Source organism: Brienomyrus brachyistius, unplaced genomic scaffold (genome assembly GCF_023856365.1).
Source record: "Brienomyrus brachyistius isolate T26 unplaced genomic scaffold, BBRACH_0.4 scaffold50, whole genome shotgun sequence".
NCBI lineage: Eukaryota > Metazoa > Chordata > Actinopteri > Osteoglossiformes > Mormyridae > Brienomyrus > Brienomyrus brachyistius.
This window is the reverse complement of record NW_026042325.1, coordinates 1418354-1490442: the sequence shown is the minus strand read 5'-3', so window position 1 is coordinate 1490442 and position 72089 is coordinate 1418354. Positions and strand designations below refer to the sequence as shown.

Genomic DNA, 72089 nt, shown 5'->3' with positions numbered 1-72089 from the left:
AAAAAAGGAAATATGTTAAGGAAACAAACTTAGAGAGATGACAACTATAGGCCTCCGTAATAACCAACGAATAGAAAGTTATATGTAAAAGTCTCGACAGCAGTAATATTTAAATAAAATGATTGTTGAGTTATTTAGCTGTTAATAAAGGCGACAGACAACATCAGGATCACCAAGCTAGCAAATTATTTTCCGCCAACTTGACAATATACTCACATGCACTCGCACGCACGAAAATAGTGCAATTTCTTTCACATATGTGACCCTCCCGCACAAAACTGTACACTTGGGTCAAAAATTAGAAATTAGGATTATGGTATCAAATGAAAAAGCACAAAAAAATCCTCAAAAAAATATCTAAAAGTACGGCCATGCGACTTCCGTACGGTTTTGTGCTGGAGGGTCTCATATATGCACAAGAAAACGTGCAATTTTTACCTGGGAAAAATATTTCTTACGCAAAATAAAAGCTTGGCATTAGAAATGTGATATAGACTGTGCTTTATATTCTAAGACTTACGTGGCCTGCTGTATACAGATAAATATAGCTTTGTGAGACACTTTTTCGTCATATCGCATTATATAGGCCTATAACTATTCACTGTAATGAACAGTCCTCACAAGATGGATAACATAAGCAGATAAAATATCCTACCGTACTCCTGAGCTCCACAAGAGAAGTTTCCAGAAATTCTTTATCCAGTCGGATGGGCTAAACCACGACGATGTCACTTTCTCAACAATTTTTAATCAAAATTAAAGAAATTCATGGACACTAACTTTGGAAACCTGCTAATTTAACATTCGTAGAAAATCTAAAGAGAATTATATTATATTATATTATATTATATTATATTATATTATATTATATTATATATTAATCCTGTGTCTGTGTGTTTGCTTCATACAATGACATATTTCTCCATTTCTCCCATATTCCGGACGCCAAATGTATGTGATTAAAAGCATTATTATCTTAAACTGACTGATCACTTTCAAAGAATCAATACACGTTTCCAAAGCACCATCGACGACGTACGGAGAACATCAATGACTGTAGTATGTTTATCTGCTTCCACTATTCAGAAATGAAGAGTATAGCTAGACAAGTTACTGCTCGTGACAAAATTCTACGTGCCGTTCTGATGACAAATCGCTAAGTACACAATCATCAATATATTCAAAAGTCAAGTTCATGTACTGTAGATAATTACACGATTCCCCATGCATTCTATCAATTGACAACTCATGATATTAATAATTCATAAAAAAATACTACTCAAATATCTCTATATGAAAACACGAAGCCGAATAGAATATCGGAAATCGTTTGTTAGTGATACGTATGTTTTCTATATATTTATGCTACAACCAACTGTTTCCTTTTATGTATAGTATTGTGAGACTCCCGAAATACTGCTTAGTTAAGCAGTAAATGTAAAGAAATCAAAGAACCAGACACTGCTTTCCTCATTTATGCGTAAACAGCATAACTGATAGGCCTGGATTATTTTCTGGATTATTTTGAATTGACATTTAGATTCATGCATTTTGCCAAAATATTATTTGATAGCGGCTCAATCTCACAGCTTTTTTTACTTTATACCTTTATATTATTTAACTGTTTTGTCAGTGTTATAAGTTAACGTACATTTATCTTCGGAAATTATTCAACAAACACGTGGCAGCTGTTCTTATATAAAGTTAGTGATATTGTCGTCATTGAGTGAAAAATTTGTCATGTTCGCAAACCTTCTGAAACGATAGCTTTATCCGCAAATGAATTCGTCAGTGGGGTCAGTTTAGAAAGAACTATAGTAACTCGTAACTTCCGTGAAACTATGGAAACAAGTAGTAACTGTGAAACTGTGTTTTTAAACCCATCATAAGCACTTACTCAGGTTATATATACAAGACATGTAATAATGCATTATAATGTTATGCGAAATATGTCTGTACTTCTATATTATCTATAGTGTGAATGTTTCCGGGAAGAATATCTGTTAACTGACGGGTTAAACCATAATGTCTTTATACGTGTAAGAGCCCAGACTCATCACAGACTGCTCTTGCTTCACATGCATTTCACATCCAAGCAGCTTCATGAGACTGATTGCGTTATAGTGAAAAGGCCACTGCTTGAATTCAGGGTGAGATAAAAGTGCACTGGATCACTGGGGAGGCGTACGTGGACACAAGCTGTAAAGGGTTGTGGTTTTTCCAATATCAAATCATATGGAGCGGTTTGGATGGATTTGGATCATTTTCAAAACAATAGAAAAAAACCTCAGTATGACATTGCGAAACATTTTTAATGTTGTGCCTGAGGGGTCAGACTCATTTTAAAGCTCGAAAACAGGACTATATGAAATATCGACAAATTTCACATCGACTAAATTAGACATTTACAATAAATCTAACAGTCAGGAGTTATATTATAAGTAAGACGATTCTGGAAAAGACGTAAGCCCTTAATGTTACTCTAAGAAACGGTTCCGAAACACATGAAACAATCCATTTTCAGGAGTGGACTGTTTTAAATATTATTCTTCAAGTGCCTGCCGGACGCAGAGGCGAATCTACGCTTATTCGATTTTATAACGTAATTAATTAATGGCAAGAATAGCTTGAAAGCGGTTAAAAGATTCCTATTGGGTTAATTGTTTGTAATAGTAAGAACACACCAGCAATCGGGGTTATTTACCATCCGCTGGCACAAAAATAATAGCAATCGGGGGGCATTTAAAAATACATAGGCCGAATATATAATAATATCGTATTAATGTTGTTAGCCAAATTCAAAATCATCTAGTATATTTCTTGGAATCCGTAATAACAACCTGGAGTGACTTGTAAGGTTAAATTCAAACTTAATCTCCATAAATTCAGTTGCGCAAATATAGTAATCAAATTGAAAACGGAATTGCTGAATGTATGTGAAATTTGATTTTCGTACGATTTCAAGCAATACGAATAATTTCGTTTGATTAAACGCTGACACCAAAAGGGAAACACGACTGTCTTCTATAGGAGCACTGTCAGCTTCCGGTCACTCTGATGATAATCGGAGCGAATGTATATACCTTCCTTGAACGCACTGAAATAAGTCAGCGGTCTATTTCATGTCACAAGTTAAACCATGCAAAAGGAAAATGTGAATACGAGGACGAATTATGATTATAACGTTTTATTGAAATGGGGGATAAATACGTATTTATTGAATACGCCTACATAAAGGATACATATTGTGATATATATATTATAAAACCCATAGGGCAAGGGGTGATGTTGACCTTTTCAGTAAAACAACAGCATATAACAGCATATACGTCTCGTAACAGCACTCACACTCTGCCAAGGTTATACCAACAGTTTACTATATAAAAGGGGAAAAGTGGAAGAGTATACAACGATTATGTCAAATTACAGGGAATAAAGGACCCTACTGTAAAATAAAGTTGAACGGTTTCCTGTTTCATTTGTCCCCATATCTTCATATGGATTTGTAAAACCTTAAGTTAACGGCAGGAGAAGCCTTTCAGCACAAATATATAATTTCACTGGACCCTCTTAGCAGTCTTGTAAAAAAACAGAGCTGGTACTGCCAGATTTACAGAGAATATAAAATGACATTTACTGTCATTATGACACGGAGTTAAACCAGTAGGTGTTTTGCTGAATTCGGAAGAGGAAGTCATTTAATGAAATAAGGTGCTATGCAAAGCGCATTACGTCTCTGGCATACACGTATTTAGGAAAAAAGTTATGATACATGTTTTATTGGTACATTTGCAATTTTTATTAATGTTCAGAAACACATATTGATACATTCCGTCAAAGTGAGTCGCATGATACATTATTATACAAGAAAGCGTTTTACAAACGCAGATATGAATCCGTACATACGAATTGGTACTTCCGTCTAGATAATCTAGAAGTGGGAAAGATTCAATGGATTACACAGGATATGCAACCAAAATAGCAATCATCATTGTCATTATCACGTTTCTTTATTTTAGGACAAGATACACAGTTATTTGAATCACATTACACGTATGACATACGAGCAGCACCAGAGATATCAAACGGGGACGCCAGCCGGACCACATCATCGTCTGCAAACTGCCCAACTTTTTAGTCCTAAATTTCATCACGGTTCCCCGCTTCAAACCACTCAAGAAATAACATACAACGTAAAGCTTTTATATATTGGATTACTATACCTACCACTGCATCTACTACTGCAGTTACAACAAACAAAATAAAGATATTGAGAACCTTTGTCAAGCAATAATGAATAATATATAAAAAGCAGAGCGTGGTTTCTCTATTTGGCGTTGTAACTGTTAATGAAAATATAATCACCGGCTAAACTGTATATATTTACGACCCTGTGTGGCTCAAGTGAGAAAATATTTTTCTTTAATATATTGCAAAAGGGCTAATTCAATACGGTCAAATATTTCCCCGCTCACGTTGACTTAATTGTCCCAGTAATTGATTTTTAGAATTTTGCATTTCTATAAGATGCGCCGGTTCTTTTCTCGTGACCACTGAGATAAAGGAACAAAACCGAATCTTTTCTCTTCAAATATTCAACCATTTGAAGCAAATAAGCATATAAGTTTAATTAGCACAAAATAGCAGCATGGGCTTCATCTCACCCCCCCCCCACCCGCACCAATATACAGACACCGAAGTCCGACAGACACATAAACATATACAGATATGTAAATATACAGTTTCAGAATATTGTGTGAATTAGCACTTAGCGACTAGCTGTGTTAGAAAACAGGCTGTAGAGAAACAGATTCCGAGAGACACCGGAAGACGATCCCCTGTCCGTGACCGTGAACCTTCAAGACCAAATAAACAGAGCAGATCCGAGTTTAAATTGCCTTATTTTCTACTGATTCCGGGGGAAAAAATCCACATATCGGTCCTAGATTCACTAGTGGTTACCGAACCAGTGTAACGAAAATTCACTGTTTTCACCCGAGCCTGTACTTAGAAGTTTTAAATATCACTATACAAGGCAGCTGAAGGAGAGACACATGCCTTTCGACCTGCTGATGGCTCGGATGCCGCTAACATCATTTAACCATTTTCCTGAATTTTTAAGTTTCGGGCTCAGCTCACTAGCATTTGTTAGCTTAACGACTAGTTATTGGCACTATAATAAAGAGCTAAAATGACGACGTGAATAATTAGACAGCTAATAACTTGATTTTAATATTGCTCTACTGGGAAAAAAAGGAAAAATAGATTACTTCAGGGGTTGTACTGAAATAACAGCGCTTTACTCAGATGACTAGACCTATTTTAACAGAATGAATAACTTTCATTTACATGGGTTTAATACCGCTAGTATCGCTGAAGAAAATAAAAATTTAATATCTGCGTAAGTGTGAAAGTCATTTCTAAAACCTGACAACCTACATTAAAAGGATAATGTAAATCCTCTAAGTCGGTGGTGTTAGGGAATAATGTACAATTACATTTTCATCACCAGTATCGCCTTTTAAGTCAAGTCCACAGTCAATGTCTTGCAGTTCAAGGGCGTTGGCATCGCCTAGCGTATGAAAAGTTTTTTTTCTATCAAAAAAAATATTACATAGTATCACTTTTATCGAGAACGTTATAACTGAGATAATTACTAGTAGATATCCGATCATTTGAAACAATACACTAAAATCTAAAAGATGTCGTATATTTTGTACATGCTGGTTTACTAAGGCAAGATGGATATCTTGAAGAATTTACAACATGCTTAAAAATGAAAAACAAACAGAATCGTGGTTATAGCCCTAAAAGGTCTTTAATAAAATGACAAGGCTTGCTCCCTAAGCAACAACCTTTTCTTCTTCATTCGCCGGTTTTGGAACCAGATCTTAACCTGTTGGTCGCTGAGATTCAGGCGGTCGGAGAGCTCTCTCCGCCGCTGCCTCGTGATGAATTCGTTGAGGATAAATTCACCTTCCAGCTCGGCCAACTGCAGTTTGGAGTAGGGTTTGCGTTTCTTGCGGGTCCGGGCGTGCATCGGGTACCACGGGCCACCTGGTTGGAATACGTTTCAACGTAAGCAAGCGAACTTCAGCTACAGAGTTTATCAGAAATGATCAGTATTTAACCTTGCACAAATTCTCCACTGGTGAATCACCTAAAATTACCTGTATCTATCTATAGGCCTGTGTGCTCTAAGTTCAAATCTATGCACATGGGCTGCTGTATTAGTTAGCTATCTTAAAAGCATGCACTAAAAAGGACCATGATTTTACATTTGCAATTTCTCTCCCTAATACGTAGAAATGGCTGACTGATGTCCAATACTTCGGGTGAAAGATCATCAGATCTAAATGATTAGCGTTATAGGTCTACGTGATAGTTTCGAGTGACTTCCAGCCACATTATCAATACCAAATGTATGAACTGGATAAAAAAAGGCGGAATACGATAAATGTCCCCTTCGCCCTATTTACAGAATATACGTCACAGAGATCAGTAGCAAACTCTGTGACACGACAAGTTTTACAGCTGCAGTAAAAGTTAGCATTAACATGACGGCGCAGGTCAGCTTTCAAACACCCCAAGCTATTTTCATTTTTCGAAGCGCTATACCTGCCTACGCTAAGGGGAATCACGTCAAATCCCTTTGCATAGTCTTTCCTCATCATAACATTCGCACTATTTTTTGCTGCTTAAAGCTGTCACATCGTCCATGAGCTAAACCTGAAATTAGTTTAAATAAAGAGGAGAAGGCAAAATGGCTAAGTACTTTTGAATGACACTCAAATTTTATGAAAATCACATGAGAAAAGCCTGTGGTTAGGAATGTGTTGTCTAAGAATGCCAAGACTGAGTACCAAGATATTTTTCGCGCTACCCCTAGTGGCGCTTAGTCAAAATACAATCCAGAATAAATAGTATGTTATATAACCATATAAACAACAGAAAATGACAGGGGTCTTACACTGCACACATTATACACAGACTGTACATTTATGTCGTACGTTTAACGTGCATCACTCACCTCCGCCCGTAGCTGCACTGCCTGCTTGGCTACCAGGGGATGCCATGGTCTGAGGGATGCTTGCGAGAGTCTTGCCCCCTTCGTTGAGCATAGATGAGTTGGAATCAGATTCGAGGGACGGACAGGACGGCGGGTCTTGGATCACCTCCTCTGTCCCATAATCAAATTTAGGAAACACGCCACCACCGCTCATGCTGTTATGTAGTCCGTTATCTGACGACACCGAGGATGTGTTCATCGCCCTGTCTTCTCTCTTTAAATTGCCCCCCTCCGCGCAAGTTTCTCTGTGCCCGGCGATATTGCTGTAATAGCATTTTCCTTCCTCTTGCCGAGGTAATTCACAAGACCGGCTGAACTGAGGGTTAATGGACATGGGGCCGCTTAAGTAGGATTGAGAGTATCCGTTGCACGGCTCCGATGGGTTCCACGGGAGAGAACACACATTATCTCTTCTTGGGTAGGAGAAAGAGGGCAGACCCGCCAGCTGTCCCCCCGATGCTCTGAAATTTGGCAGGTAAAATGTGTCTCCTGTGTGGATGTTTACCAACGGTCCCACAAACCCGGGATTAAGAAGATTATGCTCGCCCATTTCAGCGGGCCTGACCAACAGCATCTAGTTTATTGCAATCTGACATTTAACATAGTTAAACCTAGAGGTGGCCCTGATTGGTCTTATTTGGGTCACGTGTTTAAGTCAATTTGCGGTACGGAAGGTGCCACCCACTAGGCTACGTCAGAAAAAAAAACCAAAACATGAACTTCTGTATTACAGGTTTTATATGCATTTAAAATACTATAAAAGATTTTATTAAAAACGGGATAGGCTGTCCTGCTTTATCCTCTTTGTATAGGAATGTCTGAATTATTTATCTGTATCTAATGTTTTTTTTTTTTAAATAACGCTCCATTTATTGATGATTAGTTAAACAGCGCATGGCTTAATTAATGGTTTGAAGGTTTTTAAGGTTCGCATTTCTGTAAGACCCTGATTTGTACAACATTTTATTTCTGAGCAAATAAGGGTTCAGTTCAATGTCACATAAAGCTGTGACGCTTCCTTTTACAGCCTTGTTTAAGAAAAGACTGATGCTCACACTCGGCACGTATTTACAGTATCGGGGCCAGAAGGTTGGGAAAACTGGCTTTGTAAAATAAAACGATATTTAATAAGATTATTTAAAGCGCATACGTTTCAAATAATTTTCACACACCTCACGCGAAAAACTTTAAGGGACAGCCCCATAAAGTTTGGCAACTATACACCGGGAAGCTTGTGACGAAGCCTCCACCCAATTCTTTTATGTGCTTTACGAGGCAGTTGAGGGGTGCTGAAAGAATTCTATCGAGCGAAATTGATTATTTGCCACTAAAAAGTGCCACGTAATGAAAAAATACTTACAGCTCGAATATTTTATAAGAATTTAATTATCTTTAATAAAAACAAGTATTATTTTATACTGCAATATTTTTAGCAAAAGAGATGCGACTTGTATTGTTTCGAGGCAGTTGACCCATACTGACAAAGGAAAAATACGTGCGCGCAATGTGGGGTTTATGACAACTGTCTCTGATGAATAAAGAAGACACAACAAGGAATTTTACAGAAATACATGTAAAATACGTAGACGGACTCATCTGCCGACCCGCGGAGTCACAGGTCAACACTTTTATCTTCTTTTGCCCGTTCTTCGTTTCTTATGATCTTTTAAGTGCAATTTTTCATGCATTTTTAGCCAAGCACTTAATTCGTTGCACGACAGCTTACATGAAATATTAAAGAGTAAACACAATATACGCCTTATTCTAGACAGTCGATCATTTAAAGTTCAACACGAATCCTTCTACGATTAATCCGTCACCATCTATTGCACTACAGTATCATTACGCACATTTAGGTTCCCTTCAAAAAAACAGAAATTACAAACTTTCAAACTTCCCATTTTCCAGACTAGTAATGACAAGAACAATAATTCACTAGGACGGTCACCTGATGTCATATTAAGTTTACAGAAATAAAATTAACTGATCGCAATACTTCTGAAATTAATCACATATTCGGTCCGAAACATGTGCATTATCCACTGCTATAGTTATAGAAGTATATTTGTAAATACATCAATTTTCAATTAATGTACAACTGCATGAGTTACAACCGAGTTTGAAAACCGAACACACCACCTTTTCAAAATTGCTCATTAACGCACAAAACAGTTATATATGATATGGTCATTTCAAAACAGCTTTCCACCTTTCACACTGATAGCGTTTACCACTAATTAATTAATGCAAAATATACACTATTTCCAGTTATATTATTCTTACGTAATATGTTTTAAGATAACTATTTATTCCAGGACCGCGCAGTAAGCAGAACGTTACGGTTTATACAGGCATGTCATAAACACGACAAAACACTTTTACGCCTTTCCAACTTGGAACTTCAAATTGCTCCGAAATTGAATAAATAAAAAGTAATTCAGTGGAGGCCTATACATAAAACAAAATATAGATCCAAAATCCATGTGAAAACAGCAATATAAAATTTTACATTCCTTTTTTTAAATTTTTGTGAACATTTATACTGCAGAGATGGTTGGCAAGTAGCCCTGTGCAAGCAAATGCGTTCCTACCAGTTAAATTATTCAGACTGGATTTTTAGCTTACCGATAACTGAGAATTATCCGAGTCCTTACTCCACACGTCAGAAACACGAGATGTTTTAAAAAAAGAAAAGCAAACGCATATCGTGAGACACACGGTCCTTCGGAAGAGCATACACACATTTTTAAAAAGCGCAAAAAAGCAGTTGTAAAAAGGTGCTGAAAGTTCTCCCTGTCTGACTCAGTTGGTCGTTTTCTTTCTTTTTTAAAGAAAAGACGCTACCAATTGGCGCTTGCCAGTTCAAGGTCACTGTCTAGTGCATTGATGTCTGGACGCTATTGAAATAACCGTCTTGGAATCTCCTGTTGTGTCGAGACAGAAGGATAACGTAAACAAAGGCATTTTTTCTTACTTGGGTTAGTTACAACTCGCAGTTTTCAGTTTTCAGTTAATGTCCTGCAGTAGTGATCTTGAATGATCATTCTAAGGAAGTTGCAGGCCTGTGAAAGACAAACACTATATGCAAAACTCACCGCATTATCATATTGTGCTGAGAGGAGCAGCATTTTCAATGGTATCTTGAAGTAAAGCTTAATATTCACACTCCATTTTGTCTAGCATTGTGTGAAAACACATGTTTCAACAAAACTAAAGTGCATTTCTGTCCATTTCGCAGAATGGAAAGAATACAGTATGCGCATATTTCTGTGATTTGTATATATATATAACGTTTGCATTAAATTAGCAAAGACCCCCAGCAGTGAACGTCAGTTAACTGACATGGAGCGCGCTAAATGATACATATTGCATAATGAAATGAACCAAAGTTAAAACATTCTTGGTGTGACACACATTATTTATATCTGATTTTAACAGCCTGGTCGAAAGGTCAGCCGAACGAAACTGTAAGAATCATTTTTATCGAAATAAGTTACCTGAAGCTATGATAATAGTAAGATAATAGGCTCTGTGGCATATAAAGGACAAATTCAAAAAGCATTTCTCCCTCCCTCTCTCTCTCTATCTCTCTCTCTCTCTCTGTATATATATATATATATATATATATATATATATATATATATATATATATATATATATATATATATATATATATACATATATATATACATATATATACATATATATGTACACAAACACGCGCGCGTGCGCGCGCAAACACACACACTAAAAGGTACAAACTAAAAAGGACACAGTAATTATTACTTAATACTGTATTAAACATCATAGGCAAAATTATGCGCAATGGAAGATAAAAATTAGGGCACTATGCTTAAAAATGACATTACAAAGTTACAATAATAATAGTAATTACAACAACAATAATAATAATGCCTCCCTGAAAGGCTCATGTAATAATAGATCATCTTTAAATTATATTAGAAGAATAATGTACACTGAAATTTCCAAAGGTAATAGGCCTGACACCTAAACACTGCATTAATGGTGTGAATCTTTGCACAAATAATTTTCCAATTTGCACGTCATAACTATTTAGACACGTATATCATTCTATATATACACTGAAACAACCAAAACTGGCAGAAATGTAACAAAAATACACGACGATTCCTACAAGGGAATTACGACCTGAAAATGGGATTTTAATCATTATAGTAATTTGGAAACAATGATTGTATAAATGAAACAACTGGTTTATTTCTTAGATCGTTAGCTTTCACCCACAGGTGTAAAACCAGCGGGTGTCACGCGACAATATCCGGCCCGTGACGTTACGAAAGGATAGAAGGATCAAGATTTACCCGTCCGACTTTTCAGTGTAAAATTACTTGATTTTAGCAAAATGTGATTTATCAAAATTAATCGGTTTATCACAGATTAATTTAGCAGAAATGTGATTCTCAATTATAAGGCACTGAACAGGGGAGAGCTACATGACTGTTCCATGGGTCTCCTTACTACCCTAGTCGCATGTTTAATTCCAGTATCCTTGGAATTGTTATGTAAAGTACAAAAAATATGTATTACTAATATTTATTGGCCGAACTCGAATTCCAGTGATTCGTTTCGTTTAACATACAAATTCACTTTCGCTTCGAAGGCCTACAGAAAGGCGACTTTTTCTCCGCCTCTTTCACTTCCTGATATTTTCATCTTACAACCACCAGAGGTTATCATCCGCCTTCTACTTGCCTCCTTTGCTCTGGCCATCCGCATACAATGTTCAGTGATATCTGCATCAGCAGGGCTCTCAGCTAAATCCCAACCAAGAGGCCGATTTCTGAATCCATCTACATGCCCGATGGAGCGGATGAATGAAAAATACAAATAACGGTACGTTAAGTAATAATGTACGGTCCTGATAACCCTCATTACAAGCTACCATTTTGAACACACGAAATACTATTTAATAGTAGACTACTCGAGTCGGCTTCCTTCAGAAATCATGCTGTGTCTCGCGAATGTTCTGTAACTTTATTTCTTATGTACTAACATCGTACCGTACGTTAAAACGGTAGTATTAAAATGATATTACACAAACAGCGTTTCACAAGAACATCTGTTAATTAAAATGGCCGTTTTTTGTTTCAACTTATTTTGCAAGGTCATGATGTGATATTGAATAAAATATCTTTTAAACAAAAATACTTTACAGTATGTCTATAAATGTAGGTCTTCCTTATTTGTTTTTACACGTTAGAATACTACTCGTTTGCCCCATCAAAACGTTTTCTTAAAATGTGAAAAAAATCACGTAGTGTAACTTAAACCGTTTTATCGAGAAAATTACGCATTTTAAACATTGATCAACTACGGAATAAAATCTCAGGCGTTCTAAAATCTGGTCTCAGCCATGGTCCATCAATTGAATCAGTTTCTTTTAAAATAATTTTCCTTTAATTTAATATTGGCTTTTATAGTGAGAGAACTATTATTGATATTCAGTTAAATTAATAAACGGCTACAATATCAAATTTCAATATAGGAAATCTCAATGACGTGATGTGGCTCGCGACAAACATGCAAGATAATATAAAATACATTTTGTGCTGAGTATAACATAGCACCCATTTCATAGTAATATAGAAATTCAAACTAACATTATATTTTAATAAACGTTACAATGTAAATATTTTTCACGAACTTAATAAAACTCATAAAGCATCGATTTATAGGATATCGACTTCAACTTACAACTTGGCTTTTAACCATATGGATCTACTAAAAACTGAACGCAATTATTGAGTCCTTTGGGAAATTTCAGTTATAATATTTTATGAAAACGTCATTAACACTCATACTTGTCCGCGCTGCAACCTTTATCAGAAGGATTAGAGATTGTAGAGCCGAAAACTCGTCGACTTCAAGCCTGTATTTCCTTTAATCTGTTTCAGGTGATTCATTAGTTTGAAATGGTATGTATGATCCACGGCACCATTTCGGTTATATCAAGCAAATGGATTGTAAAGGGTCCACATATTCCTCCTAACTCACATCGCATGAAAATAACGTACTTTCAAAATGGCCCTGCTGGGTGACGTCTGACTGATGACCCGCAAATGTCACCCAGCGCACCGGTCTCAAAGCTTAAAGCTAACGAAAATCTTATATTTGCAATATGATGACGATTTGACATTATGTTACTTGTTACACGTATCAAAATAAACAGTAATGCAACAGTTAAAATGAAATCTAAAACAAATAATAATTTAAGTTAAATGCTGAGGTTGATTCATAACGTCATGTAAAATATGACATAGAGATTTCTTGCGTTTCCTATTTTATAGCGTTTCGTCTTATTACTCCAGCCGTCTAGGCCTGAAAAACTGCAGCTTGTTTATACACACAGCGCTGAATTATGCGTTATAACCGTCTTCGCCACAGTCCCAACAAGGAAGTACATCATTGCCTATTAGTTATGCAAAAGTAGCTGTGATGTCAAGGTCAAAGTGACTGCATAGTCACGGTCAAGGGTAGGCAAGGCGTGACGTCAGCAACCCCAAAACCGAGAACGTGCAGCTGTTCCCCAGTCACACCTTGTTAACACAAAAATTGTTAGTGTGGATTTTAGGAGGTAAGCTGAACAAGAAATAAGAGAGAGCAGACGCGGGCTTGTCAGGGCACGTTAATAGCAGGCGAGGCTGCTTTCTTTTCCTTCTTAGCCATGTGTAAGTTTTTAAAAATTGAATTAAACATAGCTTCAGTATTCCGTAGCATCTTATGATATTTTCAATTTGACCTTTATAATCAATCGAGCAAGATTATGTTATCTTACTTCAGTTTGTAAGCTAAACATGAAATCATTTAAAATAAAAAAAAAAAATAGAGCAGCAGCCCGGCTTGTAGAAATTCCCAATTAAAGGCTTAGATGCAAAGTTTAAGTTTAAGAGATAAAAACACCCTTCACGTCACATCCGCTCGGTTTTTTTTCTGTTGGTTACCGTGAGAACGCATCTAAGTCAATTAACACAATATACGTAAGAGAAATTAACCTGCATAAAGAGAAAAGACACATATATTTACTCAAATAAACAAGAATGATATATCAATGTATGATATTAACTACCAAATATGAACAAACATCTACATGCCTGTGTAATCCATAAGATCGAAACGTGTCACAAAATTAGGCTGTTTGCATAATAATAATAATAATAATAATAATAATAATAATAATAATGTACTGGACCGGGGGGGGACCGGTTTGAAATAGGCACGTGCATATACAACAAACAAAAGCATAAAAAAATATATTTCTTCCAAATATGATGTGAATACAAAATTTAAACTTATACGCATTCAGGATCTGTCTGGTTTTGCTTTTTTAAAAAATGTCTAAATATGCCTGCATCTCAATAGTGAACTTATTAACAAAATTTCACTGCATAAAAACATCCAAATATGTTGACCTGCAGAAAATTAAACTAAAAATCCACGCCCAATTCAAAATGAAAACCGAAAATGTAAAAATTTATCCTTGGAGAAAAATAACCGCAGTGACCAGATGCAGACACGCTTACAGCTGATGGCAATAACTGGCACCAAAATGGTGATGTTGATTATATTTACACGATATTGGAAACTTACTTGGCGGGCAGACGATGAAGTCGGTTTACCTTTGGTTGATTTCCTTGCACAAGGCCCTTGCAGGAACTTCACCGCGCACACCAACGCATCTATATCAAAGCCTAGCAGATATCGCTATGCGCCTTACATTGGCGAGCATCGGACCCATTGGACGTTGCTGTATAACAAGTGCTCGCAGTGCTCTTACTCTCAGTTCAACTTTCCGCCTTAACAGGCACCGTAACGCAGAACAGCCAATGCACTCTACAACAGCAGCAAACGAGGAGCTCACAGAGGAGATAAACACTCTTGTTGTGTATACCATGCAGATTTCTGTCCCCTTATACGACTGCAGTGCCTGTTTGCAACAATAATTTGCTTAGGCAACAAGTATTCTCTAACGACTATTAGGCCTACAGGTTTTTAATGGAAACATACATGTAGGTTAAATAAACGTTCACAGTTTCATTGCATAAGATTTTTTATTCATACAGGGTGTCAATTATGGCACACGCTAGGAAAATAATAGTCATTCAGGCTGATAATACGTGGAAGGCCAGGTTAATGACGCACTTTTCAGAAGTTGGAATGGATGATCAGTTTGCGGTCGAGAAAACAGACAAAATACACAAAGAACATAAAGAAAATATCAAGTTGTGTTGTTTTTTATTTTTTACATTAACCATTATGGTAGGGTGCTTTAATGACCGACACAATAGAAACATATTTTAATCTATGTTTCACCTTTTAATGTTAGTTAATTTTGGCGGGAAAGTAGCTTATCATTCAGCATAAATAATATTATTTGAATTACACATATTGAAAATTTAGTAAATTAGGAAATATATAATATATATTCACAGATAAATATAAGAACGCGTGCTTTACTATGCCGTCGTTTTATATCAACGTAAAGCATGTAAGTTTCTTGATACGGTCAAATCATTCGCACTGTGGTTGAACGGTCACGTTACAATATGGCTTAACTGAACGAACAGTCTGTACGGTACTAATATAACAATATACATTGATTTCAGGTAAATAACAGCCCTTTGGAATTGGCTGTTTTTGCTGGGGGCGTCATGACAAATATGCCATCATTGATAGGCACAATACGCTACGAAGGGCACAAACTCAGTTCTGAATATGTGTACGGATGCGTGTTATGTGCGCTAGATATATATACCGCTCAAAAAATGTCTGAGTGTTTTGTTACGGAAAAGAATTTAAAAATCTCGACTTCCTTTCCATACAGCATAGAGCCAGACTGGAGACATTACAAATAATCTATCAGATCAAATCGGCTAATATTAATTTTCTTAGCAGGTAATCGGGTTGGAAAAACAGTAGTTTTCTAAAAGAGCGTTAGGCAGAGCTCTTCAGAGAGGTACACTACTCAGATACTCTGGCGTGAATCTCACCTTATCTGTATCGACTGATACAGAAATACAGACAACTTGGCGACAACACGGTCGTATTTATGCATATTTTTATTTTATTATTTATTATTTATGAAACACGTTGCCTATGAGTATATTGTCATCGAACACCACATCACAGTTAACGTACTGCACACAGAAAAGACGATATTGCTTTTACAGGAATGCATGAAGACCTACCTTTATAACTGAAACTATGAGAACAATTGTGCATTAATGGTATAATATTTTTAATTGATTACAGACATTCCAGTTACAAGGCAAAGACAATATCCTTCATTTAAAAATACGAAATTCTTAAAACATTTGAATTTACAATCGCAGTCAGACAAGAGAATATTAATTAAATAATAAATGCATCGTTCTGTGCATTTCAGAATTAGCAGCCTTGCGAATACCATAGGCACTAAAAATAGAAAGTCAAAGTATCATTAAAACACAAGCTCTCTGAAGATCGAAGTTCCCCATCCCAATATCGTTTGAAAGAGTTTGGACGAAAAACCATTCCCAAAAGATCATTTAGTGTCCATTTTATCAGCATATCTGAAGTAAGGATGTAATACAGTTCAAAATCTCGCAGTTTCTGCTCTAGCCTTTTCGGAGCTTCGATGGCATCACCGCTTAAACTATATCATGTTTACAATCGGTCTTTCCTCAACCGAGAAGACGAGGAAAAGGAAGAACTGCATATAGACGTAGATTAAAATGAAATCTTCCTCCCACAGGAAAAAAAAATACAAATAATAAGCCGAGAGGCAGTTGGTACTGGTGATACAATTCGACTTTTGAATAAAACAAACTCTCAAGACGGGATTTCGAGGCGGGGTATAGTTCTTTTCAGGCGTAATTGTCTGACGAAAATTATGTTTGGATATTGTTCTGCTTTACTTTTAAATGGTTTGTTTAAGCTTTGATGAGAATGAGAGGGGGATCAGGTAGGGTGCATGTGGGCACTGGTTTTAGATTTGCAGACAAATTTCTTCTCTTTCACCCGACGATTCTGGAACCAAATGGTAACCTGGCGTTCGGAGAGGTTAGTTGTGGCTGAGATGCGCCGTCTTTTGTCTTTGGTGATGAATTTGCTGGCGGAATATTCTTTTTCCAGCTCCTTCAGTTGAATCTTGGTATATGGCACGCGTTTCTTGCGGCCTCTACGATAACTGCTGACTTCTGGTTGTAATGGAACCACATCTGAAAATAGAGAAGAAATTCCACGTTACAAGTAAATATTTTAGAAACCTTCCGTTTTCACGTAAAAAATCACAGCAGAACAACTGTAGTGCACTTTCAAAGAGCAGTTTATTCGGCGATATTTTACAGGAATTATATCATTTCGATTATTGTTTGCCGATATCTTGGTTTTGATCTTGCAGAATTCAGTAATGCGTTGGTAATCACGTTACCAAATTCAGCTAATTATCTGTTCTGAACTTAACTATAAACAAACAAACAAGTAGTGTACCGTGCAGATAGTAATATAAAACGCTAAGAAAATATTTTATGGCTTCGAACTATTTACCGCAATAAATTTCTTTTATTAAGAGCCATAAATGCATTATATGCGTAATAATATATACAATGTGTTTTGTTCCGCCTGGGTTTTAACCTGCAATTTTATTTAATATAAATGTTCGATAAGAAATGCTGAAATAAACGCTATGAATAAATTATGTTGAAAGACTGCAACATCCATACGGCAGAGAGGGCGCCAGAGAGTGACACGCGTCAGAGGGGAATGTGCTTGTGTGTACTTGGGTACGGGCGTTAAATTCGGCGGTGGCGGTGGCGGTGGTGGGGCGTGGGGGTGGTTAACGTACCCTGACAACGTCTAAAAAAAATCCAGATTCAATAAACTTATTAACCTACAGATATAACATAACAGCTTAATAGACTGGTCCACAAATGTCATTCCAGGTCCAGGTAACGTATCTTTTCGTGATATGACTCTTAAACAGCAAAAATATTACCGTGAAAGGCTCTATGAGAAATATGTCAGGAATGCTCACGGAAACTTGCACTGTTTGAACACTGGCTGAAAAGCGCCGTTCTCCAAAAAAGACACACTCAATGCCTAGTGCCTGAAAGAAAGAACTGCTCTTTGTACATTGTGAGGAAAACACAACAGTGATTGACAGACGTCCCATCGGTAAATTTAAGTTCGGCAATTTTCTTAGGGAATACAAATTTTAAGCAATTTTGCTAATATAACATGGGTGTTCAACATAGATGACATATGTGAGGCATATTAATTTGCAGATTTTTATTAAAACCGGGTTATTTAACGCAAATGACAGTTTTTTATAAGACGGGTGTCGTGAACAAGACGATTCATTTGTGTATGTAGATACCCCTTGCACGAGATATCTTATTTAATTTATTTATTGTCATCGGATACAAGATTGCATAAGGATCACGCTAGCTCGTGCAGGCAACAATCTTTAGTTGTTACGTATGTGCAGACGCTGTGCATTTAAAGGTATCCCAGATAGCATCGTGTTATTGTTTCAACGTTGAATTATAGTTAAATATGTTGAATTATGGTCAGTGTTAAATTATGAACGTTGAAACTGAATTGATTTTTGGTCGGATTTTCAATATAGAACAATCGATGGTGGCAAAACCTTGATTTAATGTTGATATAAAGTGGAAGATTGAAGATCGACGTTGTTTCACCCCTCATGCCTGACATGGAATCAATGTCATTTCAACATATGTCTGCTATCAGGGAAGTCATCACCACATGGATGGATAGATATTTTGAAAAAGAGAGAAACACGGGAATAACGATACAGCGCACAATAAATTGTAATTAAAACACCCAAGAGCAAGAATACCTCCAAAATAACCCGTATGTAACATGTAAGACTATATTATTTGAACAAGCAAATTTGTTGTTAATATGGAAATAACCACGTCCAGAACTATTTATTATCATGCGTAAAAACGAAAATAGTGCAGGAAGGGGAGGGGGTTTAAGGTTCCTATTAACATGAACAATAATAAACGCTAACAAAATAATTGATTTCCATACCTGGGAACGGCGACTTCCAGAGGTGAGTCGATTGAGTTTGTTCTTTGGAACAATACACCTGCCCGTCCCAGCCATTAGAAAGAGCCCAGTGCTGGTAGCCTTCCATTGGTATCAGTGCCTCGTGCCGGGGCTCCGGGTGTGCACTGATACTGGGTACCACTGACATGTCTAAGTAACCCGGTACAGTCTGATAGGAGCTGGCAAAACTCGGGTAAAAGGCGAATTCTTTGGCCCTGCTAGATAGTTCTTCAGTGGGTAGCGCGCCGCTGGGCTCTGCGTATTTCTCAGGCGGGTGGTAAGAGCAGGGCTTCTGCTGCAAGTTCACGTTGTGCGAATGAGACAACCTACACCCATAATAAGGGCTTCCGAACGGGTAGCCATATCCAAGCGTTGCGCTGGACGAAGTTTGCGGAGCGGGACACTGTCGCCCAGTGTCTGAAGAAGATATATCCGAGTACACAGAGCCTTGGTGAGGGGCAATGCTGCCAGAATGCCGTCCAAGCGCTGGGTGCGAGATCAGATCCCTGCAGTGGGAAGCGGGGCAATTCCCACCTAGTCCCTCCATAGTTTGGTTTTTATTCTGATTATTTTCATTCGGGCTTTTTTCATACACGTACATAAAGGTGTCCGCCCAGCGTGGATGCAGGACCAGTGAAGTCGTCATATCACGAGCTGTCGATGCTTTTTAAAACTCGACTTCTCCAAGACAGACACTTAATTTCCAAGCACATTTTTTACACGGCGCATGCGCAACAGAAGACCCAAACGAACCGTCCATCTATAAGATCATAGCTCTGGCCCTTGTGATATGATAACTCGACGCTGGAGGTGGGGTTTCTGCGTCATCCCTTTAAAGAGAATCCAACACTTACCCCTGGATTGCCATTTAAAGTGTACCAGATGTTCACATTGGCTAGAGTCATTCTGAAACGTAGAATCCTTAAAGGGATAGGGACAATACCCACTGTGATCTGCATGCAGGAGACAAGATCAATAGAGTTTAGCCGATACAGGAAAACTTTTCTCGAAGTAATGGTCTTCGCATTTCATTTGCAAAGTCCTAATTCCTGCTAAGGTGATTATAAAATATTTATTTATTTTTTTGAATCTGTGATAATTTGAAACCATTAAATAGATGATTTTAAATATTCCCGAAGTTGGCAAGATATCGATGACATGAAACCAGCCACAGGACAGACGTTACTGCATAAATGACACATCAATTTCCTGTGAAAGGTTGGTACCCCCATGCCATAATATTCAATGGACAGACGAAATGTGTTTATATTTCGATGCCTGTGTTGTCTTTTTGGATATATAAAGTTTTGTTAGAATATGAAGTTTATATATACTAACAGTGTTGAGTAAACTTGGTCTATTTTCCTTCCTTTCCAGATCATTGTTACTCACATAATTACTCGTTTGGTAGGTAATTTTAGCTAAAGTTCTACATTCAAGAATAACCAGCAAGTATACAAGTAGCTAAAATTAATTGTATCCAAATGCAATAATATATATTTAATTTATTTAAGATTATATTGTTACATGTAAGTTATACGGTGCTACGGCTATCAACGTTGGGAATCTCTACTGAGCTCATTTTATTCATTTTACATGTACTTTTTATTTACCTTCACACAAACGTGCATAATTAGTAAATTTTATTTATACCAATGTATCGACAAGGGGCGTATACAATAGATGATATAAACAAAGTTTCAAACGCACTACATTAAGATATTGGTAGCAAGCCTGAAAACTGAATACGCGTGTTCTGTATTAATAAAGCAATGTAAAAACGTCAAATTTGAAAGCTGTGTGTCAGTATTAAATTATACAAAATACATTTGTTGTTATCAGTCATAATTTGGTTAGGATTTCATCAGCGAAAAATAACATCCGACTAAGTAACGGTAAAACTAAACTACTGAACATTAAAATCTGGAGGACAAATAAGTAAAAATTAAACTAAGTTTTGGTGCAAATAAATATTTTAATTTTTGATTGAGCAAATTACCTTTTTTTAATACTTAACATTTGCTGAAGAAAATGCAGATATAATTCACAACTATAAAAAATGGTAGCATCTTGTGACATTATTTCTTGATCTCAATTTACTTGAGATTAAGAGATCTGTAGTTTAATGAATCCAATACTAATTCTTAAAATCAATTAGGGATTTTTTGAAGAGTTTGTACCGGAAGTAATCTCAGGGGCATCAGGACTAACTACAATGCATAGCTTGTTCCTTTGTATTATATAATACTGATCATAAACCGAGCTGAATTAAAACTACACATGCACTGCCCACACATGCGGTCAACTTTGATGTTGAGGTAAACGAAACATCTCCGTCCGTAGTTCAGATACTTGACAAATATTGACAGTTCTTGCAAACTTCAAATCTGAGGAAGTCCAAGGTCAAGGTAAAAAAAACGCAGACAAACAGGGTCGTTATAAGTCTAGACAGAGAAGAATGAACTTCACAGTCGTGCTGTCGAGTTTACATGCAAACTGCCGCAATTAGGAGACTGTCAAACGTCGAAGCTTCATAATATTTCCCGGGACAATATTAGGTTCAGTGCTGGTAATCAAATATTCTTTCTTTGAACTGGATGTGATGGGGGATACCACCGTACAACCTTCCTTATGTATATTGTTCTTGTAGAATACCGGTAAACTGCGAAAATCCATAATATTTTACTATACTAAGGTGATTTTATAAATTTGTCACTAGTATTCGGTATTAAAAAGTGAGGTATAATACATGTAAAATGATATATATTATCATATTATTATGATATATATTGCTTATTATTACCGAGTCGGGAACAAGAATATTGAAAAATTTCGAAGCAAGTTTAGATTTATTCTAGTGGTTTGTTGTGATTTGATGAAACTTTGAGGTTAATAATAACTTAATTAGGCTACGCAAGAACTTGAACCCAGACAGGTTTTCCGTTTATTTATACAAAAAAACATCAAAAACCGACCTGTATGCAGTGTGTGGTCTGAACATACTATCGATACTGTAGCATATGTGTTGTTGAATCTGGATACAATTTCATACCTTAATCAAGATTACATATGTATATATTTAAAAATTTAAAAACATTTAAAAATACAGCTAGTAGATTATTATTGGCAGGAATCTTCTAGAACAATTCCCGTCTCTCCTTTTACCTCCTTAAAGCTTTATATCTCTCTTGACAAATATATCGTCGTGGTGTTAATGGCTACACACACAGGACACACAAAACAAATTAACCTAAGACTGAATATCAAGACATCCACCGAAACACAAAATTAATTAAATAATAAATGTCTCCGCTTATATAAAGTGCGTCCTATCCGATTAAAATAATTTACATTCACACTCTTATCCAGTAGTGCCTACGCTTGTCGATTGTTCATATATTGTACATCTATATATCGTATTTTGTTTTTGGTTTATTTGGAGACAGAACCCGAATTACACAAACGTAGTCAAAACGTCCAGCGATCAATATCATCATCAAAGGCCAATTTAACAATTCTGAAATCTTAATTATGTTCACTTCAGTGTCTATTGTTGTCTCTTTGTTCGACATAAAACCCTTCTCTCATTTCCTTTGAAATTGAAATGACCACCGAGTATTATAACTTTTACTGAAAACTTTTAGTACCTTCAATTTTTAGTTACTTCGCTAGCTATACGTGTCATTTGCTTTTCAGTCACACCGAAGGCTGAGCTGCCATCACGAAGAGTGACTGACAGTTCCGCGTTTAACCTCCACCGAGCCTTGGCTAGTATCTTATGTGTAATTCCAGATAGTGCACAGTTAGCTAAAGTGTCACGTTAGCTATTCTCCAAAGGTACACTGAATATTTCAGGTAAATACATAGTCTAATAATAATTAGACTACTTAAGCCTATGCACAACTAACCACTGTTCTCATGCACAACCTGCTCTGATGCATCCTCGGTTAGTTTTTCATTCTATGCATGTTACACGTCGACTCAAACTAATGTAAATGAGCAGATTTGTAAACGAGCAATGAAGGGATTATTCTGTGTAATGTGTAACTTATCCGGTGTGGGTTCACGTGCACGTGTTATATTGCATATAGCAATGCAGCAAGCATTAGTGGCTGCATGTCTCACTGCAGACTCTGCAAATGGGCGGGCTGCTGACGGCTGCTTGTGGATATGCAGAATCAGAAAATTATAAGAATAATGTTAAGACTTTGTCTAATAATAATAAGAGCAACAACAACATTACAAAACGTAGACTAACAGCAATATACAGGGAGTTTAGACATAAAGAATTTTCCAGTTCAAAGAACTTTTTAATCAGGAAACCAGTGACACGTTGTCGGATTGTCATTCGATAAGAACAAGAAGGACAACAACGGCAACAAGAGCAATAAAAACAATACGATTCCACCAATTACGTTCCTTATGCCCCTAATAATAATAATAATAATAATAATAATAATAATAATAATAATAATAATAATAGCCATCGTTGTTGTTGCTGCTGTTGTTATTTATGATAATGACGTGGTGCTGCTGATGATGATGATGCCGGTGAGGATAACGGTGAGGATGATGACAAAATACCGACCTTTCATTTGGAAAATGACATCCTCAAACTATACGGCGACATCATGTTTCTCTGGGTAATGTCTGCTTTCAATGTTCCATCTCGTCTGGTCGACGATGCAATTTAGAACATCGGTAGGTTGGTAATTTGCAATTATAATGTAACATTTACACGTCAAAGTAGTAATTTGAAAGTTTAAATCTTGACGATTGTAAGCTGATGACTCAGTCCTGCCTTAAAAGAACTTTAAATAAGTATTTCCCATCTCATTCCTCAGGCAGTATCACATTCGAATGTGTAACACCTAAGTGCAGAGCAGTCCAGCCCGTAATCAAATAAGACGGATACGATTGTTCTTTGATACGATTTTCTTCAGTCAATCGAGCAATCATTTCCAGTGTCTCGATAAATTATAATTTTATGTTTACATGGAAAAAAACACGGATGAATCATTTGCATGATTTTTAAGCAAAAGAATCCATTATACATAAGATATTTCTGCAGAACAAACAATCATTAAAATAATACAATTATATACCACGTAAACTACAGTGACACTGTACCAAACACGTACCTTCTCTTTAGTTAATTATGAATACGTACCAAAAATGCCCTGTCAACTGTTCCAGTTATTGGTCATTAAACTAAATAGGGAGCATACCACAAATCTTCAAACGTGCCTCCGATTCACATAACAATACTAAGTTTCAATATAGGTGAATTTTACAAAGCAGTGGATTAATAAAATGGAATCGATGACGCTTCTAAATATACATTATATAAGTATATAATATACCAAGCAAACACAAGAATTGCTGCTTACTATACTATGCGCTTTGCCAGCACTAACCTATAGGTTATTAATGAGTAACTATCTCTTCTATTTCTTCTATTTCTATAACTGAACACATAAACCACTTAAATCAAATACAAGTCATATAGAACAATATAAGAATATTATATATATACGTATAATAAATGCACATACGTATAAGTAGGAAACTTTGTACAAAATGTGTTCGCAAAACTCCTACGGCTTCCTCCTCGTATTTTTATAAGTTTTTTGACGTTTAATATTAATGTTTAAATCTATTTTTTAAAATATACGTATTATTTTCAATCCATTAATATATGTATACAGTTCCGAAGTTTCAAGGCACACAGAGCGCTTGGTGTGTGTGTGTGTATGTGTGTGTGTGTGTGTGTTTGAGTGCTCAGCTGTTTAATTCACGTACTATTGTACGTACTGAGTGACAAGTTGGTTTGGAGTTGTGACTTCCTGTCAGTTGAATTTTGTCATAATCAATAAATACCTGGCTGGTCAGTTCCATCTATCGAAGGCCATGGAGACGAGGTAATAATTAAAATACATTTATATTTATTGATGTAGCAGACAGATTCGCCCAAAGTGACTTACAGGTCATTGCAATAATAAGGGCAACTGGAACGCAGTCAGTTATTTTTGTGACGTATTTGAATGCACAAAATATTCAAGTTAAAAAAATACATGTAAGTAGCATCATCACCAGAACACAAAGTGATTGTCCACAAGGTAAAATGTTCATTGAATTCCTGCACCAAAACATAGGAAAACATAATGAAGCTTGTAATGTATGTAGTAACTGACTCCTTCAGGAATCTTAAAAAACGTGGACATGCGCCGTCTCTCCAAAAAAAAAATCTGTATGGAGGAGAAGACCTGCTTTCCATGAGTGCATAGTTGAGGTTGCTGTCCGTGTCATTTGCTCTAGTTTAACCACAAGCTCATGTGACCATTGCCACCAGATTCCACGTTTAAAATGTTTCTCTGGAGCCAATCTGCTGCATTTCCATTCAACTCACCATGCAGCCCAAGTGCAGACATTTCGGTAACAGACCCAACATGGCTGACGACACATGTATCCAATTAGAAGAAGAGCAATCACACAAGAGCATGGCACTTGATTAATTTTCATTTTATACTGATATGTCAGTTTTGAAGTATTCTTGTAACAATTCCCCATTTTATAATAGGTGCCTTTACATGGATATTTTGTATTTGTTTATTTGCAGATACATCAAACTGCGAAAGAAAAAGTTTTTTAAGTTTCAGATATGTGATAATTCGTTTTTCTGTGACAACCAAAACGAAGCGTGATGGATTTTTTATATTTCTGGCATATGCAGAGACTTTATTTTAAACAAGCCAATGGGCATGGTATGCTTGGAAACACTGTAGACCCTATTAAAATAATTACAATTATTTTTCTTAATTATTTAGGTAAAGATCTTTAATAACATACATTTGCGCGATATCCCATAGAGAATCATACAGGGGTTCAAATGGATAGAGTGCCCATTCAGAAACATTAGACAGGTGAATAATCCCTTAGGTAACAAAAGGTTATTTATCAGAAAAGGCTTCTGCATATCGCCAGTCATGTGACGCGACTCCGGCGCAACATTCCATCTGTAATTGTGCCTTAGTGACCGTATCAATACGTTTGTATTGTTCTATTTTAGTAAATATACACTGACGCAATGTATTTAAAAGGCTGCGCAAAATATATAATTAATTAAGTATAATCGATGTAACATCAGTAATAACAAAGGAATGCCACAGACCATACTTGCATTTAATTAAAAATGAAGGACACGCGCATGCATATAGATTACGTAAGGAACCACACGTATTACCTCATATATTTCAGCGTTCATAACAATATGATTTTCCCGTAGTCATGGTAATTCACCATTTTACTAGGCTGTTAAGTTCTTTAAGGATAGGGAAGTATAGAAAATGTCTATCTATCTATCTATCTATCTATCTATCTATCTATCTATCTATCTATCTATCTATCTATCTATCTATCTATATTCAGGTTTCTTTTCCTGGTGATGGCTGCGATACACATACAAGTGATTTTATTTTTAAATGCTTTCACTAAGGAGCTTCACTGTAATACACTGAAATTCTTCAGAAGGGGAATACGCCTTTTTCTCAGAGAAAGTACGCTGACGTTTCTATTTTGTACCTACGATAATTGCTGACTTCATAGTGTGTGTCCAAAGGTGTCCTAAGCAAAACTGTGAATGTCATCAATATGTACGTCGTTATTTTTGGATATTGTATGCATTTTACAGCATAAAGAGTTGCAGTTTTAATATCAAAGGACCGATGCATATTGTTAAAGTAAACCCCGCACATAATCACTCACATAATAATAAAATAACTTGACACTGAAATTCTTTTGCAGTTAATAGCTTTCTCTGTGTTCTTTATTATTATTAGCAATGGTGGGTAAGCCTAACTAGCGCAGCAAAACACGAAGGTCTTCGGGTATCGGTATTCACAGAGGTGCAGCTTTATACACGTCCTGAAGCGACCGGCCTTCATTCCTAAAGGCAAATTCTACGGTTTCTTAAAGCAGAAATGAGAGGACAACATACTTTCTTCAAAAGAACTCATCAATTAAAACTGAATTTTCATTCCAAATTCTTTTGACGCACCTTCAAATTTGAATATATTACAAACTTTAAATTTAGAAAATACATGGAACAAACCATATTATAGGAAATAACTGAAAACATACACCAGGGAAACTAATAAAAGACTTGTTTTCTGAATAAATCAGAAATAGTCATTTACAACATTATCGATTTTCATTTTTAAGTCATGAAATCCGAATATGACTCCACACTATAGCTAGAAGTAAACCATTCTAAGCAGAAGTAACCTTGTTACAACGCAAATTTACACACCCTAACTACAAGACAAAGTAATTTACACAGTTTAAGTTACACTGTTGCAGTAAGAAAAATCACGAGTATGCCCATATATAACAAATTTCTTAAAAGTAAATTCACTCCTCCCCGTGCTAAGGCTTGGTGCGTAGCAGTTAAAATACCTCCTCGGGTACAGACCTGCCGCGTCGGAAGTCCAAGTTCAAGTTAAAAGGGAGGTCCATGGCACTGCCGAGACAGCGAACAAAAGTCGCCAGACCCTTTTAATTGCCACGTCCGTCGGCGTGTCTTTGCCTTAAATTACCGAATATAAAAATACGCGTTCTTTCTCTGAGGCTAAAAACCTTAAAAACAAAATAAGCGCTTAAGAAAAGCGGACTTTTCTGATGGACACTTTTCCGTTCACTCTTAACCAAAGCAAGATTTCTTTGTTAACCTTTGACCTTTTACAACGAAAGTGCGTCTTTCGGTGTGATTCTAGTACACTGCCATGTTTTACTTGTTTTAGCTTCCCCAAACACTAACTTTTTAAAACTGTTTGGTTTCACTTTAAAACTAAAACACCGAAAACGCCTAAAAAGTCTTCACACTTCGTTGTCCAAATTCCAGTCCGTGCACTTCGCAGCAATTTTCAAAACTACAAACACCTCCAATCTACTACCCAATCGCATCGTGATTTGATATAAACAACGATATGTTCATTTTTACAGTACAAATCTTACATCAACTGGCCGAATTTTTTACTTGAAGGACTAGCAAAATACAAAACATCTCGAGGTGTATCTGAGAACTGATTCTTTTTTTTCCACCGTAGGTTGCTCGTGTTTATAAATACAGTATATTGTATTGTGGATTTATTTTCACGGAGCAGAACAAAGAGTAAAACCTTTTGATTGAAATCAAAAAGACTTTAGTAATGTTCATTGTTTTAATTACATTATGGCACCTGATATACTTTAAAATCGACATACAATTGTATTCTGTGAATTTTATTTTAAATAAACTGAGATATTCGCATATTTTTTCATATAGCCATACACATGACGAATGGGAATGGTTTAGAGACATGTAGTTGTGACAAAATAACAGCATGCTTTAGCAAAGGGGGTTCGAACCGGTGTCCAAAGCAGCTATTCCGCATTGCGCCTATAACTATGTTAACACCGCGTGCAAGTAAGGCACAAATTAAAGACACGATATTGATAGAATTTGTTGTAACATGTAGAGCAGGTTCGCGTTTGCTCGACATGAGCACTATTGCTGCATATTGCTGATTCTGGTTTATCGTGAATATCGACTGCAGGAGCCATTCTATCATGAGTATATGTCTGATCAAACAATTATGAAGAAGATCAGTTGATGAGGGTTGTTTGCAAAAGTGTATCGGTCTATTGTGTATTGCAAAATATAGATTTACAGAATCCTGAGTGTCCATCAGCATTGACCGTAAACAGTGGTGTGCACTGCTTATCTCCAAGTATTACACAAAAAATAGTTTTTAATGTCATAATTCCTCAGAATTCTAGGTAACCATTCTTTAAGATATTTAGAAAATCTTCAGAATTCCAGTACCGCAATTTAAAAACAAGTTTGTGAGATGGCTAAAATCACACCTGATATGTAACGGAACCTCACATACCACAAAGAGTCTAATGGAACCATGCATGTAAATGGTCTAGAGGAAAGTTTTATATAATGGATTTGGAGTAACTTTAAACACAAAGGGATCAGGGGAACCTTATATGTAATGGGTCAAAATGAAACCTCCGCCTTCCATGAACTGTGGCCATTCATTTACGGTCGCATGGCGTGTCCTGGGGCTCTTGTTAAGACGAACGCAATCATGAATTTCAGTAAGTAGCATGTTCTCTCTGCCCAGTGGCCAGAGCGTGTCCACAAACGGACCTTCCAGCAAGACAATGATCCCAAACAGGCATCAAAATGAGCTTAGAAATGTTTGACTGACCACAAGAACGCCCTCCAGAGGAACAGTTTTAATCTTTAGGTCCACTGGGAGATTTGTGATTTGAAATTAAAGAATAGTCCACAAACAGAAAACAAAAAGACTAAAACTATTTTGTCTATACATAAAGAATAACATGGTTTTAATTGTTTTTTTTTTTAGTTACAAAAAATAGTCAAGATCTTGAGTGTCGTTGTGTTCGGTGTTATTGTATTACTATTAAAAAATATTTTTCATTTAAAAAATTTAACTAGACACTTGACTTAGAAGTATTTTTTTTTTAACTCTAATCTTATTCTCTTTTGTTGTCTTTCAACTGATTATCCTGGACAGGACTATACATTTTTTTTCAATAATTAGAATGAGAGCAGGGCAAACAGTACTCGGTGATTTTAAGCATATAACTTCAAGTATAAGTATTTGCTAACTGCATGCTGAAACCTTTGAAACAGGTAAAACAATTATATAAACCATATATCAAAATTACCCCTTTATTGCTGTTTAGTCTTAGAAAACTGCTCAACAATGTGGCCTCGGATGGTGAAAGTCAGTTAGTTTGTTGCTGTTTGTTACTGTGAAGATGATCAAACTCAGCAAACATTCAAGCATGAACCGTATGCGGTGGAGAAAATAAATAAATAAGCAACTAAATATATAAATAGGCAGCTAAATATGTAAATAGACAAATAAATAAATAAATCAAACCTAAATCCCTCACAGTTTCACACCAGAAATGTTCCATCATCTCACGAGAAAGATTCTCCATAATGAAACAGCTCTGGTATGTGTTTCAGCTTGCACGTCCTCACTTCTAACAAGAAATAACGGAAAACGGAAAAAACAAACGCACGAATCAAAGCACGCCCACCCTCCTTTGTCGTTCTTCGTAAAGCACAATATACTGAGCGTAATCCCATAATCCCATTGATTATGGCACCCCGATATCCAGGAGGAACAGCATGTACATTGGCATTGGGTACTTACGCAGTGCACCAAAGCTTAAAAATACAAGCAGAATGCAAATGGAACTTTACACAGAATTTAGTTTTCACTCTATTTTTTGTCGTACTGCGAATTGTTTTGGGATTTTATATATATCAATAGCCAGGTCATGAAGTTAAAGAATTTAATTTCAACTTCTTCTGATACTTAAAATGATGTTAGCAGTTGGTGCTGTGTGCCTTTTTTTTAAAGATAAAATACCGAAAGGAGCATACAACAGGAAATATTCACCCGTTGACATTGTCTGCATATTTTGTATATAATTCCGCGACTGTATTTTTGTGAATGAAATTATCGTGCAGTAACAAAGTTTCTGGAGTTCAGACTTCTTCAGCCCCACCGTTAGCCTTAACCACCTTACTAAATGTACTTTAAAATCCAGCACGTTGCTTTTTGAAGTCCAAGCTAAATCATAAACTCCAGGGGTGAAAATAATAACTACAGAAATCCCTGCCCGAACTCCAATCATAAACATCAATATCATAAATGCAAATTTAGTTACGACTCTTGTACAAAAATAATAGCAAGCAATGCAATTTTTTTGTTGTTATTGTGATTTAATTTGATTAATTCGACAGATATTTCAGCTTCAAAAATCACAATTTTAGATTAACGATTGACATATTGGATATTGCGTCAGTTAGAAATGTGTATAATGATTTAATAAGTAAACCAGAACAGCAGAATAAACGAAGCACGTAACTACCTGCGTTATAAAAGAAACTGTCATGTCTAAAGTAATCGCACTTCAAAGTGGAGCAGATTAAAAAAAACGTGTAGCGGTAATGACACTGTCGTGGTGTTAGAGGTAATAACACTGTGGTGGAGTTAGAGGTAATGACACTGTGGTGGAGTTAGAGGTAATGACACTGTGGTGGAGTTAGAGGTAATGACACTGTGGTGGAGTTGCCTGTATCCATGTTCAGGCAGGTAAACGGGCCAAGTCTAGAACTCGACCAAGGAGAAAATCCAAGGAAACACTGGCTTCAAGATCAGTCTCAGGAAACTCTGTTCGTCATCCGACTTGTTCCGATTTAATGAATTCCAGTACTTTCACCACCTAACCACCTGGATCTTAATATTTAATGAAACATTTCCCTCTGGAAATTTGTAAATGTGAACTGGATGAATAACTTCTCTGGTGTTCAATAAGCTATATAAGGAAATGTCTATTAGAAATGTAACATCCGTATATATGGACGGATTCTCTAGTTAAATATTGTATAGGAACCTGCGCTGACAATGGCAGAGGAACTTCCGTTACTTGTATACCATTACTATATACTATACTACTACTACTACTACTACTACTACTACTACTAAACAATAATAATAATAATAATAATAATAATAATTATAATAATAATAATAATAGAATTTAATAACGAACAGTACATATGAACAAAATTATATTTGAATAGAGACGTTTCGAATCATGTATTCTGTTTGTAGTTCCAGGACACACCGGTAAAATTGCGCAGTAGCAGAAGCGTACAAAAGTACTTCTATAATACGTACCGGTGTCAAGTTCAAGGTTGTACTTCTGAGCAAACGAGGTGCACTCGGAAAAAGACATTCTTGCCTATCGGAGCTATAGGAACAACTTCAGTCTCCTCACGTTTTTGGAGCAGATGCAGACGATAAGTGTTTTTTCAAGTTTACCACGTATATAGCATAGAAGTCAAATTAGACAGCTTTCACATCATAGCCATTCCTGACTGAAGTGATTTAATTTTCCTGTTTATGACGCTAAGAACATCTTTCAGCTTATCTCAGGGAACATGGGTCATTCGGCTGAGGAACACCACGGAGGGAATAACAGTCCATTGCAGGTCACATACACCGCGAATAACTTACGAACCAGTCACCTTAAATTCATATTTTTGGATTGCAGGTAGAAACCTGCGCAAGAGAAGCAGAACCAACTCCACACAAATCGAGAGCAGAGACAGACTTTGAACCCCCGACTTTTGAGCTGTAAGGTATTTAGCACAGCGCACTGAAGCGCTGCGCTATCAGCAGTCTTTATATATACATATATAAGAACAATTCATTCAATAACCGAACAAGAGACAGCATCATGGTTAACGATGCCAACTTATACGATGTGGAAAGTGGGAATGTAGATGTTGAACCCTTGGAAAAAAATGCTTACCTGTTCGCGCATTTGAAACACCCCGCTGTATAAGTGCCTAAAGTTTTTAAAATCGGTTTGGAAAGAAAAAAAAAATCAGATTTTATTTGGATTTGTTGTCATTTTACAGTCCGTGGCATTACCTTGGCTTAATATTAAATTGTACTGTAAAGTTTAAGAACTATACTATTAAGACTACTATTAACCCAAATCCGTCCTCGGTTCCAGATTAAATTTTGCAGTTGGTTCCAGAGAGCTGTAACGCTCGGGAAATATTTTTTTTTCTCAGTAAGAAGTAGAACAACAACAGCACACTGTCAATAGAATAAAATCGTGTATAGAACTGTAATCGACGAAACAAAACTAGCAATTAAGCTGTTATTGAGCTACAAAGGTACTACATTTATATTTAAAGACATTTTACGGGGTTATTAGTATAACTGTAACATAAAAAGAATAGTTTAACGAAAAATAAACTTTTTGCAATAATTATCTCCATACTGTTCAAAGAAACTGAATAACTAATTATAGGCAAACATCTTTGTATGAGACGGTTATAAACTGGTGCGAGAACTTCCCTACTCTTCAGTAATTAGTGGTGTGTATTTTAAGCTAAATGAAATGCTTTCTGTTAAAACGGTTTCATCCATGCACGGATACTTACTCCAAATAACCAACACATCTGATACATTTCAGGCTCCCCTTTCATTTAATAAAAGGATAAAGTAAATATAGTATCGCAAACCAGACCGGTCCATCTACGCATACACATACAGTACATGGATTCATAAATACACGCATACATACCAACATACACATATTCATACATGCATATGCGCATGTTTGCTAATAGTTCATAAAATCAATCTGATTTTAAATAAACAAAAAGCATAGGTTAAAAACGATAGTCTATGAGTAGGTGGATTACATTATTTTATGGGGTAAAGTTCATGTTAAATGTATATTCGCTTGAAGGGGTAACACGTGAAAATCTGCATCAGATGATCAGGCAAGCAATGAATCCGACGTGGCCTACAGACTATTCAATTTAAGATTCGATTATTCCGTTATTCAATTTGAGCTTTGATTTCATTTGCGTATCATAACGATCATGCATGATATTTACATACCTACTTAATCATTTTTATGACCCGGCCAGTGAAAGATAATATTCGATGTTATTATGATATTAATGGGGCATCATTCAAATTAGATAAATAACACAGACAATGTTAATGAAGATATAGCTGATGGCAACAAAGAAACTAGACTTGCATCTTGATGGAATTATTAGAATAAGTGTCAGGTCACTTGATTTATAAAGCTTAAGAATTTATACAGTATGAAAACATTATTAGGACAATAAAACTATAAAATACAATGATAAAGGCCGATATTTTTAAATAATTTGATCAGGTAACATTGGCAAATATTTCTCTGAAGGTCGTCTCAGTAATGACTGTTCTAGACGAGCAAGTGCTGGCATGAGCCTTAGATGCAGACATGTCCAGACTTAAAACAGCCCCTGGCAGCCGCTCTAAACCAGTTTATAAGAAAATGACACATGTGGCTTATAGTAAACTTGTAGTTAGACACTACAGTGACTCACCAGTCTGTATGCTTGACATGACCACAGTCCGTAAAAGGACATCTCATTATGAGTCGATATTCAAAGTAACTTCTTATACAGCCACTCCAGATCACACAAAATGTTACTAGTATTTTGCTACTCGGGACCAAGAGTAATTTAAAACATAATATGGGCTTTACGAACATCTTAATGATGTAATGCTGTGAGATGTACTGAATTAGGTCCTCAGAACACAAAATTAATGATACAACATGGAAGATGCCTCTGTTCAAGAACTTCCCTCTTGTATCAATAAAATTTTTCTTAACCTTAATCCTTATTTTTTAGCATGTATACAAGAATAGAGACATGAGACACCTGTTATCTGCATCCCACACAATACAATGATCCAGCTATCGAAACAATGTAACTATTGTACAATTATTATGTGATCTGAATAATTAATGGATAATGTAAAAGTAATCCACACTGCAAATCCCACACACACACACACACACACACACACACACACACACACGCACACATGCACACACACAAGCATTAGCACAAGAAAAACATCCATCCAAAACATCCAAGAATCTTGAATCTTGAATCATCTGTTGTCTATCCAGGTAGCCAGGTCAGTGAGGGGGTGGGCTGGAGTCGACCCAAGGCAGCAGAGGGCACAAAGTGGGTGTATATGCTGGGTGGGAGGCAGAAGTAAAGGGCAACGTGGAATGTTAATGACAGATTAGAGGCATCAGGACGGAGCCTGGACACTCACGGATCGGTCCGCCACACAATCCGCCTGCTCACATTGTGAGCAGAAGCTCCTCCCACAACCACAGCCCCTTTGTCAAAGTGAGGCGTGACAGACACGGTCCGCTGTGCAGGGAAGGCAGTAACTACAAAGGGCTGGATGAGTGGCTCGGGCTGGTGGCTGCAGAGGAAGAGCCAGGCAGGCTGGAGGCACACTGGAGGCCAGCAGAACTCTACATTTAGCAAAATGTTCTCTATGAAGGAGAATTTGATTGCTCCCAGGATTCTTACCACCATGGCACTGGGTCAGGGCGAATCACTGGCGGCAACCGAGAGATCCTGAGGAGGCTATGAAGCAGCCTGAGGGCATTCAGCTCACATTTCAGCAGTGCTTGTTACGCTTTCTGAGCCATCTATTGTTTATCTAGGCAGAAGAAATATCCACAATTTCTGTAACCATTTGTCCTATTCAGGGTTGTAGGGGTCCAGAGCCTGTCCTGGAGACTACATGTACAAGGCAGGGAACAACCCAGGATGGGGCACCAACCCATCTCAGGGCACATTCACACTCACACACACACTCACACTCATACACACTCACACTCACACTCACACTCACAATCATACTCACACTCACACTCATACTCACACTCACACACACACTCACACTCACACTCACACACACACTCATACACACTCACACTCACACTCATACACACTCACACTCACACTCACATAAACACATACACACACACTCACACACATACACACTCACACTCACACACACACACTCACACACACACTCACACACACACACACACTCATACACACACTCACACTCACACACACACTCACACTCATACACACTCACACTCACACACACACTCACACTCATACACACTCACACTCACACACACACTCACACACACACACACTCACACACACACTCACACTCACACACACACTCACACTCGTACAGAGACTCACACTCACACTCACACCATTCACACCCACACACTCACACACACACTCACACCATTCACACACTCACACTCACACCATTCACACACTCACACACTCACACCATTCACACACTCACACACACACTCACACTCACACCATTCACACACTCACTCACTCACACTCACACACACACTCACACCATTCACAGTCACACTCACACTCACACCCACACCATTTACACACTCACACTCACAGACACACTCACACCATTCACACACTCACACACACCATTCACACACTCACACTCACACCATTCACACCATTCACACACACACTCACACCATTCACACACACACTCACACACACCATTCACACACTCACACACACACACACTCACACACTCACACCATTCACACTCACACACACTCACACCATTCACACACTCACAGTCACACTCACACACACACTAACACGCACACCATTCACACACTCACACTCACACACGCACTCACACTCACACACACACTCACACTCGTACAGAGACTCACACTCACACTCACACCATTCACACCCACACACTCACACACACACTCACACTCACACCATTCACACACTCACTCACACCATTCACACACTCACACACTCACACCATTCACACACTCACACACACACTCACACTCACACCATTCACACACTCACACTCACTCACTCACACACACACTCACACCATTCACAGTCACACTCACACCCACACCATTTACACACTCACACTCACAGACACACTCACACCATTCACACACTCACACACACCATTCACACACTCACACTCACACCATTCACACACACACTCACACCATTCACACACACACTCACACACACCATTCACACACTCACACACACACACACTCACACACTCACACCATTCACACTCACACACACTCACACCATTCACACACTCACAGTCACACTCACACACACACTAACACGCACACCATTCACACACTCACACTCACACTCACACACGCACTCACACACACTATTCACACACTCTCACACACACACACTCACACCATTCACACACTCACACTCATACCATTCACACACACTCACACTCACACCATTCACACACTCACACTCACACCATTCACACACTCACACTCATACCATTCACACACAGAGGCATAAGTAATAAAGGTAGAAAAATTGGGTTTTTTGGATCTGAGTGTATGTACAGGAGGGTCCCAGCAGAAGCTTTTGAACCTTAGCGTCTCTGAGATGATTGCCACGCTAGACGGATCTTTGAACAAATGCAGTACACTGTCAATGGAGGGTGGCATGCATTAAAGGCACAGGGTGCTAATCCCAGATAAAGACATCGAGGCAGATTCTAATCCCTACACACATTGTACTTCATTGTACATTTCCACAGATGAGAGAGTGGCTTGTTTTTTCCCCCTCAAAGGAGAAGTGTTACTGATTGTGAGTGGAAGGCATGTGTAGGGTCACTGGGGGTCGGTGATCTTTTACATATGAAAGCCCAGCAAATGCCTTTTATGCTTGGTAACGGCACTTTAAATCTGGCCGGAATTTCACAGACACGCATAGAGGATACGGTAGGATCACTTTAATTTGGTCACATGTTTTATGTTCTAGTGAGAATCCATATCACATGTTTATTTTTTGTCTTCATTCTGAAGATCAGGTACATTAATTCCGTACTCAAGGGCTGGTTTGTCCTGCACATGAGCTCTAGAAACAAAAACAAATACACAGGAATATCTTTGGGGATGAGGTCAAACTGAGGTACATCATCTCAGACGTCCACAGAGATTGTTCCGAGAAGCAGCTCTCTGAGCAGCTTTATCTCAGGTGCATGTTCTGGAGCCTGATGAAGGGAGATGGACCATGTCACCTGGTGCAAAGGGGTTCAGGTGTGAGAGAAAGGAGGGGGAGAGCCGGTCTGGCTCATTCTGTCTTGTGTTTTCGGTCAACAGATGTGAGCGTATAGAGTAGCAGTCCTGTGTCCAGAATGAGAGTGAACCCCATCCCAGTAATTTAGCCCAGAATGCCTTTTCTCTTATGGCCTGACTTCACTCATTCCATTGTAAGGTGACAGACTAGGATTGTGTATCAAACCAATATCTGTACCACTGGCACATCACCTCTTTATTACCCACCATTGGTGGTGGACGAGGAAGGAAGGCGAAGATTCATCCAAAGATGGCAGCCACTTGTGGCTGTCAGGTTCTTAGAATGACACCGAGATTTTAAGTTTGTCTACTTTCTGTACGTGTTCCAGTCTCGGGAATACAATCCCTCCTGGCATGTTTTTACAAGGATATTTCGCAGCTAAAGCTGGCTAAGCTAAACTTGGGTTCACCCAGTGCAGTGCAAGCAAGTGGCACATTTTACATGAATGTGCTGACAGATGATTCAAACTGAACCAGTTGTAGTTCAGGTAAGATTTTACTAGACACAGAGTTGGTTTCCTGTTCTGACAGCCCAGGTACCTCGGAACCTAAGAGAATGTTCTGAATGTTCACTATAGCCTTACAAGAGTCTAATTGGCTCTTCAAAGTTAACTCAAGTCCTACCTGGATCATCACGGTCAAACTGCTTCTGAAGCAGTAACGCTGGGCCCATCCGTTTACGACACACGGGCACGGCTTTCCTCAGACCCCCAGCCAAGTTGCGGTACAAGCAGGAAGAAAGAGGCCCGCTGAGGGGATCCGTACTGTGCCAGCAGGACACAAAAGGGTCCATCTGTTCACCTAAAGAGGCGGGTGGTGCTAGGCGACCCGAGAGGGGAAACCAGCTGCAGGGAGGAATGCGCCGATCATCTGAAGAGGGAAGGCAAATAGAATGGTGTAAGCAACACCGCCCCCCAACCCCGACCAAGTAGACAATGTAGCCTCAGCTACTGTTAGATTAGCTCTGCTAGCACTGCTAGGTGTAAACAGTGTTAGGTTACGGTAATGAGCGTGAAAAAAAAACAGGGGCACCGAGAGACTTTTCTTAATGTCTACTTGATTATTCTCACCTTAAGATGTGCTGCCGGAACCGATCTCCTCTCGACACGTACAGAGCAGCCTGGTGGGGATCTGTGATTATTCAATGACTTGGTGACCATTTCAGGTTTAGGTGGAATAGCAAGCTCTTGCGTTTCAGTAAAGCATCATTCAATATGACTTACTATGAAACCTGCAATAATTAAAGTGGTCATGTGAGTGCTGTGTTATACCATGTATTGAGGGTCTACCTATAGTAAACTGGACTGAGATGCTCATTAAGGCTCATTAAGATTCTAGAACAATTTCTGCTGTCCTGTCTTGACGACAGCACTCCACCGAGAAAAATCACGTGTGATCAAGCAACGAGCAAATCCGAAAACTGGATTAAACAGGTCTGCATTTTGCGGTGAATCCAGGGAGCTTCACCGCAGGTCCAGTCCTAAAACAGGAGACCCATTCATATCACGTCACGGGAGCAGGAATGTCGACTCATTGGAATGGCCGGAATTTGCCGATGGTTTCAAATTCCCGTTGACATGTTTCCAATCAAAGCCACTAATCTGACACGCAGACACATCTTCACGCCTCCAAGCTCCAAGTGACGTTTCTTAACCAGCTGTCTTGGGGACCACGTTAGTCTGGCAGGGATCGTCCCTGGTAAAGAGACGGGAGGGAGCGAAAACGTGGACCGTCCAGGGTTCCCCAAGGACCAGGATGAGAAACACTGACCTAAAGTAGACGTCTAATGCCCTCTTCCAGTTCTGCTAGCGACAATCTATTGGCCATTTAATTCCACAGTAATGGTCACCACTTGCGTGTCTGGGCTTCTTTAAGTACCACTGATGTCAGCTACTCACCACTGGCCAATACAAAGAAGCCATTTGGTGCTACATAGCTGAGTAGACAGGAAGTGGCAGATTATGGACATCGGCAAACCGGCCTGAAAGTGTTACATCAACTACCCTCTCATATATGGATAAATACATATATACACACACACATACACACATATATATGCATGTGTATGTATGTAGGAATATACATGCATATATATTTTCCCAATTTTTAAAAATGTGACATATTCAAATTAAATTAAAGGTTTACGTGTATTGAAAGTATGGTTGCGATCAGGGATTGTCAACTGTGTACACAAACAATTAAAAACTCATCTGTGTTCCTGGTAAAAAAAAAAGAAAAACTGTGTAAGTTACCTATTAAATACCTCGTTCAGGGTAAACACTGCATTTTGATCACGATGACGTCAGAGTCTGCCAGGGTGTTGACCTCTATTGTAATTTTTGTAAATGAACCGGATGTGTGTCTGCTATGACAACCTGATGTGGCGCCTTTCAGAAAAAACTCCACTACTGATATTCAACTATATTTTTTCTTAATTCCGCAGCTGGGTTATGGTGCCCGAGTCTGGATATCTGGTTGGCCTCCACCCCACGGGGGCCCCAAGCAGGATGCGTGTGCAGTCATATTACTATACATATAATAAAAGTGCCCCCCTCCTTGGTTCGATATTCAGTAATTAGGCAGCACCAACCTTAACCCTAACCCTAACCCTAACCCTAACCCTAACCCTAACCCTAACCCACCAAAGTTTCACTACACAGAATCCCAAGAACGTGGACGATAAATGGAGAATATCCAGAGGTTTAGGGACTCCCATTTTCATGGGAACTGAATGGGGAACCATCACAGCAAAAGGATCACGGAATCAAAATGGCTACAGGAACATAAGTCACATGTTAAGGATTCCTTTTCTGAACAACCACAACTGAAAATAAAACTCCGTCAATTAACCATAGTTTGGACTACATAGCCAAACCATTATAGCTGTTGATTGTTTATTGCAATTTTTTGACATTGACATTTGCTAAACATAGATTGGGAAAATCATTTAGTTAAGTCACTTGAAACCCTGTAAGAATTTAAGTTGTGGTTGGAAAGTATTAAGACTGAAATAACAGTAGATAGGCATGTCTCTGGTATGATGAATAAATGGCTTAACATAAATAGTGGCTCAGATTATTCCATATGGGTAACTAGCATGAGGAAGACGATGTTCCTGTGTGTTTGGGTCATGCTGGAATGTTCAGGCTTCAGCCTCAGCGCTCTTTCAAGCTGTAACAGGTTCTTGGACTGCCTTCATTCTGCCTTCATCCTGCCTTCATTCTACCTTCATCCTGCCTTCATTCTACCTTCATCCTGCCTTCATTCTACCTTCATCCTGCCTTCATTCTACCTTCATCCTGCCTTCATTCTACCTTCATCCTGCCTTCATTCTCCCTTCATTCTGCCTTCATTTTGCCTTCATTCTGCCTTCATCTTACCTTCATTCTGCCTTCATTCTACCTTCATCCTGCCTTCATTCTACCTTCATTCTGCCTTCATTCTACCTTCATTCTGGCTTCATCCTGCCTTCATTCTGCCTTCATTCTACCTTCATCCTGCCTTCATTCCGCCTTCATCTTACCTTCATCCTGCCTTCATTCTGCCTTCATTCTACCTTCATCCTGCCTTCATTCTGCCTTCATCCTGCCTTCATTCCGCCTTCATCTTACCTTCATTCTGCCTTCATTCTACCTTCATTCTGCCTTAATCCTGCCTTCATTCTCCCTTCATCCTGCCTTCATTCTACCTTCATCCTGCCTTCATTCTACCTTCATCCTGCCTTCATTCTGCCTTCATTCTGCCTTAATCCTGCCTTCATTCTACCTTCATCCTGCCTTCATTCTACCTTCATCCTGCCTTCATTCCGCCTTCATCTTACCTTCATCCTGCCTTCATTCTACCTTCATCCTGCCTTCATTCTACCTTCATTCTGCCTTCATTTTGCCTTCATTCCGCCTTCATCTTACCTTCATTCTGCCTTCATTCTACCTTCATCCTGCCTTCATTCCGCCTTCATCTTACCGTCATCCTGCCTTCATTCTCCCTTCATTCTGCCTTCATTTTGCCTTCATTCCGCCTTCATCTTACCTTCATTCTGCCTTCATTCTACCTTCATTCTGCCTTAATCCTGCCTTCATTCTACCTTCATCCTGCCTTCATTCTACCTTCATCCTACCTTCATTCTACCTTCATCCTGCCTTCATTCCACCTTCATCTTACCTTCATCCTGCCTTCATTCTACCTTCATCCTGCCTTCATTCTCCCTTCATTCTGCCTTCATTTTGCCTTCATTCCGCCTTCATCTTACCTTCATTCTGCCTTCATTCTACCTTCATCCTGCCTTCATTCTACCTTCATCCTGCCTTCATTCTGCCTTCATTTTGCCTTCATTCCGCCTTCATCTTACCTTCATCCTGCCTTCATTCTACCTTCATCCTGCCTTCATTCTACCTTCATCCTACCTTCATTCTACCTTCATCCTGCCTTTATTCCGCCTTCATCTTACCTTCATCCTGCCTTCATTCTACCTTCATCCTGCCTTCATTCTCCCTTCATTCTGCCTTCATTTTGCCTTCATCTTACCTTCATTCTGCCTTCATTCTACCTTCATTCCGCCTTCATTCTACCTTCATTCTGCCTTCATCCTACCTTCATTCTGGCTTCATCCTGCCTTCATTCTGCCTTCATTCTGCCTTAATCCTGCCTTCATTCTACCTTCATCCTGCCTTCATTCTACCTTCATCCTGCCTTCATTCTACCTTCATCCTGCCTTCATTCTGCCTTAATCCTGCCTTCAGTCTGCCTTCATCTTACCTTCATTCTGCCTTCATCCTGCCTTCATTCCGCCTTCATCTTACCTTCATTCTGCCTTCATCCTGCCTTCATCTTACCTTCATTCTGCCTTCATTCTACCTTCATTCTGCCTTAATCCTGCCTTCATTCTCCCTTCATCCTGCCTTCATTCTACCTTCATCCTGCCTTCATTCTACCTTCATCCTGCCTTCATTCTGCCTTCATTCTGCCTTAATCCTGCCTTCATTCTGCCTTAATCCTGCCTTCATTCTCCCTTCATCCTGCCTTCATTCTGCCTTCATCCTGCCTTCATTCTGCCTTCATTCTACCTTCATTCTGCCTTAATCCTGCCTTCATTCTCCCTTCATCCTGCCTTCATTCTACCTTCATCCTGCCTTCAGTCTGCCTTCATCCTGCCTTCATTCTACCTTCATCCTGCCTTCATCCTGCCTTCATTCTGCCTTCATCCTGCCTTCAGTCTGCCTTCATTCTGCCTTCATCCTGCACCATAAGGCAGGCCTGGGCAACTATTTCATGCAAAGCTGCCAAATCTCAGCCGCATCATGTCAGCTGGGGCCATTTCTTAAAGATTAGGTCCAATGAACGATACAATAGAAGATGCCTTTTATTCTTTTTGAGATGCTCATTTCTGTGTGCGCCCATGGATGTAGCAATTGTATTTTTGATTATTCATGGGACTTGAACATGAAACTGTCCCCCTTTTTATTTTAACATTTTAATGATTGTGTGGCCCAGTAAAAATAGCTCCACAAGCCGGATTTGGCCCACGGGCCAGATTTGGCCCAGGTCTGCCTTAAGGAGTCATTTAAGAACAATTTTTCACATTTGTTTGAACACCAGTGACCCTTTTTCATTCCTTCCCCCCCCCCCCCCCCACCCCGCCCCCAGACTCCCGCACTGCACACTGCAGTGGTCGGCTAAGGTCTGTTTTATGTGATTTTATCTACTTGCCTCACTACACAGCTTCTCTCCATTTTACATCATCCAAGAACCACCATCAACAATGAAAGCATGATATTGTTAGCTTTCAATACAATCTTCTAAAATAAATACGTCTTGTGACATTGACAGCATGCAGTGCAGCGTGTTTTCAGAACAATTATTTTAAAAATAAAACTGTATTTTCAGGACATCACTTTTGGTGTTAAATTACGTGAACGATTTGTCATTTCTGAAAACATATATGTTTATATTATATAGTCTGTTTTCTGTAATTGTACATTTTTATTAAAATACCGTGTTTTAACATAACATGCTTGTCGATCTCTAAATATAGCGCCATTGTTTTGGAAAAAAAACTATGTTAAAAAGCAAATCTGAAGAAAGGAAATCGACGTTTAATGCTTCCCTGGGCTTTTTGGAAGTGTGCTGACATTCATCGGCACTGCCCTCTAGAGGATGTTGTGGCGTCCGTCTCTCCAATTCGCTTTACTCGAGCGAAGTCGCAACTGAACTACTTTGCGATTTGATTTAAATCACTTTTCGTTTAAAGTTACAATTTGGACGAAGAATGAATCACAGAAAGGCGTAATTGTACAGACACAGTCACTCACATGCATCCCTAAAATGTCTGAACCTGATTTAATGTGTTACATTTAATGAATAGTTTGTATGGAAAATGCTAATAGTTTCATGTTTGTGAATTATTCCTTTTAATTATAAATATTCACTTTGATCGAATGAAGGACACTTGAATTAGTTACTGCTTTCCAGAGCCATGCACTTACTCTCGTTCGGGAGGTGATTGTAGGTTTTGAATGAAGGTATTTATACAGCTTTCTGAGTAACGACATGTTACAGGACTCACCTCCGCAGTTGATCGTTTAACTTATAAGACAAACTGCGCCGAAGCACTACTCCTTTGCCGCCGTTTCTATGGTATCCACTCCATTTTTTACTGGAGTTGAATGCTGGACAAATTATATGCGGAGGTGGATGGATCCTACCCCAACCCGCTGCTATTAATGCCGCAGAACACAGTGTTATACTTTTTAAATACTCAATAAATATATTTTATATCTAGACAGCTGACACATGTAGAGCTACTCTATTGGCTTTCTACAACAGACTTTAATTATTTAAACAAATCAGATATAACTGTATTGAATAAGTTTGAGAAACAGGTTACTCTGCATGTTAAACTCGAGTGGAAGGAGTCCTGTCGTAACGGGTTATGTTGTTTGTGCTCTAGGGCTCAATAGAAGCTATTTCAGGTCACCATGATTTTCCAGCCATAAAATATGCAATTTTTTGTTCCATTCTCACACATAGATTATTTGATAATTACGTGGGATACGTCTCCTGTTGCTGTGAATACCTTTTCCTCTCGATTTCTGTTGTCCTAACAATAAGGACAAGGCACACTCACTCTTCAAGCTCCACTCTGTTTTAAAGCAAAGGACAGCTTAGATGACCGCAGGTAGTTACCCGTTTATGGCTAACCTGATGTCGTAAGAGGTCTGGTTTTCACTCTCGGCAGTTTTTCTTTACAGCAACCATTTCCTAAAGGTTCAGGACAATGGAGCACGTTCCGTTCTGAGCAGCACGTTACTAAGGGAGAGCTACCTCAATGTGTAGGTCTATTAACAGCACTTGATATTTAATGGAGCAACCGCTTCGTTTTTTGCAGGCAACTACATGGGGGGCTGTAGTGCTACATAAAATCTATACACACATTTGCATGCATTTTTATGCATGAATGATTTAGTAGCTACCCAATTGGAAAATATTGCATCCATGAGCGGAGCAGAGTTTTATTTGCATAAAATAACTACATTTTCAATAATATCGAATTTAACCACTCTCACTTTGGTACAAAGGGGCCCAGAAGAGATTGGTCACAGAGGAATATCTGAACTGAGCCATCACCTCACACCTGAGTACCTCACCTGCTTTTTTTCTCCGCTGTTCTTTGCGGTTTGACTACTAGCCAAAGCCCCAATACAATAATGGCAAAACTGGAACATAACCCGTGTAAGCGATGAGCAGGAATTTTTGAAAACGTGCTGCCAATCGTCTTTTCATCAGCTGGCCAGCCGCCAAAGTAGATGAGAACGAAGCGTCCCACAGATTGATAGGTGCAACTGGAGGGAGCAAAAAGGGACCGGCAGACTGCGGAAAAGGCTCGGGTCTTCTGGAACCCAGGCGATATGAATGAAAAGAGCAGGCAGAACGGAGGAGACAGTGGAAGGAATTTTTAGCACAGACTTTCCAACTCAGGAGCTGTATTTACCTTAAAGAGAGTCTTCTCTTTGGGCTCCACTTCGGTCGTGGGGGGTGGGGGATGGGTGAAGGTGCTGACTGCAAGGGGAGAAGGAGGAGCTGCAGGAGGAGAACCCAGAGAGGGAGAAGAGGTTAAAGGCTATTTGCAGATGTCCCAGTGAGTAATAAATCACTCCTTGGATCTGAGGGTAACTCAGATATTTTTGACGAAATATCTGTCGCCAATCCCGGGAATTTGGGAATGAATAAAACAAAACAATCTTTGGTCACAACTTCCTGCGCAGGCGTAAAACTACACACAAATAGGAATTTCGGAATATTTAAATCTAACAAACATACATAGTATTCATTATATTATATTATATTATATTATATTATATTATATTATATTATATTATATTATATTATATTATATTATATTATATTATATTGAATGAGGAAAACACGGTCAATTCGCAGCAAGGCTTGGAAGGGGAGTACAAGCTACGACTGGGCAAAAAGGTGCTCTCACGTGCGGGCCATATACCTAACTATAAATTTGCCAGAAACATCACGACAGAGGACGTCTTGTGTAAAAATACAGGTGTTCATTTTTTACGGAGCATTTTAAAAAAGAAACGCTTTACAGCTTCATATGAGCAGCTGAATGGTGGGCGAAGTAAATCTTACGCATTCAGAAACCAGAGTTTGCAAAGATATTTGAAAAATAATGCTGCACAATAGAAAAAAAGGCAAAAGAAAATGGTCGACGATCTGCACCAAAGGTACATCACAGCTCATGGAAAGTAAATTGGAATTAAAGAACAGCGGATGGAAAATACTTATCAATAAAGAATACACGTCAGGGGGAACAGCTTTTTGGACTTGAAAGAGAAACGGTGCACATCAATGTAAAAATGTGTTTTTTGAGTTCTACATGAATCAACTCATTAAACGGTTCCTAAATATTTGATTGTTGTGCTACGTGAGGGAGGAAAAAAACCTGTTTGATTTATATTGAAGGGCTCTTGTTTTAAGGCTCGTCCTTAATCCTGGCGCTGTGAAGATCGAGAATGAGAATGAAATCCAGACACATTTTTACGAGGATCACATTAAAGCCCAACATGGCGGAGTCACCGGACCATTCTGCTTCATTCGTTTATTTTGGGAATTTCGAGGCGAGCCGTCTGTTGTTCATGACAATTGGTCCAATTTGGGGTACTAAAAAACAACAGATGGATGCATTTAAGAAGAAACTCCGTGCCCCTTTTGTTATGGAGTTGTTTTTTCATATAAATGTCATAAATAGCAGAAGTTCAAACATTAGAGTTTTAAAAGATCCTGTCAGTAATGGTAAATGTGAACGCAGCAATGTTGCGACGACTAGTTTCTCCATGATTCCTTTAACAAACAACCCCTTGATTAGTTATTTGACCCACTGTGAAAAATTCCCGTATTATCGTAAGAAAACATAGGATTTGTAGGACAGGAATCTCAGTTACAGCGCCCCCTAGCAGTCACAAAGGGAACTGTAGTAACTTTCTTTTCCGTTTTCAGCTGCCGCTCAAAGACCTACCTCCTCGATCACACTGCCCCACCCTCCCAGCTGTGGGCCAGTCCTATCCGCTACCCATTCATAAAATTCCCAGCAGCCACCAGCCATTTAAAACAACAGTGATGACACACGGGACTTTGATTTTGCTTGATTTTAGGATACACTCAAAGGGAGATGCTTAATATATATATATTTTAAAAACAGGATTGACTAGCTTATATAAGAACACAAAGAGGACAATTCTTTTTGTCAGTAGTAGAATGCATGTATGCATTAGTTCCATTTATTTACTGAATTAACAGATGCAACATACATTTGAGAAAACAGAGTCAGCCAACCATAGAACCTTCCTGTCATGGACACCGATCCACAGATCCACAGACCCACCGATCCACAGATCCACAGACCCACCGATCCACAGATCCACAGACCCACAGATCCACAGACCCACTGATCCACAGATCCACAGACCCACCGATCCACAGATCCACAGACCCACCGATCCATAGACCCACCGATCCACAGATCCACAGACCCACCGATCCACAGATCCACAGACCCACCGATCCACAGATCCACAGACCCACAGATCCACAGATCCACCGATCCACAGACCCACAGATCCACAGATCCACAGACCCACCGATCCACAGATCCACAGACCCACAGACCCACCGATCCACAGACCCACAGACTTTTCTGTGTAATTATCTATACAACAGCGTTGTAAACACACACATACCCATTTCCCAAAGAACCCAAACATTTCTATTTAGCAGTCTGCGCAGAATGCAGGTCTATCTCTTTTAGTTATCTAACATCCTTCCTGCGTTAACATTAAATGTAATAACTTTGTAATAACATAATATACTGGCAGAATGTAAGTATAGCAACAAATACAGTGACATTATATTTAAAAATTTGCTACAAAGTGTTCCAATTATTTTAAATTGTCAAAAAAATCATTTTGTATTTCCAATGCCTGATACTTGTTATCTAATCAAATAGGATTTATTACATACTTCAGGACTCCAAGCACACGTTGCTTCTTTTGGCCTGCGGGTGGCAGCACACTCCCCAGGACATCTTTCCATTGCAAACTGTGGCTGCCTACATACTACCTTTATTTTCCCTCACTGCTCGTCGTCTGGTCTGACTATTTCTGACTACAATGACATCTCACCCTATACAGTGTCGTATTCATCCTTTATAATACACGTGTCCCCATGTACACAGATTCACACACATACCGTACATTCATCTACACACACAGGACACATTTCTATATAAAACAAACATATATATATATATATATATATATATCCATCCATCCATTTTCCAAACCGCTTATCCTACTGGGTCGCGGGGTGTCCGGAGCCTATCCCGGAAGCAATGGGCACGAGGCAGGGAACAACCCAAGATGGGGGGGCAGCCCATTAAGCTTGAATTTGGATACAGTTATAAAGGGACTGGGTGGCTATAAGCAGTTATAACATGACTGCAACGCCATACACCTGGGATGGTTTACACAGTCAGTTGCATGAATATTAGCACGCTGTGCTTTGAAGATTATAAGCAATGCTAAAGAAAAGGTAACTGCATAGCCTAGGATGGTTATAAGAGGTTATAATATAAATTTAGTTTCACTGTGCTTGAAAGATTATAGCTATTTATAATGTGAATATAATTACATTGTGATATAATGATTATTATCATTTAATGAACAGTAGTAGATCTGGAAATGTCCACACGGTCTCTTGTGCTCGATGTCGACAGACCCACTTGGGGTTAAATCATTCAAAGGACAATCTTTGGCAGAGAATCAAAGGTGAAGTTGCAATTAAAATTAATTAAGAAGCCCTAATGGACACCCGTTAAAAGCGGAGTCGCAGCTCGGACAATGGGTGGCATTCATCAGGCTGAGCGTGGAGTCGGTCTCCCCTCTCATCGTGTGTCTGTCCACCCCGACTCTGCAGACGCACAAACACGGCCGTGCAGCAAAGACGACCAGGAGAAACGTGGCGTGAAGAGCGACAGAGGCGGGGGCCTTTTGTGGCTCAGCAGGCTGCGACTCTGTCCTGGTTTTTGGATGCAGGGGTGCAGCAGCCGGGGGGAGCCGGGGGGAGGAAGGTGACCCCCAAATATTTAATATTGCTTCACTGGTTTCCCCCATAAATAAACTTTCCCCTTTATGTCACTAAGTTCTACTCACCATCCTATATCAGACCGTCTCCTATGCCTCTATGTGGAAGGTTGCTGGTTCAAATCCCGTGGTCGACATATTGACTTCACCAACAGGCCCCTGAGAAAGGCCTTTAACCCCAACAGCTTCACGGACTGTCTGACTTTGCCTAATCAAAAATCTATGTTCCTGTGCAATGAATACAACATTCACAGTAAACCTAGCCGCTCGCAGACGCACAGCACGCCCCCGTTCAGCTACCTGTGACGTATCTGCGAGCTGCCTGATCCCTTTTCCAAGGTCCTCCTCAGAAGGTTCACTGCACCTTTTTCTGAGGATTTGATGTTCATTCTCTACAAATGATTTTATTTTTTTTAGCCCAGCAGGCAAACAGCTCTCTCAGCAGCGCACCACATGTTTTAAATACTTATCAAGCCATTAAAATGAAAGATTTTATTTGCTGCCAAAAAAATCAATTGGATATAGTGGGTATGTAACCGAAGATTTGAGTTAAGAACCGTTGCTTGAAACATTTGCATGGTATTATGCATGATGAACGATGAGCTAAATTATCATTATTTTTCTTATTTTTTTGTTTGCCAGGAGTCCCTGAAGCATGACTGTCAGAGCCATAGGAAATGTTCTTAATGGGGTAATTAACTTGGTTTCATGAGTCCAACTGTCTACGGAGGTAGATTACGGTGTTTGTCTATGAAGCGTGCAGATGGTGGTACCTCCCAGAACTGGCCTCAGAACGGACAGCTTTGCTGGCGGTGAAGGTGGCACCATCTGCAGGCGTCCACAGCCCATGCCATCCTGAACGCCTTTCAAAATGCGACACTTTCGGTGTTCGACGGCAGCAGACAGGCCGGATGCGCTCGCGGTCCACCATGCGACCACCATGCGACCACCGTGCCGAAAGGCCTGCAGGGCCTTGTGTTTTTACCTCTCATTTTTTGCACGTGAAAACATAATACGTGCAAAGTTGAAAGATAAGCTGGTTTCCACCTCAGCTACTGGCGAATAATTAAACTGGTTTTGTGCACAGCACTGGAAATTCCCCATTTGGGAAAGAGCGAGGAATCGGGGTGGATCCTCAGTTAGATCCGTCTTTGTGATTTAGCTGCAGATCACCTTAAGAAGCAAAGATCAAGACAAGCAAGTAGAGCCCATTAAACTCCCCCTTCCCATTTTAATTGTAAGTGTTGGCACAATTTAACCTAAATCTAGTTAAAATGAAGTTCCTGGAATATCAGGAATATAATTCCACTTACAGGGAGGATGCAGCGTCGGTCTTGTGGCTGATCCCCCGCCAGGCCCTGTCTGCAGCTCTGAGCTCTGTAGGTCTTGGCTGCAAAGCAGCTCCTCTCTGCCCCCTGTGGATCCCATGTGCATAGCGGGTACCCAATGCATCATATGTAGTCACACAGCCAGTTTCCAGTTAACACCCTCTGCCCCTAAAAACTGCATTGATTGCGATTAATCTGAAAGCTTCCTTACCATCACTGGCTTTATCACTCCCAGCAATGATTCTGTCTGCATCACACATCCTTTAGATGGACTTAGTGGATCGTTAGCGATCTGTCTGATGAGGGTGATGCACACTTGATGTGTTTTGGACTGACCTTCTGCACACCTACAGACAGGCACCTCTCCATTCCTCTGCTCTCTAGTCTGAAACAGCCTCTCCTCTGCTCTCCTCTCTTCCTCTCTACTCTGCTCTCCTCTCTTCCTCTCTACTCTGCTCTTCTCTCCTCTCATCCTCTCTCCTCTGCTCTCCTCTTCTCTTCTCTCTTCCTCTCTACTCTGCTCTCCTCTCATCCTCTCTCCTCTGCTCTCCTCTGTTCCTCTCTGCTCTGCTCTCCTCTGTTCCTCTCTGCTCTGCTCTCCTCTTCTCTCCTCTGTTCCTCTCTGCTCTCCTCTTCTCTCCTCTCTTCCTCTCTACTCTGCTCTCCTCTTCTCTCCTCCTCTCTGCTCTGCTCTCCTCTTCTATCCTCTCTACTCTGCTCTCCTCTTCTATCCTCTCTTCTGCTCTCCTCTTATCTCCTCTCTTCCTCTCTCCTCTGCTCTCCTCTTCTCTCTTCCTCTCTTCTTCTATCCTCTCTACTCTGCTCTCCTCTTCTATCCTCTCTTCTTCTCTCCTCTTCTCTCCTCTCTGCTCTGCTCTTCTCTCCTCTCTTCCTCTCTCCTCTGCTCTCCTCTCTTCCTCTTTGCTCTCCTCTTCTCTCCTCTCGTCCTCTCTACTCTGCTCTCCTCTCCTCCTCTCTGCTCTGCTCTCCTCTCTACTCTCCTCTTCTCTCCTCCTCTCTGCTCTGCTCTCCTCTCTTCTTCTCTCCTCCTCTCTGCTCTCCTCTTCTCTCCTCACTTCTGCTCTTCTCTCCTCTTCTCTCCTCACCTCCTCTCTTCCTCTCTACTCTGTTCTCCTCTTCTATCCTCTCTTCTTCTCTCTTCTTCTCTCCTCTTCTCTCCTCTCCTCCTCTCTGCTCTGCTCTCCTCTTAGAGACCCCTTCTCCCCGGCAGACACACGCATACAAACTGCAATGGAAACTATGTCTAGAAACCCTTTCAATTCCCTTTTTCCCATTTCAGCCAGGAAGAAAGTACTTGTCTGCATTACTTCATATCACAATTTACTGCCCGCTCTGCTCTCTTTCAATCCCTGGCCTTTTTCTGACTCTTAATCCCACCTCATTTGAGTCTCTACTTCACGTTGTGTAAGTATTGATTAAAGTTATGTTTGCCCACACGTCTCTTCTCATCTGGTTCAAACTCACTTATTTGGTGGTTGCCGAATCTTTGTTAAGTGCTACGGGGAAATTGTTGGAAAAGAAACCGTATGACGATAAATTTAATTAAATTCTCTGGCGACTCCACAAGTCAGCCTAAACTTTATTTATTTTTTTTGTTCATCTTGGCTTCCAGTTCACTAAACCTTAGGTAGTCTGCAGTGTTTCCTAGTTAATGCCAGGAGGCTACCCAGATGTATGCTCTTCACATGGATTCGCCGAACCAGAGGCCACACCCACCTGATACAGCCAATGATGCAGCAACATCAGCTCGCTGTAACAGAGTTCATTACCCCGGTTCAGCTGTCAGAAACCCTGCAGAAACCAGTTTTAAATCCTGCAGGAATTCCGTTGGCCAAGGCCATGGAGAAACATTCCAAATAAGATTATTACCTAAAGAGAAAAGTAACAACATGCTGAAAGGCACAAGGAAAGCATGGAAAAGGTCATAAGATCTCAGTTGAAATTTCAACCAAACACAAATTGAATTCAGCAATATTTTAAATAAGAAAAAGTGCTCATACAATCTCAGTGGATTAGCTCTGTTTGCAAAGCTGGTTTATTACTCTCAATATGATGTAAAACGCGGTAAGAATCGACATCTCACCTTCCAAACACATCAAGTGTGTAACGTTCAAGTGTAATGCCTGAAATGCATCAAAAATTACGAGCTAACAAGGTAATTATGTAATTAGGTTGGAGAAAATACCTGAATTTACACAACTCCCCAAGACCTAAAACAAATTTACGGACAGCGGATAATCCTCAGTTGACAGAAAGACATAAGACTGCAATATTTAACCAAACTGTCACAGAATGTTCCAGCCTTAACGATGTGGTTATTCATTATCACAGACTGTTCCAGCCATTCCAGACCATCCAGAGACTAAAGCACCTTGATTTATGACAATTGGGTAAGACCTAAGATATTCAGTTTTAAAACGCTTACTATCTATTTTAAATAAACAAGAAACTAGTTCGGCGTACGATTTACTGCCGTTCTGCTCGCGCTCGACATGGAGGCCGTTCGCCTCTGTGATTTGTGATGTGGTTTAACTTCTGTCTGCTTTTCTATCTGCAAAACCAAAAACAATTTTTATGATAATTTTATGCAGGAGAGAGAGATGGAGTACAGGGAGGGGACGGAGCAAAAGGCATAGGATTTAATAAGAGATTAATACACAGCAGATCCTTTCCCAAGCATCTAGATACCATCCTCATAACGTTTGCTGTTCCAGTTGCCAAGAGCCCCCCCCTGAAATTCCGCCAGTGCAGTTGGCCTGCGAGGCAGCCTGTCCAGTTCATTTTATCCTCTTCCAGTGATGTCCAGCCTCCTCCGTGGCTCCCTTTCCCCGTCTTGCTGTCCTGTCCTCTATTTCTCTCTCTCTCAGTTCCCCCCTTTCTTTCTCCTTTCTGACACACTGCAGACTCCCCCCTGCACCAGCCCCGTGATTAAAATTCTACTGCGATGTGACTGCAGCACTTTGCAAATGGAAGGCCGGGCATAATTTTGCTAAAATGCTGTTTTTATCACCTATTTCTCCTTCATCAGCTTGCGGCGCACGATTGATGGCCGGTGGCACCTCTGACAGCTCAATGTTTTTATCACCAGATTTACAGGCTTTATGTTCCTCGCTCTCTACAGCTTAAACTCTGTAAAATTGCTTATTTCTGAGATAGGAATTAAGGACAGGCAAGGTAAGAAGTGCGAGGATCCATACGATATTTCAGTGACCGAAAGTGAGAGCGATTCAAAGGGATTTAATGCATTTCTGGCTCATGATCGCAACCATGAGCTTCTGATTGTCAGAAGTCCAGTTTTCTGCATATCGGCACCATGCTGTGCAGTTTAAACGCGTTTATATGTTGAGCACTTTTAAGCAACATGAAGCCGCATGCAAATGTGTCCTAGAAGAGGTGCCCATCAATTGCTGTTTACAGGAAAGCTGTTCTGGAAACTTCTGTACCTCGATATCATGGTACACTGCCTTTGCAGTTCCATAATTCTTTTATCTGTGTTCTTTTTTTAATGGCTAATTGCACATATGTGACGTGGAGGGCGGCCAAGCGTTTTGTGTTTGTGTACGTGGGAACAGCGACAGAAAAGCGGAGAGAGATGGTGCATGGGGGAGTAAAGGATGCAGCGTGTGTGTGTGTGTGTGTGCGTGTGCGCACGTGCATGTGAGCGTGTAAGTCTTTGGAGGGGAACTTCTGACAAGGGAGCCAGGAGACGACCAGAACGCAGAGGTCACCTTCCTGACAGTGAGATCACACCAGCATCGTCCAGACGGCCCAAAACATCCCGGCAAAGTGGAGCATCGCAGTCAGAGTGGCAGAGAAGTCTGTGATCCAGCACAAAGGGTGCAGATGGCTCTGTTTATCCACTCCCCGTTACCTTAACGAGTTCATTTAAAAGGTTGTCGGAGAAAACAGTTCCTGGTTAACTGTGTGGCTGGAGTTTATGGTCACAGGGTGTAGGTTTCAGCAGGAGCGGAATACTGGGGATAATGAGCTAGCCGGGATAACGAGCAGCCGGATCATCCCACGTTGCCTGGTTACCCGTCGTAAATCATTCCTAACACCCGTCATTTAGACAGCAGCGTGTCCGATTGAGGCCCACCGCCGCTGCCTATCGAGTCATTGTGCTCTCCTCTGTTTCTTCCATTCCCAGCGAGCAGCCTGGCCTCTCTTCCGCCCCGGCCCTCGTTAGCGTAAATCTCCACTCGACGTGGAAGAAATGCAGGAACGGAAGAAGTAAAAGCAACCCGGGCCGGGCGCTTTGGACGGACCTTCTCTGGCTTTCCCTCCTCTCCCTTTTTTTTTTCATACTTTTGCGGTTCTCCCAAGGCTCGTAACCAGCTGTCTATGAAGAGGGACACGCTGCAACGGAGCTGAATTTAAGACCCCAAAGGTCAGGGCTCTGAGGAAGGTTACTGGCTGTGCAAAAGAGAAAAAAGAAAAGAAATATATGAATTGAGGAGCGGAGGCAGGAGAAAAGGGGTGGGTGGGTGGGGTGAGGAGCATAAACAAATAATAATAAAAAGGAAAAACATTAAATGTGGGCAAAACTGAAAAGGCAGTGAATGGGGGGGGGATTAATGTGGGGCGGGCCTGCGCCATCTGCGTGTTTGCATGCATGTCGCATTTCCCGTCTTTTAATGTCAGAAATAGCCAAGTTATTAAGGCTGATTCCTTGCACTTTCTTGCTCTGTTTTTACCCCTCCGGGCTGAACGCGTGATCCATCCATCTGCGCGGCTCCGTCCTCGGGTCCCTGGCTCCGCTCGCCCCCCCCCCCCCCCCCGCCCCGGGCGGTACGCAGATGGGCGCGGCCCTCGCTGCTGCTTTTCCTGCAATCAGTGCAGGTCTGCAGAAGGGAGCTGCTCTCCCCTTAAGCTCGGCATGTGTTGTCCTGCCCCGGTTCTCGGGGCTGTAGGCGCTGCATTCTGACCCGGTTCTCCTGTGAAACCGCGACCGGCAGAAGCACCCGAAGCTGACGGCGCTGATCGCAGAGCTGGCACCACCGGACATTCCGCTTTCTGCTCTTGGTGCCACCGACAATTTCCTGTGCTGCGGCCATATTCTGCTGTCTGCTCCCCCACCCACCCCCTTTCCAGGGGGGGTTTTAAGGACAGTTTGGCAATATATAACAGGGATGTGGAAACCTCACGGCAACTCTGCGCCAGGCCCTGACGTCAGGCTGCTCGCTCTGTGCCGATAAGATGGCCACTTTCGATTCCAGTGCTGCCAGGAGGGGGGGGGGTGTTACCTCCAGCCATGCCATAAAAAAGGAACCACTCTGGCTGCTTGTAAAAGCAGAGGGGTGGTTGGGTAGGGAAGGTGTGGGGGGGGGTGAGGTGGGGCCACTTTAAATGGGAGCAGAGTAATCTCAGGCCCCCAGGGGAGACCCCCCCCCCCCGCATCCCCACTGCCATAGCTCAGTTCCTATTGATGTTATTGCAGATTCTGCTCCTGTCACTTTTAACGTTCACACTCTGACCACAGCTGCTGCAGCTATGTTGATAAAAATAAATAAATAAACAAAGAAGCTTGAGGCTGCAGTGTGTGGGTGTCTGCTTATCAGGACACAGGGACACTGATATCACTTTAGCTAGGGCAGACAGACGGACAGACACACAGACAGACAGCTGTCGATCGAAATATGGAATGCACGCCTGCATTTATGCATGCCAAGCAGCTCGTTTAAGTGTGCGAGTGCAAAAGCACACATGTGTGTGCGTGCGTCCTACTTGTGTGTGTGTGTGTGTGTGCGTGTGTGTGCGTGCATCCTACTTGTGTGTGTGTGTGCGTGTGCGTGCGCACACATGCTAGGTATTCAGCATGAGAGGTGTCACAGAGAATCCCAGCTTTGGAGTCATAGTCTTAGGTTCTGAGTTGGGGTTGGGGAGGGGGAGCAGCTTTGGAGAGGGGAGGTGTGCCCTTGCGGTTACCATTGGGGGGGCATCGCTGCGTTGCGGGTGTGGAGGTGGATCAGATGGACGATCAAACACCAATCATTCCCCCACGGCCCATCCAGTGTAAAGCTGTCATTAATTCTGTGGAATTACATCAAATGTGGGACATTCTTTATGCGGCCTGCACCCAGGAGACAGTTATACGGCAGGGCTCGCTTCGCTAAGCAGATGGACTAGCTTGGCTGTGCATACTAAATAGCCTCATCTCTCGCTCCCAGCCTGCAGCGGCCTCCTGCACTACCTCACTCGCTCTCTCTCTCTCTCACCCTCTCTCTGTCTCTCTCTTTCTCTCTCCACCCCCCTTCCCCCCCCTCTCCCTTCTCGTCTCGCTTAAGTCAGTCCCGTTCGGCCCCGTCCTTGCCGTCCATCCCTCTCTCACGGTCACGGCCTTCACACACCTTCAGTGTCACATCCGTCGTTCAATGCACCTCACATCATTTTTCACTCCGCTGTGCCCGTCTGTAATCACCGGCCCCTACGAGCTCGTTCCTGAGTGACAGGTCCGCTGGTGACTAAAGTCAACCTGTGTCCATCAACCTTCTAATTCAGTTATCAGGCTCTAAATTAATCAGTGGCAAATAAACCTTTAACATCCTGGCAGCGGCAGCCGCTCCGGAGGGTGTGATCTCACTGTAATTATTATGATGTCACGGGCGTCTGCTAAAATCCATGCCACAGTGCCACCTCCCCCCACGTTCTCACTTCACTGTCAAACATGTGGAGAAGCAGGACTGGAAGAATTATCTTCTCCCCCACTTTCTTGGATTTGGGGTGACTGTCCCAAACCCCACAAAAAAAACCACATGGGTCTATAATTACTGCTCATGTCAAATCAACAAACCTGAAGATTCCTAGCAATCCTAACCAATGGGGGGGGGGTGTCACAGGCACACAGTAGGTGAAAAAGCTACGTCTCCTTTAGCTACAGACAGCATAACGTTTAAATTTAAGTTCTGAGACTTGAATGAATCCAGAAAAAACTCCAGTACAGTAAAATCTAGGTAAGATAAAAAATTATACATATATAAAATAAGACATTTAACATTTAAATAATAAATGCACTTAGATTATAAATATAAAAAAACCTATTTAACAATAAAACATTTTTTGATTAAAATGGAAATATTCTTCATTACTTTTCGAGTCTGTAATGAAATGGGACACGTCTGACCCCGTTTGTGGGAATTCCTACAGAATTTGGAAGGGGGGGGGGAAGTTCTCTGCGGGCAAGAGCAAGAATGTGGGCAGACGCATCCCAGGTGGCCGGGGCTGCATGGGGGGCGACACCTTCGCCTTCCCCCGCCCTCCGAGCTCCGACGCCATGCAGCCACGTCCAAAGCCACGTTAGCCACAGCAGTGCTATTTTACTGCAGTCGCGCTTCTGCAGGAACTATCACTCGGGCAGTGGGCCGGTCTGAATTCCAAGCCACCCACCATGTCGGGGTGGGGAAGGCTCAGGATCAAAGGCCCAGGAGGCTGAGATCGCGGCTCGTAAGCATCCACCCCGAGGCTCTTTCGGAGTAACGTTTCTTAGCTGATGCACCGAAGCACCCCCTTCTGTCGGTGGGGTAGTTTCTCAAATCTTAAACGTATTGATCCACCATGTCCCCCCCATGTAACAATAGCAGATATCCCTGAAAATTCCCAAACTGTGGCTGTTTGTAGTAAGCGGTGTGCCTGCGTGTTAGAAACATCTCACCATGTGAGACAATGAGAAACAGTAGGTTCTCCAAACCACTGCTTGGATCAACAGTGAAGCCATGACAGTCTCCACAAGCCCCAGAAAGACACACTTTCTCCACAAAGGTGGTAGATGTTTGGGGGGCAGCAAGATGAGTGGTAGTGAGACAACTCCGTCTGCAAGAGTATTAAACTTGAGAAAAGCCAAGAACATTCAATCATTTTTCAGTTTTTAACACCTGCATAAAAATAGACTCTCACGACAATGATCCAGATGACCGGCTGAACAGGCACTAAAATGCTATGGATAAATGACCAATTCTGATATGCAGGACTAACATTTTTAACATTTCATTAACATTCGTATTTTCCTCAGCACAGGCCTGCCATACAGTCTGTTTCTGGATGTTAGTGCTCCTTCTGCTAGCGTCGTTGTCACTGGAAGGGATGATGTCATCATCTCTTCTCTTCCAGTTCTTCCTTACGCTTAAAGATCTGATTCATCCTGACACAGACGCCCAGACCCTCTGAGGTAATCGGTGGAGGTTCGATGGAGTTTTTCAGTTCTTAAATGTCATCTGGATGGTGTTTCTCACTGCCGCTGCTGGTAACGTCCAATGAGAAGCAGGAATTTGCAAACCTCCACTGACAGGTAACACCAACTTGGACATGATCCATATTTAATCAGTAATTGTCATGGCTTTTGTGCCCCCACCAGCATTTCCCTGTTTTAGCCCATCCAATCTTATTCATTATCCTTTACACTTTGATTTTGATCGTATTGAAATAGAAATCTGCTGAGTGCAGCATTTGGAAACCATAAATAGTCATTTTAATGTTACATGTCTTCGACAAAAATTCCGCACAGTCTACAGATTCCAAAACGAAAAGACAGAATGAGCCCAAAACCAAGACTTTAAGCAGCTTTGTACTCCATCCCAGCAGAATGCATTTAATGTGGGAGAAGACAATGATCCTTGCTGTTCTTTAATGGCTTCTGGCCCGGGGCTCCCTGGCTTGTAAGGGGTGGGGTTGTGTGGACGTAGAGAACAGAGGAAGTTGGCTCCCCGCTAACCGATGGATAAACTGAGCTCAGGGAGGGACATGAGACCAACATTTTTCACAAGTACTCCCTGCTCTCACGTTGATGCGAAGGAGCATTTTAATTATCTAATTAGGTTGGGCGATGCTGAGCTAAGCACCATCCAAACCAGGTCTGAACCCCAGTCTTTACGACAAGAGCTGCGGGATCCATGAACAGCCATGTTCATAATTAAATATCTTATCCTAAAGTACAAGGTCACGCATAAGTACACTGGGTCAGTGTTTATTGCCTCACCGAGCATGTGCCTCCCCGGCGGGTTTTGGGGGCTTCCGGAACCCCGGCGATACCATTTTCATTGAAATATTTATCACATCTACTGACTTTTAACCAGAAGCATGTCCTGCATTTGCGCTTGAAATCATACTTAACAGAGTACTAACTCATTCTGATATCTTTATACCTTCTATTATCCATTGCTAGCCGTTGTTAAATTATATTACGTGTATTACAAAAATACTAAATATACAGCGTGACATTATGAGCTAATTATTCAGACTGAGGCTGCTTATCTCCACATACAGTTAAATTATAACTTGAAAAAAGATATGTCACATTATGGAAAGTCCATCCTCAGCCTTTATGCTCCATCCTGAGCAGGCCTCACTGACATCTCAAAAACGAGAAACACTGCCATCTGCTGTCTTAAGGCAGAAACTGTCACTGCAAAGACCAAAGCACATGTGCACAGAGTATATTTCACATCATAATGCAAGGTTCTCATTCATGTCAACCATCTCTTGGCAAAACAATGTCAGTTATGCAAATACTACTGGAAAAATGCAAATACAAATTTCCTCACTGGTTTTATAATGGCGTCCTGCCACTGCAGCCTTTGGGTGTATCACATTATGACCTGTCTGGCTTCTTCACTAGCATTTCGCCATTGTTTTACTCAGGGTCAGCAGTCACCTGACACCATTTGCACACCGAAGATACAGCATGGCCTCGTGGAAGGCTTGAGGCTTGTGTATGTGACTGGCTGGTGCACCGACCGGACTCCTCTCACAACCATTGATAAATGATACTACTGTCCCGGGAGAAGCACTTGGATGTGGAACTCAGCCGACAGTGGAGACACAGCAGTTTATTTGGTCACTGTGTTTTCTGTTGCTACTCCATAATGGTGAAAGCACAGGGGACCGGAGAACCAGAGACCCAGTATGATCACATCACTGTATAAAAGGTCTTTGGTGGACTTTGTCAGAACTTGTTTTGTATCTGAGCATGAATACGGGTTTTAAATCAAGGACTGAATTAAACTTTCTGAAAAACAGTCGACACCAGTGACGTTTTTATTCAGACATATGTGTTATATATCTCATATGCTTCATATACATGACTGCCGTTGGCGAAACGGTTTTCGCATCGGCCACTTACGAGTTTAAACGTAAGGACTACCCCTCGAGGACTGTCACTCTAGTCTGGTGGAGGAGTCCGGTGCTTAACGATTCCCTACATCAGCTGCAGCTTGAGCTTCTGGTGGGACCTCTCTTGGTAAACAGGTCGACAAACTGCAATTCAACAGCGACCAAACATAAAAGGCACCAAAACAAACCATTATATTCCCCTGTCTGCAATGAGGTTCCCAGGACCACCGTTTGGAGCCAGGCCTGGGCAAGCAAGTGCCTAATAGTCAAGCTGAAATGTCTATGGGGAGCCAGCTGGAGGGAGGAACTCAAGATGAAAGGTGTGGAGCAGGTGCACTGCCAAGTGGGCAGCAAAAAGACAGAAAGGTATTCATTAGATATAGTCCACCTTACCTTAATGCACAATGTGAGCAGAAGTTTTGATCGGGGTGAAGGGTCTCCTACTCTGAAATCCCCCATGTTGAAAGACCTATGGACTCTGTGGTCCTGCTGAGAGACTACAATGCTCACATGGAGAATGATGGGGATACCTGGAGGGGTGTGATTAGGGAGAATGCCCCCCCCTTGGTCTTAATCCAATGGTGAATTGTTATAGAAGTTCTGTGCAAGCCATGGATTTTCCACAAAAAAAGATCATGTTTGAACGCACGAATGTTCATCATTGCACATAGTACCTAAGCATCCGAATCAGGAGGTCCATGATCGACTATATAGTCATGTAATTTGAATTGAGGTCATGTGTTTTGGACACTCAGGTGAAGAGAAGCGCAGAGCTATCAACCGATCACATGGGAAGGAGGGCAGACGGAGCAAGACGACCCAAACGAGCAGTCAGGGTTTCCTGGGAAATGTCTGGCTGAAGCTTCTGTGAGAGACGGATTCAGCTCACAGCTCTGGAAAAAAACTTCTGCATGCTGAGTGAGGTCGGGGACATTGAGTCTGAATGGACCATGTTCAAGACCTCAATTGATGCAGCAGCTGCGAGGAGCTGTGGCCAGAAGGCAGTCGGTATCTGCTCTGGACCTGCTGGTGGATACCTGAGGTGAGGGAAACTGTCAAGCTGAAGAATGAGGGCTTCAGGGTAACGCTTACATGAGGGTCTTCTGAGACATCTGAATGGTACCAACAGGCCAGAAAGGCTGCAGAGACGGCAGTCAAAGAAGTGAAATCTTATGGATGGGAGGAGTTTGAAGAGGCCATAGAGAGAGACTAGCGGCCCCAATGATGTTTTGGCAAACTGTTCAACAGCTTAGGAGGCGGAGACAGGGCCGTGCTCAGGCTGGGTTCAGACAGGGTGGGGAAGTGCTGACTAACTCTGTGAAGACTGTCGAGTGGTAGAAAGCTGAGGAATCCCTCAACCCTGTGAGTATCCCATCTTACCAGGAACCAGAAGTATGAAACTTCTGGTGGATCAGAGCTGCCGCTCCACACCAGCTGAAAAGATGATAGCGATCACATGACTTTGTGGTGGAAAGGCTGCAGAGATAACATCCATCCAGAGACACAGAAAGCAGTTCTGTTGGGGTCCTTTGCTTGATATTGCACAGAAGGTGGGTAAAGTGCATCTGGGATGGCAAACTCTTCTAGCTCCACTTCATATTTGAACCTAGGATTCAGGAGGAACAATGTGCATTCTGACATGGTCACGTAGTGGACAAACTCGACTCCTTTGACAGCTCTGTGAGAATATGCTAGCACACTCTACATGTGCTTTCTGTAGTATAATCATGTTCCCTGGCACATACCTTGGGGCTACTGCAGGAATTTGGGGTCCTGGTGCCACTATTGCATGCTATTTGGTCCCTGAATGAATGCAGTAAGAGTTGTGTCTGCATCCTTGGCACTAAATTGAAGCCGCTTAGAGTCAGTATTGGCGTAAACAATGGTGTGTCTTACCTCCACTCCTGCTTGTAATTTTCATCTACATCATATCATGACACAGGCGTAGCTGGAAGAGCATCTGGTGCAGGGGGCCAAAAGTGACATCCCTGCTATTCGTACCTGATGTTCTGCTTCTGGCCCAGTTTGGTCTGAACCTAGACCACAAAGCTCTGCAGAGCGAAGGCATGTCCAGCTGCACACACCAGCAAGGCTGATCTGGAGGAGGTCCTTGGTGATGAAGCTGTGAGACAAGACTTGCAGTTTACAGGTGAATTTATCTCTATCTTCATCTACAGTCATGAGCTTCGGGTCATGAACAACAACTGTGAGAGTACAAGCCGCTAAAATGAGGTTTCCTTACATGATTTCTGGGCTCACTCCCCATGACAGGCTGAAGTTTTCTGTGATTCAGAAGGAGCACAGAGTACAGCTGCTAGTCCTTCAAATTGAGAGAAGTTACGAAATGGTTCGGGCATCTTATCGGAGAGCCACCTGGACGGCTCCCAAAGGAACTATTGCAGGTACATCCCACTGCCTAGAGGCTCCAGGGAAGACCCAGGACAGACCTGAGGAGTTATACCTTCCAGCTGGCTTGGGAATGTTTCAGGATGCCCCACAATAAAATAGACTCTTTGGCCAGAGAAAAATACTGCTACCTCGACCCTTAGCAGCAAAAATGGGGGGAAAATGTTTATGAAACACAAGATACTGTTCAGTGAAGGTGAACTAAAATGATAACTATATATATATGTGTGTGTGTGTGTGTGTGTGTATAAAATGACAATAATTTCACAGGATTCTAAGTACTGTAGCCATATGACAAGCAAATATAAAGCTGATGCAATATTTTAACCCAGCAATGCAACTGTTTCACGAGGCTGTCTATAACGCCTTATCATATACATCCCAAAGAAGATCAAGGTCTAAGGAGACGCTGAGTGTATAGTAGTTTACTGCCGCGAGAAATCGTACGTGTTTGGTTCCTTTTTAGCTTAGCTATTCCCGTTAGGAAAACGATCTGATCACTTTTCCGTATGTCAGCAGTTATGCGGAGTTGCTCAATATGAAAGACGTGAGCACTAATACTGCTGACTAAGTTATCGCAGCCTGTTGGAATTGTAGTTTATCATCACACCAAAGCATGTTTCCCCTGATGTTAGAAATAACTACATTTCCCATACTACACTTGCCCACGTTGTCATACACATGTTTTTGTTTGTGCAGAAGCAGCTGACACTCCGAGGAGGAGGTGCAATTATGTGTAAATTATTTTGCTTTGTACGGTTCTACGAACCAACGACTTATATTTAAAGCTGCTCTGATTTCACTTATTGGGAAGAGACATCGAGTAACGTAAGTAATTGCTTTGGTGGCAATTTAGTTAGCTATCTATTCTGTACTTTTTATGTTTTTCGGAGAGGGATGCCTTTTAACGTGTTTTCTGTATGCGCAATTACTTTTGAATTAATTAAAGGCATACCTGTTCAGCCGTGAGGAACTGATGCTTTTGACTGAATCGTGTATGTAGTTCGTGGTTTTGTCCTTCGCGGTATCAAATACAGTCCTGCATTTAAAAGTTGAGTTGAGCAGCAGGCCTGCATCGCCCGCCGCCTGACGTTCACGGGCTCGCGCAGATGCGCACCTTGCGTTTCGCCTGTTTACCGAGCTGCTGTTTACCCTGCTGCCTGTTACGTCACCACCGTCGACTCTGTTTTAAGATCATAAACTTCCGTTTAACCACTTTAAGAATCACGTTTGTTATTTAAATTCCATTGAGTTGTATATTTTATCTTTATTTTGTGAAAGGCAAATGGAGTTTTTTGTGAGATCTAAATAATTACACATATATAATACGGGATCCATCGTATTTGATGCAATAAACTATTGAATGGTATTTTCTTACAAAATAAGTGCATTTCTTGTTATGTCATTTTGATTAAAGTAAATCAGCGCAAGTTTCAGACGTCAATAATAATGATGTACGGTATTTGTAAGTTTTTTATAAATTCTGTTAGTCACGGTTCTTATATAGTTACTGAACAGCAGTGATTCAGCGTAAACAAAAAAAAAGGATTCGTTCACTTTGGTTTGTTTACAACAGGCTACTTTTTGCCATCACAGCAAATTGGGATTCAAGCTCAGTTATCATCTATCTCCCTCCCCCCCTCAACCCCCTCCTCACTTGTCCTCAAGTTTTCACCTCCCTCCGACTGTCCCCCCCCTACAAGCCCCTCCTTCAGCATGGGGAAGGGGGACGTGGTGTTCCTGAATGTGGAGCAGCACTATTTCCCCGAGAGTCGGGTGGAGTGTCACTACAGCCTGGGTCCGGGCCACAGGTGGGCCAGTGCGGACTGGATCGGCCTTTATAAGGTACCCGTCCTTAATTACTCCAGGTCATCATGCCCCTTCCTTGTTTAGTGGTGCCACCTTGCCCGTGTGCAATGAAACCAGCCCAGTGAACTTGCAGAGTCTCTTACTGAAGGCCTACTGGACTAAGGATGAGTAAGAAGCCAAATGTGAACCTCTACGCTCACCTAGAAAAATGTACTTAGCTACCTAAACTTAGTACATGAGAAACCAGGGGAAAGTGCAGAGCTCATTCAGATGCACAGCGTCAGTGTTTGCCTCACGTTTGCATCATTTACCTGTCAGGTTGAGGCTAAATGCAGCCTTGTGGTTCTTAAAACCACCGTGATAAAGATAATTACCCTGCAGGTGAAGGTATTCCACCCCTCTAGAGGCGTGTCCAAGGGGCAGTCAGAGTGCCAGGCACACATTCTCTTAAAAGACAATCAGGTGTCATTCCAAATAAGTATAAGTGAGCAATGAGCAGTGATTGGGCTGACGTCACGCGCGTGAGGCCTGTGCTGTTAAACTGCAGATGTCAGACGTGTCGATTGATCGTTTGCCTGGCGGATCGCTGAGTGAAGGCAGCTGCCTCGGCCCGCATCGGTAACCATAGCGATTTCCTTCCCAGGTGGGATGGTCCTCCGTCAGGGACTACCACACCTACGTCTGGGCCCCCGCCCCACAGGCCTGTGGGCAGGAGAGTAATGCCCGCGGCTGCGTGCATTTCCAAGGTACGCCGGCGTTTCCACACGCGTGCATGCAGCCTGCCTCGGTCGCAGCTGCTGCGCAGCCGAGTTCTCCATGCCCCCGTTATGTCCTGTGTCTAGCTTGGGTCGCCAGTAATACCCCTTCCCCCACCAGCTGTAATATCTCGGTTTCATTTGAATTCCCTTGCCGTAGCACTGTCCTTAAATATTTATGACTTCTGCATTAGGGAGGTATGGGGGCTCGATTGTTAGCCCCATAGTCTCACACGGATCTGAATCCCACCTCTGCTGAGCTGGCATCTTTTCCCTAAGTGTTTGGTGTTTCTGAATTGGCCCTAGTGTATGATTGCGTGTGTGTGTGTCTGTCCATGTTCCCTATGACACACTGGGATTCCCTCCAGTGGACATCCCTGCCTATTGCCTAATCCTGCCTGAGACAGACTTTAACCCTCCTTGCAGCAATTAGTTGTTCTTGTCCATGTGAATATCTGTGTAAAAAATGGAAACATTTAAGTTGCAGGTAACAGCATTAAACTGGCATCCGCCGAGTGCTCCCAGTTAGCTGACGATGGAGTGTCGAGCTCTGCGGTGTGAGATGTGTGTCGGATCAGAACATTTAAAGGGGCCTGTTCATTTTAAATGCCAGACAGGAAGCCCTCAGCCAGCTTATTTATTTAATGGCATACATTTAATTCTTTAATGACATAAATCTAATATGTAGTAAAAGGATGTAGATTCCACGGTATTATCTACAAGGGTTTCTGCTCTTTATCTATTATCTACTAATATCTACAAATAGATAACTTTCTACAAATTGATAACTATTTACAAATATCTACAAATAGATAATTACAGAATAACTGCAAATGCATGATCAAATAATATGGGTGGTAAGTTAAGATTGTTCCCATTTTTTGGCCCATATTATCATCCCCCAGTCTCCTTTGATTTTTGGCTGCTGGGCTCCCTGCACTGCGGATTCTCCTCATAGCAGTGTGGCAGCCTGCTTCATGTGGGCCGGCTATCGTTTGGGTCGCCAGGCCGAGCGAGAGGCCCGTCCGGGGAATTCAGAGCTGCCGTGTCTGACAGCACCAAGTCTAGCATTTAAGATCATTTTTTAAATTACTAAATGTTTTAATTTTTTTTTTCTTTTGAATATTATAAACTGTTGTCTTGTTTTGTCCGTTTATTTTTAGGTTTTGTTTCAATGGAAACATTACACTTTGTTAATTAAAAAACAAAAAAAAAGTTCTTTTATATCAAATTCTGGAAACCCTAAATTTTAGCTTTTAAAAATATCTTTCTGCACAAAAATAACCCGCGTTGATAACTTTAACAGAAAAACATGCTCCTGTGCTCCTTTTGCCGTGTGAAAGTGCTGCTGAGTTACTGACAAACAGGACAATTTTGCCCCCTGCTGGCCATCAAGTAACAAACCCCCCCCCCCCCCCATCCTCAGCCAAGCCCTGCTTGTATTTAATAACCGGAGTCTGTGCTAAGTCTGAGAGGGCGTTTATAATATATAACCCGTATTCTGAGGTAGAAGTACGTCTGAATAGCTCAGTGTGTCAGTGGGACCGTGCAGTGAACACGGCCACCCCCATAATTTTTCTGCTGGGGTGTAATGAATGATGGCTGTAGGCTAAGCCAGGCGAAAGAGAGGGAGCTGTAAAACGGCCAAAATCAGTCCTCATTAAAATAGATTTTGTTGTAAAATGTTTCCTATGGGAAATTATCAGATTATGCATTGAAAAGGCAGGGAGATTGATTTATATGCAATAAGAAAAGGCTTTGCGAGATTTTTGGGGTGCCCCCCCCCCCTAAAATCCAGATCAAATTAAAAAAAAAAAAAAAAAAGTGGGAGGTACGAAAAATGAGATAAAATTAGCAAAAGTGTGGGGAACAGATACGCTTCACTTAACGATGAGCTGCCCCAAGATGGCCACTCGCAGTTATTAATTAAGACGCCACCCTGTACTGTACTTAAGTATTAACCTGCATATGGCCTAGAAGTCCATGGAGAAGGTGAAGTCTCAGCAGGTGACCCCCTGTGTACTGGCCTGCCAGCTTGTCTACTCAACAAGTACAGAATTCCGCTAACGATGCTAAGGTCATGGCTGTCAGCCGGCGGGAGTGCATATAAAATGTAATCTTTCCCTCTCCTGTAAGCCGTTTGGATAAAAGCATGAATTAAATGAATGAATGACAATATCTGTCTGTCCTAATAGTGGGGTCAACATCTGTAGAAGTTTCCGGGGGGTTTTGTTGCGTTACCGCTGCCCCTGTGTGTTATGTGTGTTTGCTCTGCTTCAGCGGATTCAGACGTCCTTCTTTCCCTGTCTGCCAGCCTCATACCTTCCCAGATCGGGCGCTGTGGCCTACCAGTTTGTGTATGTGGGGGGGAAGGGCGAGGTCTGTGCACAAAGCCGCCCCTTCACCTTCCGCTCTCCCAGACCGCTGGATGACCTGGCCACACTGGACGGGGGGCGAGACGGCGAGGACTCTGGGGAGGAGATGCTGATGGTGGTGCCCAAGGCGGATCTGCTGCAGGTGCGGGGGGGGGGCTCTATTGGCATAGGAATGGGAATCAACAACTCTAGCGACAGAAGAAGATAACTGTTCTGGATTTACGTGGCTATAAAAGGTAATTTACGGACGGTCGTTAAGTGTTGCCTCGTGTCTCTCCGACCCGATTCCTCCTGAGCAGACTCGCCTTGAGGGCTGCCTCGAGGAGCTCTCCGAACTGCGGCGGGTCAAGGAGGCGGCTGAAAAGAGAGAGAGGAGAGATAGGGATATGATGGAGAAGGCCAAGGAGGAGTGGGCCAAGCAGAGACTCCTGCTGGGGGCTGAGTCGCACGACCTGGAGGAGAAGCTGAAGAGGAGCAGGGAGGAAATGGAGAAAATTAAGGAGGAGACGAAGGTAGAGAATCGCAGGGGGACTGGAACGCGGGGGTGGGGGCTGGCAAGCTCACTCATGCTCACATCACCCGCAGATGCAGGAAGGAAGAGCATTCACACGGTGACCCATTTTCATCTGCGTCTACGCGCTTCGCTCGCGTTTCCTTCGATTTTCCGTCGCGTTCCACCACCCAGCCAATAATCTGTATCTGACGAGCGATTCGTCAATTAAAAAATGGAGGCGCGGTTTCTCAATGGATTGCGTGACTTTCATTTCACACGTAACGCAATCCCATGCCGTTCCTCTCCTTCTTAAACGCTCCTCAAATGCCTTTCGTAAAAGCAAAATTTCCAAACTACTTGGGGCGTGGGAGGTGAGTGCGGAACAGTCACACCGGCGAGCTGGAGGTTCAGCGGATGGACGAGAAAGACGACCGGACCAGACGGGGGCCTTCCAGCTAAGACAAATAAAAGAGAAATGGCTTCCCTTAACAGCCTCCTCTTCCCCTTAGCAAAGGCTTTTTATTCCCAGTTCTGCCTGTTTATTACAGTTTGGTGTTTTATGGGAGCAATAATAACAATCTTGATAACAATAATAAAGATGATTTATACAGCACCTGTGATTCCGGCTTAGCAGCTCAGATCATTTAACCAAAACAGCTGAAGGTGTCAGGTAAAGGGGCGGAGCCGCCGAGGCGAGCGTGAAAGTCTGCTGCCTTCACCATCCCTGTGTCACGTCAGAGCAGGACGCACCAAGCGGTTAGGAGCTCAGCAGGGTGCTTACATGGGTCATGCTGTACTACACTGGAAAAAAATACCATAGAGGTAATGAAATGTGCTGGTGCTGAAGGCAGCTGACGGATTGAGGTGTTCCTCTACCACGAGTATGCAAATGATTGCTCACATTAACAGTGGGGTGGAAGGAATGATGCCAAAGGTTTGCATTTAAGATCCACCTTCAGATATTGAGCAGGTTAGCTTTTATGCCGTCATTAGTGTACCGGCGCTGTCAAATGAAAAACGTGTGTCTCCATCCGCGTGTGAAATAAAAGGCATTTTCTCAGAAAGTACTTTGCAAAATACAACTAAAACAATATAATTGGACACCCATAGCACCACAAATAGAGAGCTGTCTTTATGCAAAAACAGTGCAGTGATTTAAATGTACTTAGGTGGATTGTTGTCAGTGAGGTATATATGTCAGTACCAACAAGATACAAACTAATATTACTTTATATTCACAATTAACAATGATGTTAGTTAGCTAGTTATCTAGTTATTAGTGTTATGTAAGTGAAATTTGGCATATAAAGTAATTCAAACAAAGGACCATCCTGAATACAATTGTTATCTAGTACATACTTAAATACTACTTAAATAGATTACTTCATAAAACATCGGTCAATTAGATGTCAGACCAAGAAGAACGGGAATATTCTATCTGTCAGAAGCTACAATTTTCAAACAGTAATTTTCATTGGACAGTGACGACATGCAGGTTCCCTCAAGGCTGATCAGGATTGAACTTAGTCTCAAGCTGTGAGATATGCGCTCATTCCTTCGTCTACCTGCAGGAGGCGCAGTCCGCTCACGAGGCGCAAACAACAGAGATGGAGGGCCTGCTGGCCGCGAGTCGACAGCAGGTCGGACAGCTGGAGGAAGACTTCAGGGCACTGATGGAGCGAGGGCTAGAGCGAGAGTCTGAGCTGGATAGGTGAGCGGTCCCGGTCCCGGTCCTGGTTGGCACTGCATCCACTCCTCAGCCTCGGTGGTGGTAGCCAGATGTGTGTCCCTCCCGCTTTAGGATGAAGGAGAGGCTGCGACGGGTGTTGGCCCAGAAGAAGGAGGAAGAGGAGGAGAGGAAGAGGCTGGAGGTAACCCGAGGCCCCCTGGCTTCACCCATGGTGCAGTTGCCGCCGCGCACAGCAGAGTCCGCACTGACCTGATTGCCCCCCCCCCCCCAGGCCAGGCTAGAGCAGTCGGATGGGCAGCTGCGCAGTCTCACCACAGAGTTCCAGGGTCTTAGGAGCTCTGTGGCACAGAAGGACACCGAGGCTGTGCAACTGAGGCACTCAGTCGGCATGCTGACTCAAAAGCTGAACACAGCCCTGAGCAGGGAGGTGAGGATGGGGGCGGGTGCCATAGCAACATGCCGCGGCAACGCAGGTAACTAAATGCGCGGTAAACGGCCAACCACGTCTCCCTCTCTACCGCCTCCTAAAGACAGAGCAAGAGAGTGCGCTGAGTGAGGTGGGCGTCCTCCGAGAGCGACTGACTAACAGCGAACGTGCGGGCGACAGCCTCCGTGCGGAGATGGTGCGCCTGTCCGCACAGTTGGATGCCGGTCAGGCCGAGCTGCACCAGACCCGCCTGCAGGTCGCCCGGCTCACCCTACAGCTGGCCGATGGCAGCCTGGCATTGCGAGAGGAACGCGCCGCCCATGCACGCCAGCGGGAGGCGCTGTGCCGCAGCTCTGAGGTGCAGGAAGGGGCAGGGGCTAATCCCGAGATAAGACACGGCATCCCCCACTGAGCGGCGCTGACTGTCACCCCACCTCCCCCCCACAGACGGAGAAGGAGCGGGCGCGGGAGGTGAGCGTGGAGGTCCGACGGAAGGAGCAAGAGCTTCAGCAGCAGAGGATGGAGAGGGAGAAGCTGGAGGTGGAGTTGGAGAAGCAGAAGGACTGCCACCGTGTAAATACCAAGCCACTGCGGCCCGTCTCCACGGCAGGCCTCCACAGTGACACCCGTGTTCATCTTTTACCCAGACCACTGGTTCTCAAACCCGGTCCTCGGGACTCACTGCCCTGTTTGTTTTCCAGCTATCCCTGCCCTACACTCTGCTGATTACCTGGATAAGGTGTTTTCAGTGAATCAGAAGCTGAAAGACAGCTGGGACTCGTGTGTGTGGGGCAGGGATAGCAGGAAAACAATCAGGGCAGTGGGTCCTGAGGACCGGGTTTGAGAACCACTGACCTAAACTAGTGGTGCCATTCTTTATCTAATGTATACGCCAGCGTTCTTCAGTAATTAAATCCTTAATCATCACATGAACACAAACACCGGCTTCTCCTGCCGGCTGAAAGGTGTTTTTCCTGCATACTGCCCCCTGCAGGTACAGCTGAGCGAGGCACGCAGGGAGCTGCAGGAGCTGAAGGCCAGCCTCCGTGTGGCCCACAAGGAGCAGGAGCAGCTGCTGCTGGAAAAGCAGGCAAGGCTGAACCGGGTCCAGGCAGAACCTTCTGCTGTGATAGTTCATTATGACAGAAGCCAATCAAGTGTGATCATTTGACCGTGAGCGTGAGTGTGACTGTGAGGTTGACTGTGTGCCCGTG

General features: G+C 41.4%; 3 protein-coding genes and 2 long non-coding RNA genes across 9 annotated transcripts in view; 1 reads left to right on the top strand and 4 right to left on the bottom strand.

Annotated features, from left to right (window-relative positions):
* Positions 1–3775: 3775 nt before the first annotated feature.
* On the bottom strand, positions 3776–7671 carry LOC125723654 (homeobox protein Hox-C12a-like). Its single transcript, XM_049000475.1, has 2 exons — positions 7031–7671; positions 3776–6057 (listed from the first exon to the last, which is right to left on the bottom strand). Exons 1-2 carry the CDS (start codon positions 7641–7643, stop codon positions 5819–5821), a joined length of 852 nt encoding a protein of 283 aa, XP_048856432.1. The 5' UTR covers positions 7644–7671; the 3' UTR covers positions 3776–5818.
* An 8478-nt stretch (positions 7672–16149) lies between these two features.
* Positions 16150–38880, bottom strand: LOC125723646 (homeobox protein Hox-C13a). Of its 2 annotated transcripts, none has more exons than XM_049000443.1 (2): positions 38441–38880; positions 16150–17307 (listed from the first exon to the last, which is right to left on the bottom strand). In XM_049000443.1, the coding sequence occupies exons 1-2, from the start codon at positions 38607–38609 to the stop codon at positions 17048–17050; spliced, it is 429 nt and encodes a 142-aa protein (XP_048856400.1). In that variant the 5' UTR covers positions 38610–38880; the 3' UTR covers positions 16150–17047. The 2 variants fall into 2 exon arrangements, with proteins under 2 accessions (XP_048856400.1, XP_048856399.1); XM_049000442.1 differs by lacking the exon at positions 38441–38880 and adding an exon at positions 19148–19913.
* A 19-nt stretch (positions 38881–38899) lies between these two features.
* Positions 38900–43336, bottom strand: LOC125723647 (uncharacterized). Its single transcript, XR_007386956.1, has 3 exons — positions 42880–43336; positions 42671–42813; positions 38900–42087 (listed from the first exon to the last, which is right to left on the bottom strand). It is a non-coding gene; the product is annotated as an uncharacterized LOC125723647 (long non-coding RNA).
* A 2485-nt stretch (positions 43337–45821) lies between these two features.
* Positions 45822–64418, bottom strand: LOC125723652 (uncharacterized). Its single transcript, XR_007386957.1, has 6 exons — positions 64282–64418; positions 63163–63240; positions 62301–63042; positions 51010–55232; positions 50784–50885; positions 45822–45892 (listed from the first exon to the last, which is right to left on the bottom strand). It is a non-coding gene; the product is annotated as an uncharacterized LOC125723652 (long non-coding RNA).
* Positions 63997–72089, top strand: part of LOC125723648 (calcium-binding and coiled-coil domain-containing protein 1-like) — a 12735-nt gene continuing 4642 nt past the window's right edge. For 3 of the 4 annotated variants that reach the window (XM_049000446.1, XM_049000444.1, XM_049000447.1), the window contains exons 1-11: positions 63997–64154; positions 64995–65171; positions 65779–65881; positions 68205–68407; positions 68565–68777; positions 70330–70469; positions 70560–70629; positions 70720–70875; positions 70979–71233; positions 71323–71448; positions 71870–71965. In XM_049000446.1, the coding sequence (XP_048856403.1) occupies positions 65043–65171; positions 65779–65881; positions 68205–68407; positions 68565–68777; positions 70330–70469; positions 70560–70629; positions 70720–70875; positions 70979–71233; positions 71323–71448; positions 71870–71965 (1491 nt within the window). In that variant the 5' untranslated portion in view covers positions 63997–64154; positions 64995–65042. Of the gene's footprint in view, positions 64155–64902; positions 65172–65778; positions 65882–68204; positions 68408–68564; positions 68778–70329; positions 70470–70559; positions 70630–70719; positions 70876–70978; positions 71234–71322; positions 71449–71869; positions 71966–72089 lie in introns of all 4 variants that reach the window. The other variant, XM_049000445.1, reaches the window with a different exon arrangement.

Bases quoted from the DNA above. Each gene is read 5' to 3' on its own strand.
- LOC125723654 (XM_049000475.1), bottom strand. From the start codon at position 7,643: ATGCTGTTGGTCAGGCCCGCTGAAATGGGCGAGCATAATCTTCTTAAT. The intron at 6,058-7,030 runs GTGAGTGATGCA...TATTCCAACCAG, and splicing joins CAGTGCAGCTACGGGCGGAG to GTGGCCCGTGGTACCCGATG.
- LOC125723646 (XM_049000442.1), bottom strand. From the start codon at position 19,811: ATGACGACTTCACTGGTCCTGCATCCACGCTGGGCGGACACCTTTATG. The intron at 17,308-19,147 runs GTATGGAAATCA...CTCTATTTTCAG, and splicing joins CTGGAAGTCGCCGTTCCCAG to ATGTGGTTCCATTACAACCA.